Source organism: Eucalyptus grandis, chromosome 8 (assembly GCF_016545825.1).
Source record: "Eucalyptus grandis isolate ANBG69807.140 chromosome 8, ASM1654582v1, whole genome shotgun sequence".
Taxonomy (NCBI): Eukaryota; Viridiplantae; Streptophyta; class Magnoliopsida; order Myrtales; family Myrtaceae; genus Eucalyptus; species Eucalyptus grandis.
Genome location: NC_052619.1, coordinates 1,922,678 through 1,993,615, shown reverse-complemented (window position 1 = coordinate 1,993,615; position 70,938 = coordinate 1,922,678). Strand labels below are relative to the sequence as shown.

Sequence of the window (70,938 nt, the reverse complement as noted above, 5' to 3'; positions counted from 1 at the left end):
TTTTTGTCTACCTGCAATTTTTTTGATCACTGATGATTTTACTTTAGATGCTGCATGTGGATAGCTACATTTAAAACCCTTGATTCTGCAAGGATCTCTTAAGTTATGTGTATCATCAAATCACTTTTCTATTAGTTTCGATAAGAGCATCATGGAAGGAAATGATATTGGACTTTGTGGTGGCAGACTTTACCTCATACGCATGCATTCATTCGACTATGGATACAAGCACACTATGAAGGGACGCCCTAGGGTAGCTCGTCTTGTTGCCTGAACTCGCTTACTTGCTGTAGTCATTAACCATCTTAGCGTTAGAGAGGAGTAGGGATATGAAGCGTGATCCTGCATGTTGAAAACAGCATAATTGACTATGAGAACCGATAGATTTTGGACTTCCATAAGAGAAGCAGTACATGTTCTGGACTCCGATGCTCCGTTGCCAAGTCTTCTGTATCAACCACTTTGGAGAGTCCCGTCATCACTGTCGATAATTTCATCCTGCAGGGCCACAGCCAGCGGTGAGCCATCAAGTTCTGTGATTGAGTTATCCGAATTTAGCAGCGAGCCATCTAGTTCTGTGATCGAGTTATCCGAATTTACTACCTCTTCTTCTAAGTGATCTTCCTTTTCATCTTCTTCTGCATTGCTCCTGATCCCTCTGGAGTTTAAGGCCTTATGTTATACATTATAAGGTTGACTGTCCAATGCTTTTGGTGAAGCGACCAATCCTCTATTTGTACTGGCAAATGGTGTGTTAGTACGAGAAATGAAAATGGGTTGATCAAACAAAAGGAAAACGACATGAGCTCGATATTTTCATGAATGTCATGTCTTTTTCAAGTTGGTAAGAGTTTTTCAAAGTTAGGTACTTCAAATCCATAGTCGATGTTGTTTTTAAATAATGAAGTTTGACGATTGGCTTTTATATTTATATAAATTAAATATAAATATATATAATGCTTGCTAGAATATTTCAATATTAAATGACATGTTCATTTAATAATTAAAATTTTAAGAGTGATTGATCATGGTTCTACAAAATTATGTGTGTGTATATATATATTTGGAGGTTCTACTTATCTATGATCTAAAATAAGAGATCCTAAATCAAGCCCTTCGTTTGTCTTCCTCATTATATATTTCCACACTTAATTCAATGCCAAAGTTCAAACTCCATGCAAGGGAGATTGTTAGAATATTTAGACGTTAATTTGTGTCCTTATCTAATGGTTTAACTTTTTAGAGTGGTCAGCTGTAAGTCTACAATTTTGTATGATGGTTCTGCCCAAAAAGGTTATTTGCATAAGAGGTACGAGACACCAGTTCATGGAAAATAAAACAAGCTCGAATGGAGACGGTAAGTGTTGTTGTTTGATAGCTAAAACTTGTTAAGAAATTGCAATTTAGTTTTAAAACTTGTCAAATTTGTCAATACTTATCGAAAATTTTATAACTCAATTGCATTTTCATAACAAATTATTTGACTTAATTACAAATTTTGAAATTTTTAGGATAAGATGCACTTTCATGACAAATTCTAAGATTTATTTGTATTTTTAAAAATTTTAGAATTCAATTACACTTTTCTAATAAGTTTTACGACATATAGTGCACTTATCCCCAACTCAAAAAAAGGAATATGCTACACTAGAATGGATTATGCCTTGACCCTAGTTTATTAGCAATTGCGAGGGTGGTAATGGAAATGTACCCCAGGTGGGCCATAACCCCAAAACTCACTCGTTTTCGATGAAAATGGGGAAAAATAAAATAAAATAAAATAAAATAAAATAAAAAAATAAAAAATGACGAAAATGGAGAAATAGAAGAAATATCTTCACCACTGGCACTGCACAGTCCGGCCTTGGAGCCAAAGCCTTTTGAGGATGGGGATAGCGGGGTCGAAGAAGAGGGTCCAGTCCTCCCTCCACGCCTCCCCCGCGTTCGACTCGGCCTGCGACTCCGCCTACGCCCACTGCCTCTCCCTCACCCAGCACGCCTTCCCCGGCGTCTTCCCCTACCAGCTCTCCTCCGCCGCCGCCCACCTCCACCGCTCCCTCTCCTCCTCCTCCCCTCTCGTCTCCCGGTGGGTCCCCTCTCCCCCTCCCAGTCCCAGGTCGACCGCGCCCTCCGCGCCACCGCCCACCGCCGGCCCCCCCCCCCTCAGGCGGCGGCGACGGGCCCCAGCTGCTGGAGGCGGCCGAGTTTAAGGAGTGGGCGGGGAGCTGTTCGCCGGCGCCGTGGTGGAGAGCGCGGGGAGGGCGGTGCTGACGCGGGTGCCGATCGGGGTGGCGGGGATCGCGGGGTGGGGATCGCGACGGGGAGCGGGAAGGAGGTCATCGGGTCGGTGATCGGGGTCTACGCGCTCGGCGTCGCGACGTCGATTTATCTCGGCCTGTCCGGTTAGCGATTTCTCTCTCATCTTCTTCTCCTCGTTTTCTGGTGAATGTAATGAACACATTTGGGTAATCTGTATATGGCAACTCGTTCGATTGCAATATATTGCCCCGGAATGAATTGTTGATGAAATTGGTGATGGATTTGAGAGTGCTTCTTCCTGAAGAGATGAATTGAAATGGCCACGAATCACTCGTCGTCGTCTACTCTGTTCGATACCGATAGCGACTAGGACGCCGAAGAACCGAAAATTGATGTCCTGGAAACCTGTTCCAGAGGATCGCACCGCGTAACGAAGGAGCTCCTTCCACCGGGGGGGTCGAGCGCTGCTCGGCAACCCAACTCTCTGTCGCTGGTCCCTATGGCGGGGGTTGAGCATGATTTCAGGCCAGATTCTTCGTTCTAGGTTCCAAAAATTGAGAAACCTGTCCCGGGTGGCTTCCAGATAAAACCGGGAATCTGGATTAAGTCTTTGTGTTTGGTGTTCAATGATGAGTGTGTAATTTGAAGCCACCATCCAATCTTCCATTTCCGATATGAGTTGTGATTGGTGCATTGTAGCAAATGGTAGTAATTAGATATTCATTGCAATTGTTCAATTAAGAATACATATGGAGCCTTGGTAAATTCTGAACTGGCCTTGAAACTTGTTACAAGATAAATTTCATATTAAAAAAATTAGGGGATTTATTCCGACGGGATAAGTTCAATGTGGAACTTGACGCAATATGAAATTAAAAGTGAGGGGTTCTAGGGTTCTATGCAAGTTTCATTTAGAACCTAAAACTTTCTTTGTTTTCTAAAATCCGAAATCTACTTTGCATTCCCCGTAACATGGAACTTATCCTATTATTCGGGTTCCAAAGTCAATTTTAGGGTCCATCCATTTTCATTTTTATTATTAATTGAATGATTGTAATAAATTATCACATTTAATAATCTTTATTTGCCACTTCAATTCACTAATCATAATTTATATTTAAACACATGAAAATATAAAAATATTAATAAAATAAAAATTTTAATTATAAAATAGAAGCTTGGACTAGTGGTTTCAAATTATATACTCATCATAAAACACCATGGAATATTGCAAGATTGTGTGAAAACATATACTAAAAACAACACAAAAACTTATTTAGGCTTCAAGTTTTAGGTTCTAGGTTGATTCTAGGTTATGGGTTCCATTAAACCTAGAACTTAAAACCTACCCGTAGAAATAGGTCCTCGGTTTTTGAAACTTAGAATCGACCCTATATACCTTAAATACTAAAAATGGATAGGTTCCCACCAGTTCGGTTTTTAGGTTCTAGGTTCTATTTTGGAACCGTACTCATCCCTATCTGAAACCACTTATCTCTACTCGTGGCAATGCACAAGGAACAAAAGGTTGTGCATAAGGAGCGATTGCAGTGCCTATCGTCTCAAAGCTCAAGGCCAATGGAACATGCTTCGTGCATATATCGTAGTAAGCGTTTGTCGACATTGATAATCAAAGTCTAATATTGAACCAACCTAGATCTAGAAGCTAGATATCTCGACTTCATCATTGAATTTAACCTTTGTTATTATCTAAATCTAAATAAATAAACTAGCCTCATCTTCTACATTGCTCTTGAAGCAACCTCTCCGTTTGTTGTCTCTCTTTGCACATGCGTTTCTACTAAATTGAAGATTGACGGATAGCTTATCTTTAAGGAGCGATTCAACTAGGGTAATTGGAGATTGTATCTCTACTAGAATCATGCGATTTTGGAACTGCCCTCGAACCTATTACAGGTAGGTTCTAGATTAGATTTTATATTCCAAAAATTAGAGAACTTGTTCCAACGGCTGGATGGAACGTGGAACCACACATCCCCATTCGCCGCAATGCACAAGGAACAAAAGGGTGCGTAGAAGTAGCAGTTGCACTACCCGTTGTCTCGAAGCTCAAGGTTAATGGAGCATGCTTCGTGCATATGTTGTAATAAGCTTTTGTCGACGCTGGTAATCAAAAGTTTGATATTGAACCAACCTACATCTAAAAGCTAAATATCACAACTTCATCATCGAATATAACCTCATCGTTGTCCAATCTAGATAAAAACTAGCCTCGTCTTCGTCATTGCTCTTCAAGCAACCTCCCCGTTCTCCGTCCCTCTTTGCACATGCCTTTCGGCTAAATTGAAGATTGATAGACAGCTTATCTTTAGGGAGCGATTTCAACTTGGCAATTCAAGATAGTACCTCTACTAGAATCATACGAAATTTAGGGGTACGTAAGGAAAAACAAAGCCTTCACACCAGTAAGGAAGGAAGGAGTAAATTTACATGGCGCTTCTTGTCCCCCTCAAGCTGATTCCGATTCCTCCAGTGAATTCTCCCATCGCTTTCCTCGAAATAACAGCAGACAATGATGTTGGTGCTGCCGCTCTCCGGAGCCGAAGGATATCTAATCAGCTTCATTTGCAGGAACATAAAGATCTGGTTATGTTCTGCCCGCAAACATAGCAGAACAACGTTCGGCATCTGCATTTCATGTCAAAACCGAAGCCCCTTAGATTGTTTCTAAACATAAATTTGCAGATGAAAGGATGATTGTGTAAGTATGTCTCCGAGCACCCTTGATTACCTGCATCGGATCATATTGCAACCATCACAGTGCTCGACGTACATGCGGCAATTCGGGCACCGCCCCCACTTCTTCATTTTCGCTAGACGTTCCAATAGAATAAGCCCCTCATCATGCGTTCGGCTGCATCGATGGCCTTCGACCCATGCACTTGCACACTGGAAACAACCGCTTTGGCGGCATTTACGGCAATCGAATCTCTTGGCTATGCCACTGCATCCACACTCGTCCACAATGAGCTCTCGGCAATTCGAGTTCGGGCAGTAACACTTCGAGAAACCCCCGATGTGCGACTCACATAGAAGGTCGCACCACCTAAGAAAGGATTCGCTCGAGAGGAGCTCCCTGTACCGGAGGGGGTCGAGTCTGGCTTGACAATTCAAACCGGGGCATCGCACGTTCGCAACTCCTTCGCCGATGCTCCAGGTGATGTGCGAGGACAAGCAGCGGCTGCAGAAGGAGTGCTCCTCGCACTGTGCTGTGGCCTTGAAGCTCGAGGTCAGCTGGACGTGTTCCGTGCATATTTTGCAGTATGCGGTTGGCGCAGCCCGAAATAATTTCGGACGTCTGAAATTCAATCTAAACCATAAAATTCTCATTGTTGGTCGCTGTTTCTAGGGGGATGTTTGTGGAGACTATGGCCTTAGCTGAACCCCAGAAAGCAGATAGGAAGTTTTTGAGACTAAGAACCCTAATTACCGGCTTAAGTGCGCTTCTCAAAAGAGTGCTCATACGAGTCGGAGTTGAGGAAAGACATCTGAAGTTTAGATGTTCTGGATGAGATTATCTCTCTTTCTTGTTAGATTCAGGGGTTTTGTAGATTTTTGTGTTGTTATTGATAGTTATCCCTATTAAATCCGAATTTTGATGGGTTTTAGTGGGGTTTTGTTTGGGGAATGATTCATAAGTTTTGAATTAAGGATGGGTTTGTCATATGGATGTTTTTGCTGTACTAATGTGGAAATTAAAGAGACCTTATCTTTTGGCGGTGATTTATTCAACTTGGTAATTCAACTATGACTCCGTTTTTTTTGAATTAGTTTCGAGGAAGATATGTGTTCATTTGCAGAAAATCAATTAGTCTAAGGAAAACACGATCTCTTTTTAGGAAAACTCAAGTTAAAAAATTTAGAATATGACTTTCGACATTAAAGCCTAGAATCTATATTTTCTTATTGTTTCTATTTTACTATTCGATAACTTGTTTTTTCAACACGGAACTTTATCACCGATACTCCGGGTGATGTATGAGGACAAACAGTGTCCGCAGAGGGAGTGCTTGTACCGTGCCGTGGTTTGGAACCTCAAGGCCGACCGAACGCGTTCATGCATATTTCGCTGTATATGGTGCTCACAAATAGGCATATGAAATCGAATCTAAAACCTAAGTATCTCGTTGTTGGTCAATCTTTCCTAAATTGCATGTTTGTGAGACTAAGACCTAAATTGAACCGGCATAAGTATGCTTCTCAAAAGAGTACTCATTTGTTTGAGACGATATGAGTATTGAAAGTTTTAAAACTTATCACGAAAGTACAATTGAGTTTAAAACTTTCAAAAGTGTAATTAAATCTTAAAACTTAGTACGAAAGTGTAATCGAGTCATAAATCCTAAAATTTGTTCGTTGATTGAACATTTTAAAAGTTTTAAGAATCAATCACACTTTTGTATAACTCGATTGCATTTTGGAAAGTTTTGGGATTTGATTGTACTTTTGTGATAAGTTGTAGGACTTGTTTGTATTTTTGAATTTTTTTAGGAATCGATTGTACTTTCATGATAAGTTTGGTATTTCTAGTACATTTATCCCCTCATGCGAGAGTTTTGATTGATTTTTCCAAAGCAAACACATGTTGGAGTTGAGAAAGACACATCAATTCTGAATATAACATATCGGACTCATGTATAGTTAGAAATATATTTTGAGAGATTATCTATTGTTGATGGGTTTTTATGGAATTTTTTTTGGGAAAAAGTTCGAGTTTTAAATTAAGGATGAGTTTGCTATACAGAGGTTTACTATACTAAATTAAAAATGAAAGAGACTTTTTATCTTTTGGTATTATTCAACTTGGTAATTTGGAGATGATATCTCCTCTAGAATCGAAATTGAAATCAAATATTGCAATGCTAGACTTGTTACACTATGATTTACAAAACATCCCATAACTCGTTTCTTGGAAGTGGTCCATGGGGGAATCAATGAGCATATACCATGATCAACCTACGAAGCATATCAGATTATTTCCATCCCCTATTAAATCCGAGTTGCAATTATAATTCATTCTTTTTAAGCAATTGACAATGGGATCTTTTCTGAAAAAAAAAATGGAGTTTTAAACTAAGGATGGGTTAGCTATATGGATGCTTACTGTACTTAATTAAAAATTAACGAGGCCTTATCTTTTAGTAGTTATATAAATTGGTAATTGGAGATAACATCTCCGCTAGAATCAAAATTGGGCGGAAATTATCCAAGTTGGATGCTTGTAATGCTAGATTTACTAATTACAAGATTGATAATATATTAACTGATGTGCCGAACCATGAGTGATAAGAAAGGCGCGCACGAGTGATTGTACAAGCCCATTGTCTTGAAGCTCAAGATTGAGAGGGACACATTCCATGCATATTTCGCAATTTACGACGCCGGCTAATCAAAGCTTGATATCGAATCTAGATCGAGAAGCTAAGATATCTCTTGCCCCCAGCTTCTTTCGGATGTTATTCGACTCGGCAATTGGAGGCAATATCTCCACTAGAATCAAACGAGATTTACAGTAACACGAGCCTTGTGGGAGTGTCATGGATGGCAATGAATGGAGGACAACAGGATTTTCGCAGTCTCAAGTGAATGCCAACAAAGTATTTGCTAAGTAAACTTTCTATGAAATCCTATCAATCTTTATCTCACCTCCCCATGGGATAATTTTGTCATGTTTATATCCCATTATATCCAATTTTATCTTATCCTAAGCGAGCACCAAACGTAGATATGATGAATAATATCATATCGAATTTTATTCTAGCTGCCAAACGCTTTGACTTTAAAAAAGGAAACATACGGCCAAAAATTGGAACCAGTTGAGGAAGTCTCCCGATTTATTATGGAAGGCGTGTCTTGGTCTTTTTTCTTTTTTTTTTCTTCTTTCCTTTTGAATGATAATGCGTAAAGGCTCATCTTTGGGTGATATTGAGTTTTAAAGCCCAAAAATTCGAATGAGGTGTAAGGTTTATTTATGGAATTTTGGTGAAGACGCGTTTTGGTGTATATTTTATTTCCTTTCGAATAAGGTGCAAGGCTTATTCCATATAAGTGCTGATACACAAGAAAACTTTCTTTCGTAGCCAGAAGGTCTGAAACCCTCGAAGAAAAAGCAGATCTTTCCCTCGTTTTGCTTCCCCATGGATACGTCTTTTGATCCCAGTTCATCTCGAATCGATCCCCATCATCATCATCATCATCATCATGTTGACGACTTCATCCCCCATATTCACCCTGAGGATCGCCTCTGCAACTGTCAACGCCCTCCCTTTCTTCCGACTTCGATCCTCGAGTCATCTACCTTCAGATCGCTGGTGCTGTCCATCATGCTCGCCTTCGCATCCGCTTTCGTCTCGCTACTCTTCAACAAGACAGGATTCACCGAGAGGATTTGCCGATGGACTTCCAGAGTCGCTACGGCGGCAGTTATCGTGTTGTTCGTTGTTTTTGCTGCTTCTGTCCCTCTCGGCTCTCTGTGAATGGTGAAGCACAAATTTCGGCAGACTTCCTAGGACTAGGAAGTCACAAAGTATTTCTCCGTGAGCATGATTTTAGGGATAGCAAAAAACAAAAAAAAACAAAAAGAACTATGTTTTTCTTCGAACTCTTCTTTTACTGACTAAGATATGTTTTCCTTTGATCGTCTCTTGTGCTGAATGATTCTCTCTCTTCTCCTCTCTCTCCCTTGTCTACAACCAGCTATGGATTTTCTGTATTTCTGTATGTAGTCGGCCACTTTTAGGGTAAAAAATTAGGACAGATGAATGCTGCTGCTGTGTTTTCGTTTCTAGTTTCTCTAGAAACTCGGTCGTCATCTGCATCGAAACACGATCATCGGTGTACCAATTACTCCGTTCTTATCTTGGTAGGAAAACTTAAAAGACAGGAACCCCTAGTCCTGATACGCGAGATTCGAACGAACAGTGTGCCCCTGATCAGCCCAGATGCACCGGATGGTTCCGCGCAGTTCAGACAACGTCGATGCTTCCTGATCTTGAACGGGGACTACATATATACCCCTAGTTCCCTCTTTTTTCTTCTCGGAACCCTGGGGTTCTCCTTAAAATTGCTTCAAGTCTTGCTATAAGCCTCCCTTAAAAGGATCCCCCGACATTACTTTGCGTATTTCTGATGTGACCACCTTCACCGGGACGTGTCCTTCCGGCTTGAGATCAGGCCTGCGATCAGAGTGTTCAAAACACGACACCTCCCGTTCTAGAAGTATACCGCAATTCGTGATGACATATCGGAACCCGGTTCCATCCTCAGTTCAAATTCATCCGACAATACTCAGTCCTAGCTTAAGAGAAAAATCCCTTTGGGCGGGGTGTAAAACCTAACATACAGTATTGACTTCCTAGAAAGAAACGGGGATAAAAAAAAAAAAAAAAAAAAGACCTTACAATCTTTATTAACCAAATTCTGATAAGGTTTCTCGCTAATAATACGAGGCCTTCGACATTGAAAGCAATCTCACTCAAGCGGAACTCCAGTCTTCGGATACTAACAAAAATGCCCTGCCACTGATGACCAATACGTATCTGCCAGGGCTCCTAAGTCGTCCCCTTACATCCCCGTTGGACACCAACCGATGCTTGTGCAACCGTACTGCGAAATATGCTTGCGTTCCATGCGTGTTTCGCAGTACGTTGGCGCAGGCCAAAAACGGACATTCAATATAAACCATAAAAAAACTTCGGACGTCTAACACCTTAATTCAATAGAAAGCAGTAGGAAGCTTGTCATAAGATTCGTAATTGTTGGTAGCTGTTTCTAGGATGGTTTGAAGTTAACATCTCAATTTTAGATTCTGGAAAGAGATTACTTTCTTTTGTTAGAAGAGGTTTCATAGAGTGGAAGTGGTTTTTTTTTTTTTGGGGTGGGGGGGAGATTGTCGATTTGGATATGACTGTTTTTGAGATTAATTCATTCCAAACCTAAAGTTTGTGAATCGAGTTTATGTGTTTGTTTGTTGGAGATAGATACAAGATTTGGAATATGATTTTATCCTTGATCTTGATCTTAATTGATTCAAAGATACTCGGAGATAAAGTAGGAAATTGTCATCGTATTGTAATCTTGATTATTCTTTCCATTATTCTTATTTTTGTATTATAAATTTATACATGTATGAAAATTTGCCCCAGAAATGCGTTTTCATCATTCTCTTTTTTCTCTTTCTTTCTTCTTGCTTCTAGTTCTTACTTTTAATATGATATCAGAGCCGATAGTTGCAGTTTTCAGATGAGTGAGCATTGTGGTGTAGCAACTAGGGGTGTAAATGGTTTGGTTCAGTTTGATTTTTTTGAAAAGCCGAACCGAACCGATAAGAAATTTATTGAACCGAACCGAACCGAAATCCCAATTCGGTTTGGTTTTTACTTTTGTGTTTGTATTTCTCCCTGCATACACCCCTTTAATCAATGACCATTATAATAAGTCATGGACATAAAAGAGACATATATCCTACATATTGAAGGCCCTTAGCAGCGGGGACAAGTCCAGCCCAACTACTTGCATGGGCTTGGGCCTGGCCCCAAAAATGAAGTTATCACGAGCTTAGGTCATTACCTACTTCGTGAGAGAGTGGCAAGTCTGGTCCAACTGCTCCACTTATTTTGTTCTCTCTGCCAACTATTCCAATCTTCAATTTTTTTTTTTTAAGAATTTTATTATACCATTTAAAAGCGCGTATTATTAGATATATGAAACATATCTGACATTGCATGACACAACAAATATGCCACGAGAACCTCACTTGATCCTATTCTATAATGAGAGAATTTGATACATTAATCATATTCGAGATTTAACATTCAATTAAATTAATGTTTATAAACTTTTTATTCGCTCTATTTTGTGACATATACAAACTCAGCCTCAAGAAGAAATTAATGTAACTATTCCGTGTTAATCAAATTCATGTGAAAAGACCTAAAAGCTCTACTGAAAAAAAAAATTATTAATAGTGAATACATGCTTGAGTTACTATATAAGTTGGGATCAAATGGTGTAATATATTTAACCATAAATATATAAGCGATCTACTGGCTCTAGTAGGAAAATTCACTTTCTAGTCGACTGCCAAGGAATTTTTGGCCACTTTCTCTTTACCGCAAGTGGGCAATTGAAATTTGAAGAGCGAGTACTTGGAAGTCGCGATAGTTGAAAAAAGAGAGAAAAAACGGTCTTTTAGAATGTGTCTAATGACTAGTTTGGCTTTGGTTTAACATAAATAAGACCTATAGGGTAATCAGTAAGATAAGCTCACGCGGACTTCAAAGACAGACTGTGGTCTGCACAAAATTAAAAAACAAGGGAGGATTTGGAATCTCACAAGGTTTTAAAAAGGATACATCACATTTACAGCGCCGGCCCTTGCACGTCTTGAATATTATTCCGCCTTAGTCCTAAGTTACTTTTTGCTAGAAATAATTAGAACCATTGGACTGGACATCGGGAAGCAGTCAACAAGCTGAATCAACGAGTGCATCAGTCACGACCAACTCGTGAAATGGAATCTCGCCCCGCTGCTTCCTCTGGGAAACCCAAGTAAACGCGTAATTAATATTCGTGGAGAGAAATTTATTCAACGTGTTGGAGCAGGAGTGACCAGTCAATCTTGTTCCAAGCGTGTCCTAATTTTGAACGCGCTTAAATCATGTTCTTCTTTTGAATTTCTGGGTACAGTTTTTCTTCCTCTCGGTTTCAATTGGGTTGGCCAGACTACTGTGTAACGTGCGTGGACTGGACCAGAGAGAGGTCCCTCGATCTGCGGAGGAAGAACTGACCAATCTCATTTCGTGCTACCCTTGAACTCTTCAGTCGACAGTCTGCTCTAGAGAATTTGAAAATGCGTCACAATTTAGGTTGGTTTGCTTCGAAAAAAACTCACACTTTGAAAAATATTTTCCTAAAAATGATTATTTCTACCGCTCACGAAAATTATTTGTTGTTTGAGATTTGCTTGATATTGTATATTGCCCATTTACGTTCCTAAAAATAATAAAATGTAATGATTCATTCATTTTAAGCAACCATCATGGGTTTTAATAGAATATTTGGGACAGTTTGTGATTACAAATTAAGCAACCAAAACCCATCGGATCCTTAATCAAGGTAGATTTTTTTTTTTTTGATGTTAAACATAATGAGACGTTGACGGATGCTAACCGTATAGTAAATTGAAAAGGATGGGGCTATTTTCACCACTTTTTGAAAGGGATCACAACTAAACACCCTTATGTGATTAATACTCAATTAAGTAAAAATAACATTATACAAAAAGTCTGCTTACGTTCTTTTTAAAATAGGCACGGAAATAACTCCAATACAAACACACACATGTATATATGAAATCTACGACCATTATAAGCATGGACATAAAAGAGACATCCATCCTAAATGTTGAAGCCCTTAGTAGCGGGAACAAAGCGTAGCCCAACTGCTTCCATGAGCTTGGGCCTGGCCCAAAATTGAAGTTATTGCGAGCTTAGGTCATTCCCTACTTCATTAGAGAGGGCAAGTCTAGTCCAATCGCACCCCTTATTTAGTCCTCTCTCAACTATTCCAATCTTCAATTTTTTTTTTTTTTTTAATTAGAGAATTTGATGTGTTAATTATATTCGATATTTAACATACAATTAAATTAATGTTTATAAACTTCTATGCGCAGTTTTTTGTAACAAACACATACTCGATCTCAAGAAGAAATTAATGAAACCATTATGTGTTAATCAAATTTATGTGAAAAGCCCTACAAGCTCAATTGAAAAAAAAAATGATAGCGAATACTGAATACATGCTCGAGTTACCATATAACTTGGGATCAAATGGTAAAAGTTTTTAACCAAAAATGATATATATAAGCGATCTAATGGCTCTAATGTTCTTGATGCCCAAAATATGTCCAGTAGGAAAACTCACTTTCTAGCCTACCTCTGAGGATTGGCCACTTTGTCTTTACAGCAAGCGGGCAATCAAAATTTGATGAGCGGGCGTCCGGAAGTTGCCTCCATAAGTCTTTTTTTTTTTTTTTGGTAAAGGATATTTTAGGTGGAAAAGTCCGGAGTTATCAGTGAGATAAGCTCATACGACTTGAAGAACATGGTGCGCTCCGCACGAAACTAGAAAACAAGGGACGATTTGGAATTTCACAAGATTTCAAAAGAATACGTCACATTTACAGCGCCGGTCCTTGCAAGTCTTGAATACCATTTTGCCTTAGATCCTTCTTTAATGCTTTTGCTAGAAATAATCAGAACCATTTGACTGGAAATTTCAGGAGGCAGTCAACAATTTGAATCAACGAGTGCATCGGTCAAGACCAACTCGTGAAATGGAATCTTGCTCGGCTGCTTCCTCGAGAAACCCAGTAAACGTGTAATTAACATCCGTGCGGAGAAATTCATTCAAAATGTTAGAACAGGAGTGACCAGTCAATCCAATTCCAAGCGTCGTAATTTGGAACGTGCTTAACTTGTGTTCTTCAGTTTTGAATTTTGGTTACGATCTTTTTAGTCTCGATTTCAATTGGGTTGGCTGGAGGAGTGGGATAACGTGCGTGGACTTGACCGGAAGAGAGGTCCCCGATCTGCCAGGGGAAGAAGAGACCACTCTCATTTAGTGCTAGCCTTAATTTCTTCCGTTGAAAGTCCACTCTAGAGTTTTCGAAAATGCAACGCAATTTAGGGTTGGTCACTTTCACGAAAAACCCATGTTTCAGAAAATGTTTTCCTAAAAATTTCGCTTGCAAAAAATACATGAACGAAAATTATTATTATCATCCATGAAAATATTTAAACATTTGATAATGAAAATATTTTTTATTTTGTTGGTGAATTATTGCCAAGTGGTACAACTACTCATTATTTTAGGGAAATATTTTTTCAAATCATTAATTTTTTTGAGAAATAAACAAATCCTTCGATAAGCCAATTAATCAAGAAAAGCCTTAACGTTTACCCTCTATAGATGGAGTCCTCAATCTGAAAAAACAAAATAAAATACAAATGGAATAAGCCATAAGAGCAACGCTTGTCTCAACATCATATGATTTCTCCATTATTAATTCTGAGTGCCCTCATTGTCGGTTCTCCTAGGATCTCCCTCAGTTAGCTTTAGAGACCTCGAATGACTTATTTTTCTCAAATAGCAGTCTTCCCGAAATCACTCATAATGTGTCGGGCATTAAAATATGTGAATATCAAATAAAATATTTATTTAACAATTTAATTTTTTTTTAATAATTGTGTGATCTCACAAAATTCTTACACGTTATCGAGTTCCTTCCACAAATCTTTCAACGGGCGAGTGCTGGATGTGCGGCGAATATGTGCAACGATTTCTTACTAGTCTATTCAATTCATCTATAGTCGTACGGGTGATTTTGCGTATGTTATGCTCAACGCGCGGCGCCATGCATGTCACGACTTTGACGTGATCCACGTTCAGTCTCCGACAAATGATTTCTCGGTAAATCGTTGAACTTGTCGGGGATGAGGACTTTGGGCTCACCAAACACAATTCCATGTGCACAACCTTAAATTCTTTTTTCCTTTTTTATATTCAACTCCCACAGACTTTTTGTTTCTTGTAAATTTAGTCCTCGGAATTTGCAACGGTGTTTCGAGAGGTCAAACTGCGGCGATCTCTCCGTCAAACAATGCGGGGATGAGCTCCATTCCGTACTTTATTCCTTTATTTCATTTTGGCAACCCGAGTTTTTTTTTTCTTGTCCTTTTACGTCCCTGGAGTTTTGCGATAGTAATTAAAAATATTTTCCCTATTGCGCCTTTTTATTTTTTTTTTATTAAGTCTATTATAGATGAGAATAACGTGACAATTTAAAGTTTCACATTGGATGAGAAAGGTTTTGTTGAATCATTCACACAACGATACCTAACCCAAATTGTCGCAACTTAGACTATTCTTTTCTACCCATTCCAATTGATGTGTGGTTCATGGACGGACTAAATCAATACTCATTTTGGTGAGGGCAGAATGAGAAGATTCGGATAAAGTTCGGTTCTAGTCAACTTTCTACGATGATGGTGAGTCCAAATTAAGCTAGGATACATGTTGAATAAGAGGTACTTTGTGACATTCCAAAGTTCTATGTTAGTATTCTCTTGGCCAATTGAACAGATTTAATTGAGTGATTTGTAACTCAATACCAATTTCCAAATTACCACCACAAAATATTCTTCTTGAGAATCAATATGGGCTGATCCAGATTGTTATAAAAGTAATTCGCACTCAACATTGGATTTTTTTGATACGTGTAAAACAACTTGATTACAAAGCTAACTTTAAACACATATTACTCATTCAACAGTAATCGAATGAATATTATTTTTCTTTTTGGCATCAGGCATTAATTTAAAAATAAACCATTTTTGAAACTTTTGCTAAAGCGTACGGCGCAAGATGGAACTCCGAATAATACAAAAGAGTACTGTATTGGGCGAATCCCCCATCCGTTTGGCATTTGGGTCAATATAATTTAAATAGTACCAAACACAATCAAACATAGTGTGAACATAGGCAAAATTACAAGGGCACCCGACTATTACTTTATGCTGCGGAAAATGTCAACACGAATGCTCCGTTTCCATTATTTGAAAGATTCAAATTTGATCAAGTGGATGGCAGAAAAAAGTACACATGCATCCACGGAATTAACATACTTTTTTGAGGAATCAAAAGGAAAATGTATATCTTGCGATGTATGATATTAAATGGGTTTTATCTTTAATCAATTAATAATATCATATAAAAGAAAGAGGACATCCTATTTTAAGGGTCGTAATCTTTTTTTCCGTCTATAAAATATGCACAATTTTGTCAATGTTTTCGTCAATGTGAAGATTTGTTAATCAAAGATTCTATTCTCTCTCCTAAGCACGCACACGCACATACAGTACAAATAATAATAAGGCGATTTCGCCAAATCTTATGATATACCATTTTTTTATTTTTTATTTTTGCGACGTGTGTGCACTTTTGTTAGTGTAACTTATGAGAATGAAAATGCAATAAAATAAAATAGTAAAAAAATTGGTCATCACACTTAAACTGCTGCTATAATATTATTATTGCTTCACTTATGGACGGAAAAAAAAAGAGAGTAAATTATAAAATAGGGCATGTAATGAGAATAATCAAAACCAAAGCGCATGAGATGATAGGGTTTGACCCATTCAAACTTTCAAACATGGCGAACCGGCCCGACTCGGTCCACCATCACGAGTCAACACGCCATCCCGAACAAGCCCGTTCTCACTTCTAACCCAACAACTCAGCATCGCTCGCGCGAGCCTCCGCTTTCCTCGCTATAAAAATCGCACCACGTCCCAAGCTTTCTCCAACACAGCAATCACCCCAGAAAACCAAACCCAAAGTCTCCAACCAAATTAAAATATTTCGTTTCCCGTTTGAGAAGGAAAAGAACAGATGGGTTTCTGCAAGCTCCTCATTGTTCTGCTGGTTCTCGCAACCGTCGCAAGCCATTTTGGGGTAGAGGCAGCCCGGGCTTTGCCGGACGATTTCGCAAGGGCGAACAACCTGGCAACATACTCCTCGGCGGCCTATGAGAAGGCGAGATACACCATGGCTTGCTGGCTCGAGCGCCTGCCTTCCGGGCCAAGTCCGAGAGGCCCCGGTCACTAGCTTCATAGCTATACCAGCATTACAGAAGTCAGAATACACAAGTGTTTGGTGTTTCTTTTATTATATTTATTCATTACCTTTTTCATTTCATGCGAATCAAGATATAGTGGAAACGATGTAACACGAGCAATAATAAAGTTCTTCTCTTTATTCAACTCTTTCGTTCCTTTTACTCGCGTTTTGTGCTTCATTAATCCTTGAGAATATCATCTTGCAAAACACTCAATAGAACGCCAATGCTTTGAAGTGATCTTCTCGAAGAGCTTCCCAAAGTTGACATGCAGCATGCACTAAACCTTCAACGATCGATAGTCATCATGTGGCGAGATTCACGAAGCGGGAGATTTTCGCGATTTAGACTTTCTGATTGAAGGATAGATATTACGTACAGCGTTTGTTGAATCGATCATAAGTATACTTCGTAGTAATTACAATGTCCATGATTACGACATACGTGTTACCAATATGACGTGCTTATATTCTCCAGAGAATGTCAATCCAGATGAATTACGTTCTTAGATGACGTAGAAAGATAAGTTTTGCATGTTTCAAATCTTGTACATATAAAGTTGCAATACACTTGTCATATCCACTTGTCAATTCTTAACGTTGCATAGTGTCGAAGTGCTTTCCTAAATTCGCCAAATGAATGCCAAACCCTCTGAAGAAAGACTCATCCATGACAACAAGGCTCGAAGCTGACAAATATAAAAAATAAAATAAAATGCAGTCCTTGTATTGTCGACAAGACGATTGTAGTCCGTAAAGGAATATGAATTAGACTTAAAAAATGGGTCAAAGTTGAAATGCAACGAGACAAGCTTAAATCAAACGCGTTCGCATTGTTCAAGGTAATTACCAATCTCCCTCGAGATCTACTTCCAATTTTTTAGGTTGGTACCACGGAAATTGATAATGAAGAGCGGTGTGATGCAACTCTTTTTATATCGGTCTTTTCATATTAAGTATGTCAATTTTCGGTGTGGACATGATGATCCTTATTCGTATTCTATAATTCATGATTTAATGATTTTGAGATTTTAGCTTCTTATTTTTGCATCAATATTCAAAGTCATGTGAAACTTTTCTAAATAATTTTGAATATTAGAATACAATCTCTATTTTGGAACGCACCACGCACGGATGGCGCGAGCCATTTGTATCTATCCATTTATTTATTTTTGGAGGGAAAGAGACAATCCCACGACACGATGAGCGGTGGGTGTTAATTTCAAGGCGCAACCGGTCAACAACTCCACCACACCATCGCTTATTGACGCTCGCTACACGCCACGTACGCTCCCTCAATTCTCTCCATTTTTTCCGCTAGAAAGGGCCCCATGTTTCCCTGGCCTAATACGTGAAAAACCTTCGACTTTAATTTTTGTCCTAATTTTACTTTTTATCTCATACAATACTTTCTATCTTAAGTCATGTCCCAATTTTACCCTAATTTTTTTCCCATAAAAAATCCCTAACTTTAGATTTAGTCTCAATTCTATCTTTAACCTTTTTTGTCATGTAAAAAAATCATCAACTTTAAGTCTAATACCGGTTTTATCCTAAATTTTTATTTTGTCTGATAAAAAAATCTCATCTTTAGATACAGTTTCAATTTCACTCTAATTTTTCGTCTCATAAAAGATCACCAATTTTTTACTCAAAGCCTAAATTTGCTCTCCATTAACTGTTTGTCAAAATCTCTTCTGATTTTGTGCTCGTTGATCTCTCGAGCTTGGGATGTTCCATCTCTCTTAATCGGAGGGCTCGTGCTCACGATGCTTGACCAACTTGTGCTTGCGAATTTTCGATTGAAAAAAAAAAAAAAACAATTAGGACATTTATTGGGCAAAAAATTTATGATAGAATTAGAATTGCACCTAAAGTTAAAGGTTTTTATGAGACAAAATGTAAAATTGGGAAAACTAAAGTTAGAGGGTGTTTAGGGTGAATACCTTTAAAAATTGCAAACTTTAAATCCAATAATAATTCTACCGTAAACTTTTTATGTTCCATAAAAAATTAACAATTTTGAGTCGATTCTCACTATCCTAAACTTTTTTTATCTTATAAAATTACTAATTTTTACTTTAGTCCCAAACCACCTAAATTTGTATGGATAACCGGCATCTATACCAGTAATTTTACATCAATTGGATGGATGGACTTAATTGGAACTAAAAGTTAGGACTAAATTGTTTAATTGTAAAGTTTATGATGAATAAATCGGGTACCGATGTAATAAATTTAAGATTTTTTTCTTTACTTTTTTTTTTTTTAAAAGAGAGTAGATTATAGAATTGATATTAGAGATAAACTTGAAGGTTTTTTCTTTTTAAGGTATTTGGCCGATCTTCTTGGGTTTGGAACCAATTTGCCCTACTTACCCAAAAGCCCCAAAAAAAAAAAGAAAAAGAAAAAAAGGAAATGAAGACGTCAGGAATAGAGAGTCGTGTATTGTAAGCCTAAAAGGAAGAAAAGAAAAGGAAAAAGAAATAGAGAACATGGAGCACGTGAGCACGTGATTAGTGTTCATCCAAATTTATATGCAGACGCCGAGCTTGTGTTGCATGAAAATAAATTTAAGTGATAAATTGGGGACCATTGTTTTTCAAAAGTAACGAGATATTGTTATGTGTTTTCGTCATTTTGTCCCATAAATATCTTGTGGAGAATTAGGTTCGTCATTAATGCTTTGACGGAGAAGGTGGTCTACTGGACTGATCATGGACCTAGTCAATCGAGTCTGAGATGTATCCCTCAATCAGAGGCAATATGTGCTGTAACATTGGCAATAGTAGATGTCACATAAAGCATCTATGTTTGATTGGAAAAGGGAAAATCTTTTACCAAATAGTTGATCTTTGATTTTTTGTGAGAGGGGCTCAGTGGTGAATTCGATTATGTGTTCAATTGGCATTGCAACAAATACGAGCAAGATTAATTGATAAGTGAAAAATAATAAATGATGGAAACTAAAAGGATGGCATCATTGCTATTGATAATAGTATCTCGAGAATGTGAGAATGTGCGTATCAAATGATGAATCCCCTACATGATTATACCCACCGTATATATATAATCCCATAAATCACTTAGTAATTATCGCTTACTAGTCACTGTTCTTCTAAGTATGATTATAACTGCACTCCTGAGATTTTTGATTTGCACACCGATCTCATTCCAACTTTAAGGTCATTGGGTTACTCAACGGTCACTCGGTATCCCTGCCTTCAATCGATATTCTTGTGCTTGTGTTCAAAAACACTTAGCCAAATTTAGAATGCCCAAGTCTTTGCTTGTTCTATTGATGGACTTCATTGAACATCCCTTTGCTACTCGTCGATGTTGATTCTACTTAACCGTCGACTATTCTTCTTGTAGATGTCAATACTCGTGTGTCCAATCGTAGTTGTTTGATGGTTTGAAGGGCTCCGTCGACCATTCTTTCTTTGATCAACTGCACTTCGTCGCTCGTCGGTGGCTGTATTGTAAAGTTATTGAAATCTGCACATTATGGTCATAATATGCTTTGTTGTGTGAGATAATTCACTTTGACTTTTCATGCTATTTTTTCAATGGTTGAGTACGAATTCCCTATTAGCGGGAAGGAGACAGGAAATTCCTCCAGATGACATTAGTCGTGACCATCCTTGCTTGACCACAAGCTTCAACGTTTATTTTTTCCTCTCTTTTATTTGAATAATTTATAAGCAAAAAGAAGTAGACATGAGTGGCGTGTTTTGATTCTACAAATTTGATTCAATAGGAGACGTCGAGCTGACTGGAGCCCAAGAAAGTCGCAAAATTGAGTAATTCATGGTGCTGCCATCAGCAGAAATTGACTAAGATAATTTGAAAACATTTTATTGGGTGTCTAAATAAAGGATAAATATCAGGTTCTTTGAAAATTCAAAAATGTTCTTTCATGTTCATTATTGAATGAGTTACATATATGTTCTAGTTTTGTAATATCTCGATATATATCCTTAAATTATAATTGCACCGCGTAGTTTTGACATATTCAAAGCGTGGGAAGCCCACGAATAGACCCCGGGAATTTTCATTACGGGAAGGTCCTTGGTCAACACGTAACCCCACCAAGTCAAAGACTTGGGGCTTCCCCAGTCTCAGCATTTTGGCTTTGACCCTTCTTCACCTGCCTCCTCCTTTCTATATAAAATACACACCCTCCTCTCTTTCCAACAACCACACCTCAACATTACAAACTACTCTCTCTCTCTCTCTACACCCATTATTTTTGGAGATAATGGCGGGCCAGGAGGTCCGTGATCGGCCCCATCGTGCTCATGTTAGTTTGTCTTCGTGGCATTGCTTGCCTTCCAGTGCACGGAGGCGACGAGGGTGTTGCCGGAGGATTTCGCGAGCAAACAACAGCATCCTATTCGCCGTCGGTACTGTCCGAGCAAGCACGGCAAAGCATGTCGTGGTTGCTCCAACGCTTGGAATCAGGACCTAGTCCTAAAGGCCCTGGTCACTAAGGAAAGTGAACCGGCATACCACCTTAGTCCACCATCACTTGTGCGAGTCTCTTTTTTGGCTATAAATATCACCCCGGTCCCAAAATCCAACCCAAAGTCTCCAACCAAAAGTCAACCTTCACTTGTGCGAGTCTCTTTTTTGGCTATAGATATAACCCCACGTCCCAAAAATCCAACCCAAAGTCTCCAACCAAAGTCAAATTAGAAAGCGGCATAGCAACCTTTGCTCATGAGCCTTCACTCGCGCAAGGTATTGCAAGCGGTACGTCCATTTGTCGTTTAATTATCTTAAATATCTTATAAGAAACTATAAAATGCTTCTCAAAGTCTTGGCTTATCACTGGGAGGCCCTAAATGGACACAAGAGTCATTGCAACTGCACCGGCAAACATGGCCAACTAACCATCCAGCGCTATGTCCATTTGGAAGTACATCAAAATGTCTATCTTGTCCACTCTACCAAATATCTAAATTACTTTGGGTCAATCACAGCATTTCGTATTTAACGAAGAAGATATTACGCCATTAATTCGGGTGATTCTAAAAATTCTTGATTCACAAGAGTATTTTTTCACCTAATTTTTATAGTGTATTGATGGTGAGAATAGGGTGACCCTTCAATTAAACAATCTATTTAGAAAGAAAAAAATAAAAAAGGGTTGAAACCACGAAAAATGTCAAACCGGTACGCATATGACAATTTTACCCTAAAGTTAATTTTAGGTCACAAAAAACTCAAATCAATATATTTATGATTAATTTACATTAAACTAATTTTTATTCACCAAAAATTTCAAATCGTACACCCGTAACAAACGTATCCGATACTAATATGCATTTTCATGTAGACTTGCCATGTTAGTGAAATTATTATCATATATCATTTAACTCAACAATTTCATGGTAAAATTTGATAAAAGTTAACAAATGGTAAATATATCACGAGTGTACCAACTTAAAGTCTTTGATGATCCAAAATTAATTTGAATTAAATTTATTGTGAGTATACCAATTTGGAATTTTTGTTTACCTAAGTTCATTCTGATTTTTTCGCATTTTTACTTATGTTTCCATTGATTGTCTTGACTTGGATCCCAATTTTTGGAGAGTATATATGTGGAATGGAAATTGGATATGATGGATGATTGGAAGAAATTGGAGATGATGGAAGATCCAGAGAAAGGTGTGGTTTAGAATGCCTTTAGTGGGTCTATTTCGCAATTGCAATGGCTTTATCTCTTCATGTTCAAAAAAACAATATTTTTTAGATTTGATAGGTGCAAATCTTATCTTCTTTTTTTTCAAGACTTAGATGTAGATAAACCAAATATCTATTTAGTAGAATATGGCAGTTTCCTCCGAACATAGCTTTTATGTATGCGTAAATATATGGGTAAATAAATTATAGCAATTTTCAAATAAAGGTGGATGTAGGGAAATGAAAAGTCAATGTACAATATTCCATCGCACTCCATTATTCTGTGATGCAATTTGGTGTCGCCACTCAAAGCGAACCCAAAAGAATCCAAATGATGCAAACGACATACTGCGACGGTTGGAGGTGGGCCTGGACTGGCAACTCGTACTGTCAACTCACCACCATTCCCGGGGTCATGGCATACACCAATGTGACCGCCACGCGTGGCAACACCACGTTACTTCGGCGACTTGAGCGAAACGTAAAAAAAGACAAAGAAAATCGAGACCAAGTCAAGGCCAAAAAAGAAAAACACCGGAACGGATCGTCCGACAAGACCCCCGAACTTTCACTTTCCTTTGTTGTGATATTTCCAATTCCGATCACCAAAGCCACAGCATTCTGCAATGGAACTCTACCTCGTCCTCTTCCTCATCTCCCTCCTCCTCTTCCTCAAACCCTTCCTCCTCCCATCTAAACCCAGGAACCTCCCCCCCGGCCCGGCCGGCCTCCCCTTCCTCGGCTCGCTCCTCCAGCTCGGCGCCCGGCCCCATGAATCCCTCTTCAACATGGCCAGGCGCCACGGCCAAGTCATGACCCTCCGCCTTGGCTTGGTGACCAGCGTCGTGGTCTCGTCCCCGGAGGCCGCCCGGGAGACCCTTCAGAAGCACGATGAGAACTTCTCCGACCGGGCGGTCCCCGACGTGATCACCGCGCAGCCGAACCCGGAGTTCACCCTCGCATGGGTCCCGGGCGACCAGCGGTGGCGGGCACGGCGCCGCGTGTGCAGCACCCAGATGTTCACCGCCCAGCGCCTGGACGCCCTCCAGCACCTGCGCCACCAGAAGGTCCACCAACTCGTCACCCACATCAAGAAATCCTGCGATCCGGGCAGAGAGGTCGACATAGGCCAATTGGCCTTCGCCACGACTTTGAACCTCATGTCGAGCACCATGTTCTCGATTGACATCGTCGACCCGGAATTCCAAACGGCTCAGGAGTTCAAGGACCTGGTGTGGAGGATCATGGAGGATGCCGGGAAGCCGAACCCGTCCGACTATTTCCCTGCGGTCAGGCGGTTCGATCTGCTAGGCGTGAAGCGGCACATCCAGCCGGCCTACATGAGGTTGCACGAGATATTCGACGAGATCATCGACAAGCGTTTGAAAGAAAGGGCGACGGGCTCGCCGGGATCGTCGAAGAGCGGCGATTTCTTGGATGTGCTTCTGGATCAGTGCGAAGAGGAGGGGTCCGAGTTTACCCGACAAAGCATCAAGCCAGTGATCCTGGTAAGTGAACATCAAAACTTACAGAAAATGAAGCAGAGATCTTTACTAAAAAGAAGCATGTACTCATCAGAGCTCCCAAACCTAATTATTGAAAAGTCAGCTAAAACATTTATTGTCAGTTTTCGGAAATTTTTCCATTATTTCTCCATTATAAGAGGGGAAATCGGGGTTTTCCTATGCCTTTAACTCCACCGCAAGACATTAGCCATAATTGCTCCTTCAATAGACAACGATATTTTGTCAATCTATTAGTTACTCCATGCCTTTCTATAAGAGTAAAAATCGTGTTTTCATATGTACGTATGTACATGAACTTTTGTTTCTGGTGACAAGGCAATTTATTGATAGTGGATTCGAATCCAATTTTGATTTGACACATGATCAAGCTATAGCTACCTTGTATATAGATCATAACCAGTCGTGCACTCAATCATATTTTGTTATATCACTAGATTGTTCCACACATTTTGCAAAATAAAGAGAACTTGGTCATTTTTCTTTTTAAACTTGAGGCAATCGCTCATTTTCCTATGAATCGTGCAGACTAATTGTCTAAATGGCCATTTTGTGAAACATGCTTCTTTCTTCAGTTGCTAAACATCTAAATAGCATCAAAACTAGATCACCATAATTCACAGGGACTCTTAAACAATCTCCATTAACATTGTGGTTGGTTATGGTAAAATTTATGCATGGGGGAGTATCTTCCAATTTTTGCTGTTAGATTGTGATTGATAATGATAGAATGGTGCAACCGGTTCTGATCCACGAATTTATGTTTTTTTCTTTGACTAAGCAAACCCTAAAATTTAGCGTAGGTTAGATAAAAATCGACAAGGTACCTAAAGCTCTTACATAGTAACAATGCATAAAGCATGGTTTCTGTTAATCGCATTTTCCCTGGTTATAATAAACTTTGAGGGGTCGTTGAATATATGATAATACATAGGAGAAAGCGACAACCATTTAAGAAAAAGGGACGTGGCAATCTTCCCGATTGATGTTTTCTCTTTCATCTATTAATTATAAGATTATGATATTCAACACTAGTATTAAATTAATCGGTTGTGAGAGTTGCCTGGCATGTCTAATTAAAATATTAGATATCATTAGATATGTTCTTTTTTTATATATTAGTAAACTGCCATAGAGATCTTGTATTAGTAAAGCTAATTACTCCTAACATCTTTGAAGCCCTTGTCCATGAAAAAGTTATCAGAAACGGACCATATTAGAGTCAATTAGTTGTTAGCACCAACTAATTTCTCATGGCGGATAGAATTTTGAAAGACAGTGAAAATTTAGGATGGATTATCAATGTACTTAACGCAGGATCTATTCATCGCCGGAAGCGACACATCTGCGCTCACAACGGAATGGGCGATGGCGGAACTCCTACACAATCCGAGCCTCCTCCAAAGATCAAGAGATGAACTCACTGCGGCCATTGGCACCGAAAGGCCGGTTCAAGAGTCGGACACCCGCCACCTCCCGTATCTCCAAGCCATCGTCAAGGAGACGCTCCGTCTGCACCCGGCGGTGCCTCTCCTCCTCCCTTACAAATCCAAGAATGACGCGGAAGTGTGCGGGTACGTCATCCCGAAAGGCATGCAAGTCCTGGTGAACGCATGGGCCATAGGGCGGGACCCGAGCTATTGGGAAGACCCATTGTCGTTTACGCCCGAGCGGTTCCTGGGGTCGAACGTGGATTACAAAGGCAGGGATTTCGAGTATATCCCGTTCGGTGCAGGCCGGAGGATCTGCCCCGGATTGCCGCTCGCTATCCGGATGGTTCATCTCATGGTGGCTTCGCTGGTTCAATCTTTTAATTGGAAACTTCCTGAGGGAATGGCGCCCGAGAGTTTGGATATGCAAGAGCAATTTGGTGTTACATTGAGAAAGGCCACACCTTTAAGAGCAATTCCTAGTTTGGTTTGAAAAGGAAGTTGTTGTGATTGATCCTTGATGACTTGATTTGGCGTTTCGAAGAGATTTTAAAGGACCGTTTGTGCTTCCAATGCTTCAATCAACTATGATTCACTTGTTTAAAGTTCATTTGTAGTCTACCATGCCACTTAGTATGTCACGGATTTTATGCCTTCCGTGTTAGAGACATGCAAACTCCCGAGAGCAAGGTCGAAAATGGTCAAAAATGTGTTTTTGAAGAGGAAATTGAAAGGTGTTTATATACATTCAGGAAATTGAAAGGTGGAAACACTAAATGATGCCCTACACGAGTATTCATAAGCAACATTGCAAAAAGAAACTTGGAGCAAAAACTAAAACTGAAATCTATAGACATGTAAAAACTAAAAAAGGACATGAAATGTAAAAAGACGCATTTGCAAAAAACCGAAAGACAATGAAGTTGGTAGTCTATTAACACCTAGATAAGACACGAAATAACCTTAGAGCTGTCTATAAATGCCTAATTTTCTATATGACCCCGGGACTCACTTTACACACCCAAAAAAAAATTTCCCCCGACCGGCCGCTTTGACTTCATCTCCATCTCCAAAACCACCAAAGCCCACCTACACAATTCATCAACCACCAGACTCCTCCTGACCGATCTAGTAAATAGGTTAGTGACAATTCCAAGATAATAACAAAGTAATAATAAAAAATCAAGTCACAATCAATTGGATTTGAAGGAGTGGAGTTTGCGCGAAACGAAAAGGCCACCTCGTTAGGAGACTATTTGTGTCCACCTTGCAACACCTTAGCTCTCTTTTGAGGTTTCGACTTGAGCTGGTCACAACAGAGTCTTACCATAGGCTGAACGGATCCATGCACTTATACTTTGCCTGGGCAGTTCCATCTTCTTCCAAATGCTTTCACAATCTCCTCCATGCATATGTCACAGGCCAATAGTTCCTTAGTTACAAACAACCGTGCGACACCTAGTGAGACAAGAACACCATTGGGCACGTTATGGTCCGATAACAGAGATACTATTTACCATCTTGTTCTTAGGAATAACTGTAGAAGAAAGTCTGATCTGGCGTTCTTGACTCACTAGGCATTGCACAGACTATTCCACAGTTAAGAAACCATCAGCCCGCGACACGTCTAGACTCTTAACTGTTACCACGATCTTCCCACTTTGCCCTACGGTTTGGCATCGCCTGTCACCATCTCAGCTCATTATGCATATCCTCCGAGGCAATACCTCAGCTTGCGACTGCCATGCAAGTCGAGAATTATTAGGTCTTCGGTTTCTTCCTCCCTCTCCCTTGGTCTGAGTTCCGTTGCTGGTCGAGGATCTTGTAGGGTTGAGTTCTTTGCAAAGCCGAAGGTCATTGGATTGGGCCTTATTCAGTAATACTTACCAAAAATCAAAGGCCCGATGGTCATCCTTAGGGATGATCATGATGATCTGGGCTTGCAATAGGATTGGCCTCTTGCTGTTGTTCGTGCGCGTTAATCCAGCTTAAATTTCAGATTGTTGAAACAGTTTAATTGTTAAGAAAATGAAAATACTGTTTTCATATGACAATAACATTTGGATGGTGTCATGACCTTATCTCGGGTGAACCACTTAAGTTTTGGCTAATAGATTACTAAGCCTAAACTTAATTCACGACATAGGTTCAAATTTTTAACATGCAAATGATTTTTTTAATTAGAAGTCGCTATTAATCTATTTTTTATGGGTTTATTAAAAACCCAAATAAAGTAATGGGAGAATTTCTTCTCTTCTACAAACCAAAGATTAAATGAGTTTAGAGATTTGATTACGCTAGATTACTTTAACGCCCTTTCAATACATTTTCTCTTTTATTTTAATAATATTTTGCAAATAGCTTGGGTTGATTTTAACAAGCGAGGTGGCCATGTGGGTATGCAACCATTAATTAACAATTAATAAAGTAAGGCAACAAATAAATTGTAAGCATGGGGAGGGAATACTTAACTTGATGCAACACAAACATCTATGGAGTTAGTTAAAAACACATTTATCAACCTAAATATAATTTCTAATTAACACACAATTCCATTCGAATCTTTTTTCAGGCTTCTTTTATTTAAATGAAAACCAAGCTATATGTCATGCAAATGGCTTAATTCTAATGATGGACAATTTATAATTAAATGGACCTAACAACAATTACTAAATGATGTGCATTTTATGAACCTAATTCTATATGACACGCAAATGATATTTTTGTATTTTTTACTAAAATTCGTAATTAAAAATACTAAACAAATAAAAATCTACCTAAAGTGAGATATTATTTATTTTAAGTTAGGAAATATACTAACTTAAATCATATCTTAACTCAGAAACTTATCTCAACAAGCAATTCAATGCGTTCTGATTAAAAAAAGTATTTAACTATTCTATCATGCAATCCTATATGGGAAATCAATGATAATTTATATGATATGCAATGCAATCTTTTTCTTTATTTTATTTTCAGAATGAAGAAAGCAATCAAAGTATTCAAACCACTCACAAAAGGTATCATCCAATCAATTCAAATGTGGAAACAATATCTAATCATCCGAAGCAAAGAGCCGAGGTGCCACATCTTCCCATGGATGTGAACTCTTGGGGAAGATCAGCCTGTTATCTCTAGAGTAGCTTTTATCTATTGAGCGACAGCCCTTCCACTTGACACCATCAAATCACTAAGGCCGACTTAGTCCCTGCTCAACGGGTAGGTCTTGCAGTCAAGCTCCCTTCTACCTTTGCACTCAAGGGCCAATCTCCGTCTAGCCCAAGGAAACCTTTACACCCCTCTATTACCTTTTGCAAGGCCTACCCCCCATAGAAATTGTCTACCTAAGACTGTCCCTTGGTTCGTAGGTCCTGACACAAGGTTAGAATTATAACTCTTCCAAAATGGTATCTCATTGATGGCTCAGGCCCCCAAGAAAGGAGGCCTTCTTCGCCTTCCACCTATGCTACACAGGAAATGCCCAAAGCCAATCCCAGGAACAATAAAGCTTCATAAGGTCTTTCTATCCAGGTGCAAGTAGTCCACATCTTCACAAACATATCTATTTTATCAAGTTTCTCTCGGAGAGAGTGCACAGATCGTTATGCCTTTCGTGCAGGTCGGAACTTACCCTACTAGGAATTTCGCTACCTTAAGACCGTTATAATTATGGCTGCCCGCCGTTCACTAGGGCTTCGATCGCTGACTCTCCTATCATTAGGTCACCAACTTTCTTGACCTTCCGGCACTGGGCAAGTGTCAATCCCCATACATGGTCTTACGAATTTGCGGAGACGTGTGTAAATAGTCGCCCAAGCCTGTTTCACAACTACAATCAATAAGTTGATCTTTAAGTCTTAAATATCAAAATATCAATTTTAAATATTCTTGCGGAATCAATGATTCCATCTAAAACCTTATAAATATAATCGAAAATTATATAAGGTTGCGAAGTAGGAAACAAGTCCAAATGGGTATTTGCCTATGCACAGTATGTATCGGACAATCAATTTAGGCAATAAAAATATCTTAAATCAAATTTAGATGAGATATTAGCTAATTTCGCAAATATGCTTCCAAATTTGAATTTGTCAAAGGACAGCTTGCGAGCAGTGACCGATGAGCTCATGACCGAGGACGATCGCAGCGGGGCTCCTAGTGGGGGCTTTCGCAACGACCGGCAATGGACAAGCCTTGCAATGAAGAAGCGGCAAAGTCAAGCCGTGATGGAGAGTTTGGACTCGCGGATTGCAAAGCCGCTCAAACTTGTTGGACAGTAGCTGGACGTGCCACTGTTGACCAAGGATTTGCTGAGTAGTCTAGAAAATACTTGCTCTTCGCCCAAGGAAACCACCCACCTAACTAGAGTAGCAAGCAAGCAACGACCAAGGCAATGACTGCTAGGCAATTCCGAGCATGATTAGAAACACCGGTCCAAGAGTTCGAACGTCGAGTATTGCTGGAATCTAATTAGGAAAAAGCCACCACAGCAAATTATAATCGCCGAGGAACCTGCGGAGAGATGGAATGCTGGAATGCCGCTAGTATGGTGAAGGTCGTGCAAGGTGAGCTCCGAGACAGTGAACTTCGCAAGTAACTAGGAGGTGCAGCGACAAGGGGAGACTGTCGCTCGCTTTCGGCGTTGACAACAACCTGCGAAAATAGAAACGCATGTCATGGGACCATCAAGAAGCAGCAGCGCGAGGCTCGATCAGGCTAGCGACAGCACAATGGAGGATGACCAGGCGTTGTAGCTTGAGCGGGAACAGCGAGCTCTGCGGTCAGCAGCAGGAATCGTGGGTGACGGAGCAACCGCCTTGTAGTGTCAGGGACATTCTCGATTTTGCCGGCCACGAAACACGGGTCATCCTTGGGGATGGAGGCGGCAAAACCAGCGCAACAACACTCGGGTTAACGTCAGGCTCGCATCAGGGGTGCGACGCCGGGTGAAGAGTTTGAGGAGCTTGAGCGTGTTTCTCTCCCTCTCTCTTCTCTCTCTCTCTCTCGCTCACCGTTCTTTTTTCCCTTTTCAATCGTGGCTACCGTATTCAATGCTTGTCCTCCTACACGCGTGTAAGACTCACCCTTTTATATGCAAAGGAATGAAGCCAAAATTAGTTCCTCTTTTCGATCACTTCTCCACGGTCAAGATAGAATCTCCACAATTTTATTTTATTTTCCTCCCTTTCTGCTCACGCTCATGGACGTGTGAGATTTTCCTTGACAGCACACTCTTTCTTGTTTTTAAAACAAGAAATATATCACTCAATATATGACCTTTGTTGACCAATCCTCTCTCTCTCTCTATCTATCTATATATATATATATGCGCACGAAGAGACAAACTTGCAGATCTTTATTCTTTTTCCTTTTTCTTCTTTTTTTTCTTTCCCATAACTAAAGGATTCGACCCCCCTTAAATATCATGCACATTTCAAAATTACGAGAAAAATATTGACAAAATCTTTGTGCACATAATCAAAGAAATGGGCTTGGCCAAATTCCTTTAGCCACAGGCTTGGTCAACTCGCTAATTCAATGCTCAAAATCATCAATTCAAACCCAATGCAATAATAAACGCTCTTAAATGCAATTTAATATTAATATTTTTATTTAGGGGTTAAAAATTAATCCATAATTTTCTATACAATAAATAAATGATCAAGTCGCCAAAATCTAAGTGTCAACTATGGCTATGGATAGAATAAGTCAAGTAAAATAGAAAAGATATATAAAATACTTTTGTTTTTCATAATTGATATATCTACTTGTCTTTATTTTTGCATTATTGGACAAAAAAATGGCTATGCCTAATAATATATATGTCTTCTATTTGAAATCATCTTTTTATCTTATGTTATTGTGAATTTATTAATGCTCGGTTGAGAATGATGGTCTTGTCTTGTATTCAGAAAAATAATTGTACAGTGTTATCAAGACATGAGTTTTCTTATTAATTTTCTGTTCATTTAATTTATTTATTTTAACAGGACGGCTTACAAGTGAAAATTACACCTGACACGAATTAAGAGTTTAATTAGTACTTAACTTGCCAAATGTTTTTTGCAAACTAATGTGTAACCAACATTTTGTGATTTTGCGTAAGTGAAGATCACTTTTGCTTAGTAAACATTCATTTTGTGATTTAAAGTGAAGATCACCTTAGTAAAAGTAAAGTACAAAATAAAAAAAAATAAAAATAAATACACCAAGAATGCGAAAACTTTGCTTAGGTGGACATTTTAGTATCAAAACTTTCAAAAGGTACTCTCAAGTATCACTTTTTTTTTAAAAGTGAGACACTTCAGTCCCAAGTCTGGCAAGAATAGCCGGAAATTCAACTTGATATTTTTTTTTAATAATACATGTGATCTGTGTGGCTTACTGGAAGCTAACTCAGCAATGATCTGACAAAAATGACGTCATTCTGCCCCAAAATTGAATTTTAATACAAATATTATTTAAATATTATTTAAAAGGAGAACTACAAAGTAAGCATTCACTAGGAGCTTTGCACAACCCTCACCACCGATACCCTACCCTTGTCAGGGAGGCTCGGCAACAGTGGTGCGAGTGTCGGCTAAGGTCATTGAGCCCTAGGAAATGGCCAACAACCCTAGCAGCCACAACCAGAGACGGCCGCCATAGCCAACGACCTTCACCAAATCTTGAAGAAGGCCGCCACCCTCACCCCGACCGTGGTCACCAGCCACTAGGTAGTGGCCCGCGACCCCAACCAACCTTTGGTGCACCGTTACCAACCATTTCTAGCAATAGTGAGAACGGCAAGGAGGGCCAGCTCTCGCCGAACATGTTCCCCTTCTTCTTTTTCTTCTGTTTTTTAGTTTTAAAATTTTATTTAATTAATATTTATATTAAAAATCAATTTTGGGCCACATCAATGCCAAAATAATGTCGTTTTGCACTTATTTAGCTACATCATCGCTAAAACGACATCATTTTGCACTTATCTCATCAAAAGAATGCCACATCAGCAATTTGGTCAAAATTGATCAAGTTCATCCTATGGATCCCCATTCAACATGGAAGAGAAGATCGTGGAAAGAGTCTTGAAATTTCGGCCACCTCAAGGCAAACATTCAAATCATTGGCAACACATCTCTTTGCAAAATTTGCCATGGAAAATGCGAAGTCCAAATTATAAATATCCTGGAAAGAAAAGATCGTGGAAAGAGTCTTGAAATTTCGGCCACCTCAAGGCGAACATTCAAATCATTGGCAACACATCTCTTTGCAAAATTTGCCATGGAAAATGCGAAGTCCAAATTATAAATATTTCTTGAGTGAAGAATCTACGAAACCTCGCAAATTTCCCCTCACCTTATCTCGATGAACACCCTCTTGATGGCCACAAACACCATTTCCAACGACTTCCCTTCCATACAAGGCTTCTCTCATGTTTTGGAAATATGCTAAAATTCCTTTGCCCTAAGATTTTGGTGATTTGGGTGACACAAAAAGAACAAGACTAATTTCGATTCCCAATCTCAATTCACTTTGTCCATACCGGCCTACCCCACAACTAGGGGTGATCGGGTCCAAGGTGGGTAGGGTCAGACCTAGACCCGACTCCGACCCTATTATAACCAGTTCCCCTTTTCTAGACTCTATACCCAACCCTATTTATATTGGACCCTGTACCCAACTCACATTGTTTTTTCGGTTTGGTTCCAGGGTAAATCTTGTTTCCACTGGAATCTGTTTTGCAATCTCTCGATATCCTATACGACTTCGAATTTTATATTAATATGCGAGAAAATAACGTAATATTCCTAATTTGTATTGAAAAATTAAGCACTTGTAATAAATAAATACATGAACTTTTTGACTAAATGAAAAATTAAGGATCCACAGGGCTAATTATAATAAATAAAATTATAATCAAATAATTAGCAACAAAATGAGTTTAACCCACCCCGCGGTGGTTGAGATGGTTCGTGCCTCGCCCCTCAACCGACAGGGTAGGGGTTCGAAACTTCTCGCCCCCATTGCTCGACTCACCTGTGACCCGTGGGAGGTGGGTCCCTGCGGGTCGCCCCGGGTTTACGTCGCCAACTACTGGCTGTACGGCGGTTGCTTGGTCACAAAAAAAAAAAAAAAAAAAAAAAACAAACATAGGTCTAATATTAGTCTTGTTCCCACGGCTACTACATGAAACTACTCATTTAAGCAAACATAACTCCTCCTACAAAAGAGAAATTAGGCGAGCCAATCCATGTGATACACAATAATTTGGTGGCGACGAACACCACCCGTCCATCGGACGGTGCGAGAGGGAGCCGATGAGGGAGGGAAGCAAGTGAGGAAGAGGAACGACAAAGGAGGAGTGCCGTGCGTGTTTGAGAGAATCAAGAGGAAAAACGTCGTGTGATTGCGGGAGTAAGAATATAAATTGGGGGAAATAAAGGGCCTGCATGTTTTCATTCTTTTTTTTTGTTTATGAACAGAAAATTTATTTTTTTGTTCCTGAACAAAAAGAACAGAAACGCGTTTGTTTTTGCGTTTTTATTCAAAATCAGGTTTTTGTTCCCGGATCACAAAAAGAACAGAAATGAGAAACAAAAAAATTGTTTCTTGCTCCAAACACTTCTCCGTAAACACTTCTCTATTTTCTTCTTTTCTTCTTCTTTTTTTTTCTTCTTTTCTTTGGCTGGTCGCCGGCCTCAACCATGGCCGCGACCGGCCGTCGAGGGCCGACGACGCCGTCGAGGGCCGACGACGCGCCGAGGGCCGACGACGCCGTCGAGGGTCGGCGACCTCGCCGAGCGCGTCTCCGGCCCCCGGCGAGGCCGGCGAGGCTCGGCCTCGTCGAATCTGGGCAAGGTTGCCGGCCGAAAGAAGAAAAAAAAAAAAAAAAAAAAAAAGGAAAAAATGAAAAATAAAATAAAAATATTAAAAATTAAAAGAAACAAAAAGAATAAAATCTACCAAACGTGTTTCTATTCATTTTTATTCCCAGAAACAAATTTACCAAACGCATCTTTCTAGTCAAAAAAATTTCCCCCGTAAAACACGTTTTTCTATTTTCGTTCCCTAGAACAATTTTTGAACATAAACATTACCAAACGCGCCCAAAAAGATTTTGGACCTCTACTTACAAAACCAGTCAAGGAAGCGATTCCACAATTGGTCCAGAAACCTGTTTTCGGGTGGGTAATTACTTGGAATCTGTTCCCAAACCGGTTTAAACCGGTTCTGAATTTAAGGAACCGGTTCCCGGACTGGTTTCAACAAAAACTAGTTCCCGACCCTGTTTTCCGGGTGCGACGGTCCGGTTCTCGGGTATACCCGGTCCGGTTGCACACCCCTACCCACAACGACAACGTTCAAAGAGCCATTTACATTGAATTTCTACATCTAATCCACCTCAGACGAGTTGCTTCCCTCATATGCTACCACATCAACAATTTCCTAGAGATATCTGAGGAAATCTAAAAGAAAATAGATTTGTCACATGCATAACAATTTAAAATTCTTTCGTAACACAAAAATAAGTTTGGGATAGCTATGTCTTGGGCATACCAATTTATGATTTTTTGTGGCACAAAAATTAGTTTTAAATAAATGTGTTATGAGGTTTTGATTTATGATTTTCGGTGATATTACCTTTTATATCGGACCCCCAATAGTTAGTTAAGAACATTGATTTGGACGAGGCCAATTGCACGTTCGAGTCACATCTCACTCAAAGTAATCTAGAGGCTTAAACCTGCTCCCCCTCGAAGTAGAGTCCTATTTGATGCACGGGTTCCATCCTAATTCTAAGATTTGTCAAATTAAGTCAAATATTAATATCACTTAAGAAAATTCTGAATAGGTATTTCAAACCTAGAAAAGCTCTATGACCTCCTTAAGCTTGCTCAAGTACATACAAACGTATGATGTGTGCGTATGTACGAGAGCAATACCAATACATAACACACTAGTATCTCATATACACATGCTTTGTTTTTTTTTTTTTTTTGTCAGTCCTACTCTATGCCTACTCTACACTCACTCTCATATACACGTGCTTTGTTGACCTACTCTACACTCACTCTCATATACACGTGCTTTGTTGACTCCTCTAGACCATGATGTTCAATTAATTCTCTTTTCTCCTTTACTTTTCTTGCCGTGGTGTGGCCAATCTTAAAGGTTGTGCTTGCCAATATAACCACCAGAATACTGCATTTTTTTTCTTTTTCTTTTTTGCTAAAGATAGAATGCTAGAGTTCAGTCATTCCATTCCATGCATTCTCTCAATCAAATGAGTACAAAATTTTACCCAAACCTTTATACCTGTCATAAAGTTATACCAAACTAATTTTTGAGTCAACAAAAACATCAAACCGGTATGCCCGTAACAAATTTATCGAAAACCGATGTGCATTTTCATGTAGACTTATCATGTCAATTGAGTTATTTTTATGTATTGTTCAACTCAGCAATTTCATGGTAAAATTTGACAAAAGTTAACAAAGGATAAATATATAACAAATGCATTAATTTTAAGGTTTTTGATAACCCAAAAACTAATTTGAGGTAAATTTGTCGTAGGTGTACCAATTTGAGATTTTTTTGTTACTTAAGTTCAAAGTAAACTTGTTATATAGATATACCAATTTGAGATTTTTTATTATATTAAACAAACGAACAAACAAAAAACTCTGATTTCATTGCAATCAATTATTTTGTAATGCAATTTGGTGCTGGCACTCAAAGCGAACTCAATAGAATCCAAATGATGCAAACTATATACTAAGTCGGCTAGAGGTGGGCCTGGACTTGCAACACGTTTTGTCAACCCACCACTATGGCCGCCAAATGGATGGGTTAGGTTGGGTTTAAGTCGGATCGAAAATGGTCCAACCCATATCAACAAATTTAATCCATTTTGACTCATTTTTATGCAAAGTGTAAATTTTTTAACCCATACCGACCCAACCCATGCCCAATCCATACTCGACTTGACTCATATTACTAACATATGTCCATATTTAGCCAAATTTAGAAAAACTTACTATTGTGACTTTTTTAAATATTGTATTGCTAAAATACTTCCAAATCTATGAAAGGTTATTTCTTATGATTTTTTTATAAATGATATTGCTAAAACTCTTTCATTAAATACAAATTTAATGGACAATTTTTACAATTCTTTTTAAAAATCGAGGCTCTCTTTTTTCGTTAAAAATATTTTTACGAAGTAATGTTGTCAAAAAATAACAATATTTTTTTAATTTACTTGAAATTTGAAAATAAATTTTAAAAAAAATTGAAAAATCGGATTTCATTCCTTTTAATATTTTTTTATTTTTTATTTTTTTAAAATCGAATTTCTAATTATTTTAATTTTAAAAATCGATTTTTCTATTATTTTTCTTTTTCCTTTTCCTTCTTCGATCACCGCCGAGTGACGACAATGAGTCGAACCTTGCTGGCCTCAAGTGAGGCTCCATCTTGCTAGATTCCGTGAGGTCGAGCTCATTGGAGCTCGCTCAAGGCTCGAGCCTCGCCCCCTCATCGGGTCTCGGCCTCGGCAGATCGGCCGAGCTCGAGCTTGCCAAGCTTTGCCGGATCGGCGATGCTCAAGCCTCAACAATCCTTAGACAAGTCTTAGCCTCGTCAAAGACAGATCAACGAGGCTCAAGCCTCACCAAATTCGAGCTTGCCAAAGCTCACCCAAGCTCGACAAGCTTGATTCTCACTAGATCGACAAGGCTTGAACCTCGTGAGTTGTTAGCGAGGTCTTGGCCTCACCCGATTGGTGAGCTCGAGCTCACCTAACCGGCTGTCACTGTCACCAACCACCAGTGAAGGAAATGGAAGAAGGAAGAAAAAATAAAAAATAAATAAAAGGAAAGAAAAGAAGAATAAAAAATAACTTCGATTTTTTAAAAATAATTTTATAAGAGGAAGAGAGAGTGTAGGTAAACCTAATGGGGTGAGTTAATGAGTTGAAAATGGATTTAAACTCAACTCATTTAAGATAATTTATTTTAGCTTTTCAGTTTATAACTCATTTAAAATAATTTTTTCAAAATTGAGCGACTCATATATCACCATTCTGACGCCCCTAGTACATCCCGAATCACCAATCCCGGTCATGGTCAGTAATAACCGACACGCGTGGCACCCCCACGTTACCCCGGCGACTTGAACGAAATATAAAAAGACGAAGAAAATCGAGACCAAGCCAAGACCAATAAAGTAAAAACACCGGAACAGATCGTTCGAAAAGACCAAAAAGTAAAAACGCCGGAACAGATCGTTCGAAAAGACCCTCACGAATTCTACTTTCCATAACTGAGATATTTCCCTTTCCGGGTCCCTCTAGCATGACGGTACGTTTTGCTAACGGTGGAAGGAGACAAAACGAAACTTTTCTTTCTCCAGCACAAGCATGTGGAAACTTGCACAAGCATGGGAAAATGTGTGGTAGAGAGTTCACCGTTTGTTTCATAAGCTAGCGGTATTATTAGTTAGTCATTTCCCTTTCCAATTCCCATCACCAAAGCCGCAACAGAACAGTCTGCAATGGAACTCTACCTCTTCCTCTTCCTCTTCCTCTTCCTCATCTCCCTCCTCTTCCTCAAACCCTTCCTCCTCCCATCTAAACCCAGGAACCTCCCCCCCGGCCCGGCCGGCCTCCCCTTCCTTGGCTCGCTCCTCCAGCTTGGTGCCCGGCCCCATGAATCCCTCTTCAACATGGCCAGGCGCCACGGCCCGGTCATGACCCTCCGCCTCGGCCTGGTGACCAGCGTCGTCGTCTCGTCCCCGGAGGCCGCCCGAGAGACCCTCCAGAAGCACGATGAGAACTTCTCTGACCGGGCGGTCCCCGACGTGATCACCGCGCAGCCGAACCCGGAGTTCACCCTCGCATGGGTCCCGGGCGACCAGCGGTGGCGGGCACGGCGCCGCGTGTGCAGCACCCAGATGTTCACCGCCCAGCGCCTGGACGCCCTCCAGCACCTGCGCCACCAGAAGGTCCACCAACTCGTCACCCACATCAAGAAATCCTGCGAGCCGGGCAGAGAGGTCGACATAGGCCAATTAGCCTTCGCCACGACTTTGAACCTCATGTCGAGCACCATGTTCTCGATTGACATCGTCGACCCGGAATTCCAAACGGCTCAGGAGTTCAAGGACCTGGTGTGGAGGATCATGGAGGATGCCGGGAAGCCGAACCTGTCGGACTATTTCCCTGCGGTCCGGCGGTTCGATCTGCTAGGCGTGAAGCGACACATCCAGCCGGCCTACATAAGGTTGCACGAGATATTCGACGAGATCATCGACAAGCGTTTGAAAGAAAGGGCGACGGGCTCGCCGGGATCGTCGAAGAGCGGGGATTTCTTGGATGTGCTTCTGGATCAGTGCGAAGAAGAGGGGTCCGATTTTACCCGGCAAAGCATCAAGCCATTGATCCTGGTAAGCGTAGATCGAAACTTAATAGTTAATGAAGTAGAGATCTTTACTAAATAGAAGTATGTACTCATCAGGGCTCCCAAATCTAATTATCAGAAAATCAGGTAAAACAGGTATCGTCAGTTTTCAAAAAAAAATCCATTATTTCTCGATTATATGAGGCAAATTGGGTTTTACTATGCCTTTAACTCCACCGCAAAACATTAGCCATCCGAATCGAAGTATTTCTGCTCGGGGAAAGGGCTTTTTCAGCTTGCTGACTAGGGTTGGCAGCTAAATTCAGTCTTCGAGACCCATAACATAACATAAGAAAGTCATGGAGTACATAAGCCCCCCAACGCTACTTTAATAGGTAACGATATTTTGTCATCTATTAGCTATTCCATGCCTTTCTCCCTCCATGCTTATTTATCAATCTATATACATAAACTTTTGTTTCTGGTGATGAGATAACTTATTGCTAGTGGATTCGAATCAAATTTTGACTAGATACAGAGCAAGCTATTGTTGCCTCGTATATATATTCTAACCAATCGTACACTCAATTATATTTTGCTATATCACTCACTAACTCAATTTCAACGAATATTGTCCCGCACATCTTGCAAAGTAAAGAGAACTTGGCCATTTTCTTTTTTAAAGTTGAGGTAAGTACTGATTTTCCTCTAAATCGCGAGACTAATTGTCCAAGTGGGCCATTTTGCGAAATGTGCTTACTAGATCACCATAATTCGTGAGTACTCTTAAACAATCTCCATCAACAACCGCATATGGTAATATTTATGCATGGAGAGAATCTTCCAGTTTTTACTTTTGGGTTATGATTGATAATGATAAAACGATGCGATCAGTTTAGATTCATGAATTTATTTTTTTCTATGATAAAGCAAACCCTAAAATTTAGCGCAGGTTAGATGATAATCAAAATGGAAAATTTTGTTTTAACATAGTACCAATGTCCAAAACATAATTTCTGCTAATTGCACTTTCCCTGGTCATAATAAACTTTGAGGGGTCGTTGAATATCTTATAATGCATACGAGGAAGCGACAACCATTTAAGAAATAGCAGCGTGGCAATCTTCCTGATTCATGTTGCCTCTTTCATCTGTTAATTATAAGATTATGATCTTCAACACTTGTATTAAATTAATCAGCAGGTGAGAGTTGCCTGGCATGTCTAATTACAGTATTAGATATCATTAGTTATCATTAGATATATATATTTATTTAAAATGTATATATTAGGTAAACTGCCACAGAGATCTTGTATTAGTAAAACTAATTAGACCTGACATCTTTGAAGCCCTTGTTCATGAAAAAGTTATTAGAAATGGACTATATTAGAGTCAATTAGTTGTTAGCACCAACCAATTTCTCATGAGGCGGGTAGAATTTTGAAAGACAGTGAACATTCAAGATGGATTGTCAATGTACTTAACGCAGGATCTATTCATCGCCGGAAGCGACACATCTGCTCTTACGACGGAATGGGCGATGGCGGAACTCCTCCACAATCCGAGCCTCCTCCAAAGGTCAAGAGACGAGCTTGTCACTGCCATCGGCATCGAGAGGCCGGTTCAAGAATCGGACACTCGCCACCTCCCGTATCTCCAAGCAATCGTCAAGGAGACGCTCCGTCTCCACCCGGCGGCGCCTCTCCTCCTCCCTTACAGATCCAAGAACGATGCAGAGGTGTGCGGGTACGTCATCCCGAAGGGCATGCAAGTCCTGGTGAACGCATGGGCCATAGGGCGAGACCCGAGCTATTGGGAAGACGCGATGTCGTTTACGCCCGAGCGGTTCCTGGGGTCGAATGTGGATTACAGGGGGAGGGATTTCGAGTTTATCCCATTCGGCGTGGGCCGAAGGATCTGCCCCGGATTGCCGCTCGCTGTCCGGATGGTTCATCTCATGGTAGCTTCGCTGGTTCAATCGTTTAATTGGAAACTTCCTGAGGGAATGGCGCCCGAGAGCTTGGACATGCAAGAGCAATTTGGTGTAACATTGAGAAAGGCCGTACCTTTAAGAGCAATTCCTAGTTTGGTTTGAAAAGGAAGTTGTTGTGATTGATCCTTGATGACTTGATTTGGCGTTTCGAAGGGATTTTTAAGAACTGTTTTTTTTTTTTCCAAAGCTTCAATTAACTATGATTCACTTGTTTAAAGTTCATTTGTAGTCTACCACGCCACTCAGTATGTTACGGATTTTACGCCTTCCATGTTAAAACGTGAAAAACTCCCGAGAGCAAGATCGGAAACAGTGAAAAAGAAAGTGTTTTTGAAGAGGAAACTGAACTGCGGGAACTTAAAAGGAATGGAAATTAATGTGCAGGAAGCGTAATCTGCGGGATGTTAAGCATCGTTGAAAGTAAAAGCAAGAAATCAAACTGGAACCGAGCAGCAGTTGCAGGAAATCGAAAGATATTTATATACATTCGAGTGGAAACACTAGATAACGCCCTACACGAATTTTCGCAAGCAAGATTGCAAAAAGAAAGCTTGGAACAAAAAATGAAATTGAAATCTATAGACATGTGAAAACTAAATATGACATGAAATGTAAAAGGACACATTTATAAGAAACTTTAAGATAACGAGATTGATAGAGTTTGTTGATACCTAAATAAGACATGAAATTCTGACCAAAAAAATAAGACATGAAATAACCCTAGAGTCGTTCATAATTCTCTCTCACCCTCCTTGGGACTCACTTTACACACTCGAAAAGATTTTCTCCTAAGCAGCTGCTTTGACTTCGTCACCATCTCCAAAACCACCAAAGCCCACCTACATAATTTATCAACCACCAGACTCCTAACCAGTCTAGTAGATAGGTTAATGATGATTCCAAAATGATAACAAAGTAAAATAAAAAAATCAAGTTGTAATTAGTCAAATGTGAAGGAGTTTGCGCAAAACGAAAAGGGTCACCTCGTTAGGAGACTATTTGTGTCCATCCAGCAATCCCTTAGCTATCTCAAGTCCCCAATTAGAGCCGCTCACAACAGTCTTATCATAGGCTGAACGGATCCTTATGCTTATACTCTGTTTGGGCAATTCCTCCTTCTTCCAACTATTTCCACAATCTCCTCCATGCATGTGTCACTGGCCAGCGGTTCCTTAGCTACAGAACAACCGCTGCGGCGCCTGGTGAATCGAAAACAACATGGGGTGTTGTACAGTTCAATAACATATATGCTACTTGCCATCATGTTCTTAGGAACAACTATAGAAGGAAGTCTTACCTGATGTTATTTGCTCACTAGTGAAGAAACTGTTGGCCCATAACACATGTCTGGACTCTAACTGTTATCATGATCTTCCAACTTTGCCCTGCGGTTTTGGCATCGCCTGTCACATGCATATCCTCCCAGACAATACCTCAGCTTGCGACTGCCATGCAAGTTGAGAATGAGTAGGTCTTAGGTTTCTTCCCTCCCCTCTCTTGGTCTTGAGTTTCGTCGCTGTTCGAGGATCTTGCTGGGTTGAGTTCTCTGCAAAGCCGAAAGTCATTGGATTGGGCCTCATTCAGTAATACTTACGAAAATCAAAGGCCCGATGGTCATCCTGGGGAAGATCATGCTGATCTGGGCTTGTAATAGGAATGGCCTCTTGCTGTTGCTTCTGTGCGTTGATACAGCTTAAATTTCAGATTACTGAAACAGTATAATTGGTTAGAGAGAGAGAACTGCTTTCGTATGAAAATTACATTTGCATGGCTATGGATAGGAAAAAAAAAGCTATATAAAAAACATTTGTTTTTCGTAATTGATATATCTACGTGCCTTTCTTTTTCATTATTGGTGAAAAAGGCGGTGCTTGATAATATATATGTCTTCCATTTGAAATCATCTTTTTATCCTATGTTAATGTGAAATGCTCGGTCGAGAATGATGGTCTTGTCTTGTATTTTGAAAAATAAAAGTAAAGTGTTATATAAAAATGAGTTTAATTATTAAGCTTTTGTTCGTTTAATTTATATTCATTTTGACCGGACGAGTTACAAGTGAAATTGCGCTTAAGACAAATTAAAAGTTTAAATAGTACTTGTACTTGCTAGATGTTATTTGCACATTGATGTTTAACCAATATTTTGTAATTTAGTGTAAGCGAAGATAATTTTTGCTTAGTGAACATTTAAATTGAAGAAAAGACTACGAATTATTAATTTTTTTGGGTTAATATCACCCTAAGTTAGTACATCCACATTAATCCAAAATTAATTTTCATGTCCCTAAAACCCCAAAACGGATGACAAGTCTACCATCCATTAGCTTCATCGTCTAATATACCTTTTAAATTACTAAAGTGGAAATACACGTGATAAGCGACTCACATGATATGAAAATGTAGCATAAATGGCTCTCCCAAACAATGGCATTTTGGGAAGCTGGATCTGCACACAGACACACCAAATAATAATAATAATAATAATAATAATAATTATTATTATTATTATTATTATTATTATTATTATTATTATTATTATTATTATTATTATTATTATTATTATTATTATTATTATTATTTTATTGACCCTGATTGATCAAGCTTATCCTATGGAGCCCAATTCAACAAGGAAGAGAAGATCTTGGAAAGTCTTGAAACTTCAGTCATCTCAAGGCGAACGTTCATATCATTGGCAATGCATCTCTTCGCAAAATTTGTCATGGAAAATGCGAAGTCCAAATGATATTTGCTCTTGAGTGAAGAACCTATGAAACCTTGCAAATTCCCCTCATCTTATCTTCATGGACACCCTCTTGATGGCCATAGACACCATTTTGGGCAACTTCCCTTCCAGACAAGACCTCCTCCACGTTTCGGAAATCTATTAAAACCCCTTCACCCTCAGATTTTGGTGATTTGGGGGAGACAAAAGAAAGAAAACTAATTTTTCCCTCCCAATCTCAATTCACTTTCTTCAGATCAGGCTTCCCCACAACAACATTTTTTCAGAGAGCCCCTTATGTTGAACTTCTACATTGAATTCACATCAAACAGGTCGCATACCTTGAGTATTGCCACATCAACAATTTCACAGAGATATTTGATAAAAGCTAACAAAAAATAGATTTATCAAAGATGTACCAGTTTGAGATTATTTTTGTGACCCAAAAATATATATAGGATAGATATGTCATGGGTATTCTAATTTGTGACTTTTATAGCACAAAAATTAGTCTTTGATATATGTATCGCAAAGTATCGATTTATAATTTTTCGTAATATTATCCCTTATCAATTAGCTAAAAGTGTTTGATTTGGATGATGCTGATTTCAAGTCGGAATCACATCTCACTCAAAGTAATCTAAAGGGTACCCACTCCCCTTAGTAGAGTCCTATTTGATGCCCTGGATAGGAGGTTTGCTTTTCATCCTCATTCAAAGATTAGTCAAATTTGGGGAAAATTACCCAAAAAGTTCTAAAACTATTGCACTTATATAAATTCAATTATAAACATTTCAATCGTGTCATTCAATCGACAATTTATTAAACTTTTGACCTAAAAATGTTAACATGGCGGCCCAATTAACATCAGTCATCCCATGTAATGAAGGGGCGTTAATGTGGACAATTTTTTAAAAACTTTTCTAAATATTTTTCTTTTTCTTTTTTTTTTCCTTTCTTTTTTTCATTTTTCAATTATTTTCTTCCTTTTGGCCAATGGTTGTTCTCAAGCAATGGTTGGCAACTGGTGATGCCCAAAGAGAGCAGGGAGGGGGATCACCCTAACTAGGCAAGGTTGTCCCTTCCCTGTGGCCGGCAAAGATAGGCCTCGCTAGTTTAGGCAAGGGCAACCCTCACATAGTCTTTTCTAGGCATCACTAGTAGCCAATCATCGCCTAAGACTAGCGAAAAGGAAAAAAAAATGAAAAGAGAAGAAAAGGAGAAAATTTAAAAAATTTAAAATATCATTAATATCAGCATCGGTATGTCACATAAGATAGTAAGTCTTACTGGACCATCACATCAACATTTTCCAGTCAAAATTCATCAAAAGAACTATCTTAATAAATTGTCAAAAGGTTTAAAGGTAAATTGGCACAATTAAATTGTTTGTGACTTTTTTAGTAATTTTTCCATCAAATTAAGTTCGGATGTTAAGATTACTAAAGAAAATTCCAAATAGGTATTTCAAATGCAAAAAAAGCTCCCTGACCTCCCTGACCTCCCTGACCATGCTCAACTGCACACAAGCATGACGTGTGTGTATGTACTAGAGCATTACCAATACGTAGCACACTAGTGTCTCGCATGCATGATTTGTTCACCCCTCTTGACCATGATGTTCAATTAATTCTCTTTTCTCCTTCCCTTTCCTGCCCATCTCTGGTTGTGGTGTGGCTAAGCTTGAAGTTTGTGCTTTCCAATATAACCACCAAAATACTGCAATTTTTTTTTCCTTTTATTTTTAGCTAGAGATAGAATGCTAGAGTTCAGCCGTTCCATACACTCTCGATCGAATGAGTACAAAACTCTCATGGGGGGAAGAGGGCCTCCATAACCTCTCTCGCCATTCCACAACCTTACACTCCTCATCTTGAGCCAGCCAACCGCATCATGCCATGTGTCCTGCCAAATATCTAAACCGCATCAAATGACCACCAAGCTTTTCCTTACGTTTGCATTAATCTCTCTCAGAAATATTCTTGATGAAGGCCATTTCTTAAAATTTGACTGAGAGAAAAAATCTTGTATAGTAGTTTTACTTTTCAACGATTGTTTCAAAGAGAGTTTATGCAGCCCATCTAGGCCACCCATGTTCCTTTCTCCTGCCACCTCAAGATCACCTCCCAAAGTTTTGTCCGAACCAAGGTGCAGCCACAGAAACTCATCCCAAAAGGACACATAAGCCTCCATCCGTCAAGCTGACAGTCTTCATTTTTGTATTCCATCAAAAAGACACTGCACCTCACTCTCCATCCAAAATTCACCTCGCTCAGGAACTTGTGTTCCAAATTGGTTCATTGAAACCAGAGGCCATTCTATCCAAGAACCTACCTGGTATATACCCACCAACCAAGATCATATAACAACTCTTGCCCTGTTCAAAGACTTAGAATTGCTCTCTAGGCAGAGAGAGGGAGGGAACGAGAATCAAGAGAAATGGCGGTTTCTACAGTCTACACAACCCAATCCTTCCACTCGACATGCTCAATCTCCACACCCTCCAAGACCCACTTGGGGTTCAACCAGAAGAAGCAAATCTTGTTCTACAACAGTGGCAAGAGGGTCACCAACAGAGGCATCGCCGCAGTCCCATATGTGATCAGGTGCTCAGGGGACACGCTGGTGATTGGCCTAGCAGCTGACTCAGGCTGTGGCAAGAGCACCTTCATGAGGAGGCTGACCAGCGTCTTCGGGGGCGCAGCCGAGCCGCCGAAGGGAGGCAACCCGGACTCGAACACCCTCATCAGTGACACAACCACCGTGATATGCCTCGACGACTACCATTCCCTGGACAGGACTGGAAGGAAAGAGAAGGGAGTGACTGCACTTGACCCAAGGGCCAACGACTTTGATCTCATGTACGAACAGGTTAAGGCAATGAAGGAAGGGAAGGCTGTGGACAAGCCTATCTATAACCATGTCACTGGCCTCTTGGACCCTCCTGAGCTCATCAAGCCTCCCAAGATCCTGGTCATTGAGGGACTTCACCCAATGTAAGTCCTATCTTCAGATTGCAACTCTCTCCTTTCTTCTCTCTGTTTAGAAGATGGTCTAATAGTCATCTATTATTCTGCACCGTTGAGAAGGATTAATCAAGCTGATATGTTGTGGATTCTGATTTAGAGTGTAAGTAGAATTATGTAGGTGGACGGGAAGAGTTTTGAGTTTTCGGATAACAAGAGATATCAGAAACCAAAAATAGTGCCTCAAGCAGGATTTTCTGTGGCTAAGGAGGATGCTGTGTCCTTATCACCTTTTTTTCTGATGGGCCTCGCACCGGCCCAATTTCACTCCCATGCCCCTTCATTTATGGCAAACAGACTGAGCTGAGGGAATGAACTCTTTATCAGTCCAAGGATAGACTCAATTCTAATTGAACCATAAAAATTTTCAGCAAATTACAGCCTAACAAATCGTGGGCTCCCATGTTTCTCTTGAACCTTAGAATTAGGTTGCATTTAGATCGTGGAAATGCGATTGTCTTAATAGATTAACAAACTCACGAAGTTGCCATGGAATATGTACTCTACCAAGATGTGGAGAAGATGATGACGAAATATTTTTCAACTATAACGGACTCCATAGATCAACTATAAGAAAATATACCACGGTAATTTTACGCAAGGGCAGTTCATTTATGAGAAACAATAGAAGACTTATGCGCCCGCTCTTGGATTGATGTTCAAGAACAAAGGAAACTAACATAATTATGCATGTTCAGGTTCGACCAGCGCGTTAGGGACTTGCTGGACTTCAGCATATATTTGGACATCAGCAATGAGGTCAAATTTGCATGGAAAATCCAGGTACTTGATCTGTTTCAGGGAAAAGCCTGCTATTGTTTCTCCTGCTAAATTCATGTCCTGTAATCCTAAAATAAGCGATGAATTGCAGAGGGACATGGCTGAGCGAGGACACAGTCTCGAGAGCATCAAAGCTAGCATTGAAGCCCGAAAGCCAGATTTTGAAGCCTATATAGGTGAATCAAAATCACTCCCTAAACTACACTGCTGTGCCTTGATTGGGATTGATTCATCTCATATAAATGTACTAGATTTCGAGACTGACCTTTGAACAATTGCCAAATGAAAGGATCCCACAAGTTCCTCCAATTAGGGACACTCTAAAGTGTCATCACCTTTGGCCCTCCTTATAAAGGGGAACAATCTTTCAACTACATTACAGTGATACCCTTTATAGTGATATTAAAACTCCCCTATATATATATTCACTCTCTGTACTTATGTTCCCCAAAGTAACTGTTTGATCTGAACCGAAATTCGCTTTTCTGACAGCATGGCACATGTTTATATATGTCGAACATTGTGAAATACTTGCTTTGAAATTTCCATTCGCCATGCCTATGGACAGTGTATTCATTAACATGTGCCCGTTTGTTTTCTTGCCTTTTGCCCAGACCCACAGAAGCAGTATGCAGATGCAGTGATTGAAGTGCTGCCAACACAGCTAATCCCTGGTGATAATGAAGGGAAGATTCTTAGAGTGAGGTTGATAATGAAAGAGGGCGTGAAGTATTTCAACCCGGTATACCTGTTTGACGAGGGCTCGACCATCTCTTGGATCCCGTGTGGAAGAAAGCTCACTTGCTCTTACCCCGGCATCAAGTTCACTTATGGCCCGGAGAGTTACTTCGGCCACGAGGTATATATCTCGAAGATCACTTGATTTTGTTCTCTCCTCACTGTTAATACTCTGTTAGATGACAGTCTTCTTCAGCTAAACAATAAAAAAAATTTCTCATTCAGGTCCAGAAAAAGCTGTTGAAAACCCAAATGTACATGAACTAGTGAACACTGCAAATAACTTGGATTGCGCACCACATTTCACATTTTAACGACTTGATCCTTGCAAATTTCTTGAATGACAACGGTTTCACGTAATATTCAAGTAGATATATTGAGGATGGATAAACTTGTCAGAACTTAGGATGTTCACGTGACATTTCGATTGAGGACGACGTGAATGCACTTTTTTGAATTTTTCCACGACCCAAATGCTGGGAGGTATTATCATTTCAATACTATATGGAATCATCAACAATTTTTTCCATTCATTCTCCAAAAGTTGCAGTCTTTATTGAACTTAAGACTGACTCCTACGTGCTTGGAATTGCAGGTGTCTGTGTTGGAGATGGATGGGCAATTTGACAGACTAGATGAGCTCATCTATGTGGAAAGCCATTTGAGCAACCTCTCCACAAAATTCTATGGTGAAGTCACCCAGCAGATGCTGAAGCACTCCGAATTCCCCGGAAGCAACAATGGCACTGGTCTCTTCCAGACCATAGTTGGGCTAAAAATCAGAGACCTCTATGAGCAAATCACAGCCAGCAAAGCAGCTGCACCATTACAAGCCACTAAAGCTTAGGAACTTCCATATACTAGTTCCCCCTCTTCTTTCTTCAATCCTTATTCAGTCCTTCTGTTTTCACTGTTCATTCATCCTTCAAAATGAGTATTAGGGTTGTTGAGAAGGGAAGGATCTGCATGTATTTTGTCATCAGGATAATTTGTTGTATGGAGATGTAACATAGACAAAAAGGGGCAGAGAGATCAGTTACTTGGTAAAATTCAAAAAAGAGATTGGTACACCCGGCCCTGCCCGCTTTTCTTTGCATAAATTCTCAGTGGTCTTGAATCATATTTAGGTCCCACTGAGATAAAGGCGCCTTCAGATATTTCTTGCCTAATTCCTCTGTTGATAAAGGGAGGTTCAGGAGATTACGAGTTTTTGAGAAAAGATCCAGTCAAATCTGAAAAACTAGAATCACTTTATTTGCAGGTTTCTGCACTATTTCCAAGAATAACCTGCACTGCAAAAAAAGAAAAAGCATGCTCTTTGTGTGGCTTAACCCTCACATGGCCAAGAGAGTCGAATTCAGCCGAATCCGACCAGCAGGTCGACACGGGCCGCTAGAGGATTTAACATATATCTACCCCAGCAGGTCGATCCATGGCACTGGAGGATTTAACATATATCTACCGAAAGAGAAGCAAAACAGGGAGAGTCAAAACAGAGAGTCTCATCTAACAGCTTCCTATGGTTAAGCTACAAAATGTTGATGGTGGGGTTAAGCAAACAAGAAACTCTGCCGTTGTTTATAGCAAAAAATAATTGCTGAAGACAAGGATCAAAGAGAGAGAAGAGTGAAGGGGGAGGGAGAAATGGAGTGATGCTTGGTTTGTACTTTATAGTTTCTTCATCAACATTCTCAAGACAGCAAGACTATTTTACAAGCATTTTCAATCACCGAAACACTTTTACATTCCCACTGCCCATAGACAGTGGCAAGACGGTACTCGTAGCACTTAGAAATTGCTAACTTTGCAAATAGAGGACCACAATTGTGTTCTGGCACGAACAAAATAGGGACGACTATTTCTTTCCTGTAAAATGTGGGCATGAGCAAGATAGAGCTTTTAAGTCTGCAACAAGAATTAATGAGCAAGTTGAATTATGGGCAGAAGACATTAAGCCAGTACTAGAAAGCCATAATTGAATGCATAGTTGAGATGGAGAAGCATTAGCATATAATAGAAAAGGCTACATTACAGAGAAACTATATACACCAACAAGTCACTTCAACCGAGTCACAAGGATACCATAAAACACCACAATTGAACAGAAGAATGACACCTGATGCTCGAAATGTTATCTACACTAGTGACATTACTTGAAAAGGGTCACTTCAACACTTCTACTTGATGGTGACAAACTTATTAGTACCATGTCTTGCCCAGTGATCCTTCAAGTCAACCGGATGAGTTAGATCATAACCTTCTGATGCTAATCTTACTAAAAGTTTCACATATGCCCCATTGCTCATCTTCCTCCCAGCCAAGCGAACACCAGGCCTTGATGAACTCATTGGAAGCGGGTATTCAGATACGCTGATGGTGCAGCACGAAGATTGCCAGCCACCAGCCCCCCATTTGTAGCAGACCCGAGCGATTCCAGTGCAAGAGCAATAAGGGGAAGGCACCCCAGAGAAATCGATGTTGGTTAAATCGATGTTCATGTTCAGATCCTTCTTTTCCCGTTTTGCTTCAGGAAGCTCTGTCCCTTTCCTTTTCCAGAACTTGATTTCTTCCTGGGTTGCTTTTGCTTCAGTGCCTTGGATGTTATCTGATCAGGTTCTTTTGAAGATGATTTACGTTTCTTAGGCTTTGCAGATTTTGTTCCAGGGCTGTTGCTCTTTGCAGGCTCAGTTGTTGAAGCAACTGAACGAATCGGAGGTACAGGGAGACCATCTTCTGGGTTCAACTGTGTTTGTGAGGAAGGACCTGAGCTGACTTTTGGAGTAGGGAAAAATCCGCTCCCATAAAACCAGGCAATATGTGAAAGGGACGGTCCACCGTTAGCATCGGGCATGATATGGCCTCTATTTGAGTATGTCCCCATCTTCGAAAGCTATTAAAAATTCTCCGCGCAATCAGCATAAAGGTCTACATCCAGAGGCCACTCTGAGCAGTTCCCATTCCTGGCATCAGCAAAGCAGAACAGTGTGAATAATTCAAGAATTAAAGCAAGGTCCAAAGCAATTTATTTGTTAGGAAACTATTCAATAAAATCAATCATAGTGCCCATTGCCTTGCATCTGAGTACCAACAGAATGACATGTGATGCAAAGGTAACTTTTGCACATCATAGTAAAAGAGCAAGATAACTCAATTTCAAGACTATACTGACAAATCAAGCAAAAGAAGAGAGGACTTTTAGTCGAAATTTTGCATCGTAGTTAAATAAATGCCAACCATTTATTAGAAGATCATCACGGTCCAAGTCACTTCCACATTTATAAGTTAAAAGAAATTTAACTCAAACGACTAATATATTTGCAAACGTACCAATTCCTGCTACAAAATTATTCAACAATAACATGCAATTTGGAATGCGTAGCAGAGATCAAATGAATTTTTTCTACCGGCAGAACATATGACATCATGAGGACCAAAAGAAAACTATAATCTAGAGAGGAAAAAACCCAATCTTACGCAGCACATTTTCCAGTTCACAAAAACAGGAACTTGGAATACTTCACTGGGGATGACAGTAGCCTCTCTACTCAGGGAGAAGCAACACCGACAAAGTTCGCAAGCCTCACAAAATCTAAATTCAACCCAAAAAAAAAAAAAAAAAGTCATATGCAAAGCTGCACTTCAACCCAAAACCCAAATCTAGTAAAACCCACAAACAAGACCAGGAGCTAAACAATCATCAGCCACTGAAATGCCCACAAAAGCCAGAAGATTGCAGCACGGCACACCATTTAAACCCCCGTATCAGCACCAAGCAGTGCTGAAGCAGCTGAAAAACCCTCAAAACACACCGAAAGGCCCAGCAAGAAACAGGCTCACGCTCATCACATCCACCCGCGACCATGCAGACCCACTTCACCCAACAGAACACCGAACCGACCCACAATGGAGCCGAAGCGAAACAACCCCATCCCGCCTCACCACCCACCAGCAAGCAGACCAAGCAAAAAGCTTCAACAACCCACGAGACGGCACCAAATTCGTCACGACAAGCGACGAAACGACGACCCGATCGGCCTCGCCGCGCTGTCCCTGAGTAAAGGAGCGATCTTTAGGCTTCGATTTACCTGGAAAGAGGGAGGCGATTCTCGAAGGGTACTCCACTCGCTCGCAGCTGGAGGAGCAAGGAAGAGAGAGAGAGAGAGAAACTGTTCCGGTTCGGACAATTTTTCCTTTCCTCTTTTCGCCTTTTGTTCGACCATTTTTAGCGCACCGAGAGCTCAGTCGATGGGCTTTGTCGCTTCGAGCGTCGCCCACGCGCCGGTCGCGGGGTTTGCAGGGCACGCGCCCGCGCGAGTGGGCTTGCCGCGGGTCTCCTGCGGGCTCCCGCGCGAGCGGGACGCGAGATCCGGACCGTTGAGCCCGACGATACGAACGGACGAGATTCGTGATTCCGGGATATGAAAAGGACTGCCAGAGTTTAGTGGAGTTACAATTTTATCTTTAGTTTGCTTGTATTCAGGAAAGGGTGATTTTCATTTCTTGGTAGCACCAGACGTGACAGGTCCGGTGAAAATTAGGGACGTGCGAAACGAATCACCTGGATCGGACCAATATCTAGAAGCATCGATTTAATTATCGACTCTTAAAAATGGAATCAATATTTAGGCATATAATTCTCAGTTCTAAGAGAGAATTAGACCCAACCGACTAGATATACTTTTTAATTATTTTGTTATGGAAAAATGTCACAAATGATCCCTAAATTTTCATCTAATGATCAATTTCATCCATGAAATTTTCGATTTGCTTCAATTTGATCTCCGAACTTTCATCTAATATTCCATCTAATCCCTAACTATTTGAAAATTGACCAATTTCCTTTTTTTTAATACCAAACTATTTTTTTATAAATAAAAAAATACCAAATTTGATTTTTTTGTTGAAAAAATACCACATTTATACATAATAATAAAAGTCAATATTTATTTTCTTTCTCCATATTAAAAACAAATGGAAAAATGGACAGTAATAATAAACAAAAGCAAATCTTGCATTTTGATTTTTGAACATTAAATGAAAGTTTAAGACTATTTGTGACATTTTCCCTTTTGTTATTTTAAAAAGAATAAAAGCTTGTAATTGAACAATAAAATATTTATATAAAAATATAGGATTTATTTCGAGTTGTGAATTTGTTCCCGATCATGTCTTACACAATATGATATTGGATCCTTATTTCAAGCTCGACCGTTCTGATAACACCTGGGGTCATTAAATGCCGGATGTTCGTACTCAATTTTTCTTTTCGTTTTTTTTTGCCAATATTTATTTCCCTGTCGTAGCTTACCCTACATTACAGACGCTGACAGTATCATCAATAACAACTGATGTCGATTCTGCAACTTTTTCTCATTTACATAGAACAGAAAGATGCTGGACACTAGACAGAGAGAGTCCTGCTGGCAATGCAAGTCATCTCCAGCTACTGGACTGACCCAGTTTTACAAAAAAAATGGAGGCAATCCTGGAAAGGGACTCTTGCTGAACTCTGTACACCTTCTAGTGTAGAAAACCGATGGAACTGGTTAAAAAGGCCAACAGAATGCATGGTCAGAGCGAATCGATACTGCTTGTAGTCCTCAGCCGACTATGGCAAGCAGGCTCTGCCTGACGGCGGGAACCGAGCAGATCAAGGAGCCGAAGATGCCGGTGAGAGCATAGGCGATGGCGCAGAAAGGGAGGGCCTCTGGTTCTTTCGCCGACAATGCTGCTGTTCCCAATCCATGGGCACTGCAGGATAGGCGCGAGATATATGACTTCCGGTTACGAGTTATGTACTTGTGTCTCATAATCAGTCCTGAGAATTTCACTGAGTGGAGAGAACAAAAGTGCGCAACAAGGGCACACTCCAGAAAGATGGCCAATGTTCAGTAAGCGTACCTTGATGCGGTAGCTATTCCTCGGGCAATAGGATCACGGAATTTAAGTCTATCCAGCATTGCTTGCACGAAGTTTGCTCCAACTAAACCAGTTACCACAACCACAGCAGCTGTAAGAGATGAATTGGCACCTGCACCGCTCAAGAGACAAACGAAATTTCAAGCACAAATATTTAGTCACCATTTGCCAAAAATATACCTTGCTCAGAGAAAGAGAACGCATATCGAGTAGAAAAAGTCGAAGAAATCCATCGCATGGATTTCAATTGTGCTTTAGAAAAGATGATGCAGAAGTAATCTCCTATTCCAAATTGCATTTCAATTGAGAATCCAGAATACCTTCAAATAGAGACACGATGCTGAGGGCCAATGCCACAGTAATACAACGAGGCAGAATCGACACTGTCAAAGTTGGTTCCAGTCCAACAAGACGTCCTACCAAAGCAGTTGAGTACAAAGAGAAGATTGTTGCAACGATGACTGACGTGAAAATTTCAGCTGCATGTCTCTTTACAAGCTGCAACAACAGAGAATGGAGATTGTAGTTGCAGCCAAAATGAGAAGAGAAAGGGATTCTCAAATAACCAATCAGTGGACTGCAATCAGTCTGAAGAAGAAATATAAATTAGCAGCGAAGTTTAAAAAAATTTAACCATCTTTCTTGACCAGTTTCTCACCAAAGCACCTGGTGCATACATGCTAGTTCGAGGAGGAACGATGGTTCCATTTCAACCAATGAAATGTTCTTTCAACTTTAACTTTTCATGTTTCCTACACATCCAAACTCTTAGAGATAAGAAAGCTAATAATAGCATGAATATCACTGTATCAAGAAGTTTTCCTCCTGCCCTAGTGAATAACTGTTTAACCTGCACTGTCCGCTTTGTACACTTTCTGTGCTCCAAACTAGCAACTCAAAATAACAGCAAAATCTACAACTGAGATAATTTCACAATCTGAGTACTGGATGAGAAGATATAAGCTACCTTTCTCTGCTTGAACATGGAGAATGCGAAGGAGAGAATAACAGATCCCAAGAATCCCATTAGAATATCACCAGCTCCAGGATTGGCAGATGCCTTCGTAAGGTAATATCCTGTAAGTATGTTAGGTATCAGATCGAAAGTTTTGCAGATTTCTGGACATTGTGAACCATGCGAGATCAAGCTGATGGAATTAGTCGCCATTCTATGCAAACATCACAAGGCCATTGTACTTGATTTATTTCATCCATATAGAAAACAATTTCTATCTTCTCTAAGAAGGATGTAAATAAAAAAAGTCATGATACACAGAATGTAATGGCATAGGGATGATTGATGGATACTGCTTCTTAAGTACTTTACAAATGGGACATTATTTTTTTCCCCCTTAACGAAGGCCACATGGCTATGCATATCTGCTTCAAATGAATTCTGTTTTGGCCAGAATTGCATCAAGTAAACTGAAAAGATTTTAAAGAGGTGTACATGAGATACAACTAGTCAGTTGGTTCTTAATGATGCAGAAGTATGCAAACCACCTTCTGATCAGTTCATGCAAATCATCCAAACCAAGTAACAGTTATGACTTTACAAACAGAATACCTAGGACAGGATTCAATCCAGACTTTGAAAGGTACCCAAATGCAAATGCTGCCAGGTCTGCCGACAATGCACAGCAGATAATTGGATGGAAAATTTTCTTCACACCAGATGGCAACCTAAAAAAGAAAAGCTCGTGAAGATGGCCTTTTGAACAGTTATACTTCAACAAACTATAGATCCTGCAGGACTTCCACGATGCAAATTTGCTCATAGGTAGCAGAAATTACCCAGAACCGACCATGTAGCCTATCACGGTGGATGCCAGGAGGAATGGAAGGCATGTTCTGGCATCGGTTCCAAGAGAAGTTGGGTACAAAAATGCTGAAATGAATGATATAACAAAAATACCACTCCAAGTCCACAATTCAAGTGACGAAAATGGCGATGGTTTTGCCATTGGCTCAGCATCCGTCATCTCTGTCTTAACAAGTTTTCTCACTGTAATCGCAGTATAACCAGCCACAGAAAGTGAAGCCAACCATCCTCCAACTGCAAAAGAGAAAACAAAAACAGCTACAGAGTTAAAAATATCTATCTTAAAGATGCACCTATTGAGCCCAACTGGCAACAGCAAGACACCAATCAACTTATCCAGACAAACTAAAATATAGATGCCATGCATTTTCCTTTCTCTCCACCTAGTTTACATTATATCCTCATGCAAACTCTCGTATCAAACTGCAATTTAAGCTTTCTTATGATCTCAAAGTCTGAAAGTCTACGCATGAAGATTGTGATTTCATCCTGTGCTTCCTTCTTCTGGGCTATTGTCTGCACAAAGACAACATCAATGAAGAGCTTCTTTCAGAGCTCTGGAAATATTGCATACTGAAGTAATACTGTGCCATCATGGTGCACCAACTCATTGGCAATCACAACAGAACCCAGAAACACAAAATGCCGATAGACTTAGGCCATTGGAGAGGCGCAAGACTCTGGTCCAAGGTCATTAGATTTCACAAGATAGTCACAACACAAGCAAGAGGAAGAACACACAACTACACGGTGATCAAAGGTGAGCGGTACCCAATATAAAGCAAATCTTGAGCCCCGAAGCCGCAGGTATGTCCTTAACAGCAAGAGGCAAAACCACCAGGGACGGAACATAAAACAGCGGGAGCCACCTTTGTATGAACAGAAGCGCAGGCTCGAAGAAGCTCATCAAACCGGCAGCCATGGCGGGCACCGTCGAATCGAGAATCACCAGAACGGAGAATATGCAGAACATCCCGAACAGAGCACTCGGGAACTTAATCGCCGCCGCGACAAACGCATTCTTCAAATATTTATCCATCGCAAGGATTATCCCCAGCGAGACAACCAAATGGACCACCCCAAGGGCCTATAATTCACATCAAAGACACATTCTTTGGATCAAATTTAGTAAAACGAAGCCAAAACGTACCAGCTGAGACCCCATAAAACATGCCAAGCGACTCGAATTAGGAAAAGAATAAAAGGGGAGACCTTTTGAGAGATTGTGGTGGAAGTGCCACCACTCTCTGCACCCGCCGACTTCACCAAGAGTGATCGGTCCGAGCACGTTTTCTCGTCACCCATTTGCAAGAACCCGGAAGCGAACCCAGAATTGCTTTTGACTCCCGAGCACAACTTCTCCAGACGGGGACTCTTATCCCCCGAGTGGCCATCCCCACAAGCGAGCCGCGACGACGCACACGGTTGGATCCTTGCGGAGGAAGAAAGCGAAATGAGGGAACTTGAAGAAAGGGCAGCTCCCCCTCCCGCTGTCGGCGGTGGTGATTGACAAGACGGGAGGAGGGCGATTGGTGGTGGTGGTGGTGGTGGAGCGTGGCCGAGACGATCGCCATGGCAAGAAAGCAAGGAAGTGGCGGGGAGTTCTTGAGAGGGAGAGAGGAACCATCTCTTCGGCTGCTTTTTGTTGTGGGCCTTCTTCTTGGTTGGAGAATCCCGAGAGTTTGTATGGACTACAGAGAATGATGGTAAGACGTTGGAGATGAGATTTGGACAGTAGCAGGCAGCAGCAGCTTCTTGGCAGTTGCATTCGCAGTGAACAGCACTGTCAAAGCCACCATACCATTGGCCTTGTGGCCAGTGGCCAGGGGCCATTGGAGTGAAAAACTCCTCCTTGCAACGGGCCGCATTGTGCAAACGAATTGGGTTGGATCGGATTGCGATGTCACAGTCCAGTTCAGAAAAATCTCACGATGGTTCTAAACGGGCTTCAAGAAGGAAAGATCAGAAATTTCCGAAACCGACCGATGACATGCTAGTCGGAGGTGGTTGGCCTTATCTAAGGTTTCATGCTCACGTGGTTCGGAGCCCTCTGGTGGATCACGAATTCGGATCTCTTGTTGCTCCTTGTTCTCAGGAAATCTTATTGGTCCTGGGATTAGTTTGATATGTCAACAAAATAATAATTCTGGCTTTACTTCAACTTGTTTTTGGTAGTATTGTAGTTACAAGTCAATTCGCATCACGCTTCAAAAGCCACATCACATCAAAAGGTCGTGGCTACAACTTTTGGAGCAACTTCATGATAATGCAAGTTCAACTTTAATTTTAATGCATGTTATACATTTTTGAATTGCATCCACATTCCTTGAAAGATGACCATGATAATGTCTACTAAAACGTTAATATGTCCTGCCTTGAAAGATGCCCCATGCAATGGGGCTTGAAATCACATGTTACAAAATGCATATGTGAAGATCAAGCCCCACCTTGATGGACCCTATTTAAGTGCCAATGACATGGGTGCGAGAGTTGAGTACCCAAACATTATTGCTGGAAACTAGAGGTATGGGCATCAATATCCCATGCATGGCTTTCTATGGACATGGGCACAAACATTGAGGTCTCGAGCTTAGCCTCAAGGAACTTGGGTCTAGCCATTATGGACCAAAACTTAGCTACCAAAGAATCGAGCACTTGTGACACAAGCATGAGAATCAAGTTCCCTAGGCACAAGGTTCCAAGCACAACCTAAAGGGACTTGAGCCAGCCTTTATGACCCAAGCCCACCGTAGTGGAACCAGTCCTAGCCTCTAGGGACTGAGTCCTGACCTTTGTGGAGGCGAACATGGGTACTATGGTCGTAGCCCGAGTTTGAGGGGCCTAAGCCTCACTTATGTGGAACAAGGGCTAGTGATTTGGGCGTAGAAACCAAATACCCAGTCTTGCCATTAAGTCCCACGGCATAGGCACCAATGTCTCAGGCCTAGCCTCCATGGACTTAAGTAGATGCCAGCATGGGAGCCTAGTTCCCGTAGTACTTGGGCATGGCCAACAAGTAATTTAGGGGGCCATTGTGGACTCGAGCACAAGCACACGAATGGCATTGCTCTTTGATTTAATGGCTTGAAGTTGGACTCTTTGGTAACCCAATAGGACCCATCATTTTTTTGAGGTTTTACTTTATTAGACCTATTTTAACCCATATAATTTTTCAAGCTACTCATAATTCACCCAACTTAACAGATACGACTTCAAATATAGGTCCATAACCCCTTTTGCCACCTCTTAGATTTTGGACACTTAGCAAGGCACATTGGTATTGAAACAAGCTGTTTGACGAAAATATTGGCGTTCAAGGACAAGTCTTCTGAAATGAATATTTGATGTTTGGAGGAGCTTGTTTTTGCTAGTGTGATTGAAGTCCATGGATATGCATACGATGGTAATTTAGCCCATTCGTTGTGTTGAAACGTAGCTGAGAAGGGGGCAAACGCTTCTGTGGAACGGCTAGCCAAAGCAAGCACAGATCAGGATTAAACGTGCTAGAAGACTAGGAATAATGTACTCGAGTCCTAACAAACATAAAATAGGTTCAGCTACCACACTTCAAACGAATAACGAACGATAAAATGAGCAGGACGAGAATATATCATGATAAATCATAATGCCTTGCCGCAAAGAGTTCCAACCGTTTACATTTTTGTCAAACGACTAACTATGAAGCAAAAGAAAAGACAACAAAAATCTACAGGATCTTCGTGTTCATCAGAGTTTGACAGAAAGTTACCTTCACTCGAATTTACACAGAAGAACAAATACAAACAAGGAAACTACAAAAAGGAAAAAAAGTCACTTCAACGCTAAGTAATTATATTGGACAGAGAGATTGTTACAAGATTGAAAAAATAGGTTAGGCTTTCATAAGTGAGCAGAAGAGGACCTGCTGCTTCAAGGCTCAGCCTCATAATGATAAGAGTAGTAATGTTGTGTATTAACTTCATAGCGATAAGCATGATGAGGAGGTGAGGGCGAGCTAAGTTCACTCCCAGAAGGGCTGGCTACAGGAGATTGGTGCTTGTCTGCTCTGACTTGAACTACTTCCTCTTCCTCCGATGCAAATGACCGGAAAATTGGGTGCAGGTACGCGTCAGCTAAGTATGCTTTCAAGTTCAGGTTCGGTTCTTCTTCTCGTTCTGCTAAATCTTTTGCCATTGCTTCCTGTGGAGGATATCATGATTAAGAAAAAGAAAAGAAAAAAATACTTCACCATCGACATGAATTCCTGAAGAACTGAAGATAATGGATGGAGTCAGTATGAGACTGTTATCCAAAATGACCAGTAGGGAACAGTCAGTATGAGACTGTTATCCAAAATGACCAGTAGGGAACACTGGGGAATTACCTCGAGCGGATGCCTCCTAAAGGCAGGTTCAAACCGATGCTTGCAATACTTGTGGAATGCCAACGTGAATACCGGTAATACAACAAGCAAAGGAGTTGAATTAGCAGCTTCTTTGGTACTGAGCAACCCCATTAGCAGAAGTTGAGATATCAGTAAGGCTGCAATAATGCGGCTGTGAACATGGGGCCAGAATGCAGCAACGCTCTCATATTGCTGATTGTAGACATTAATTATCTGCAAACAGATCACCTATTAATACAACAGCGGATTGCTCCAACTTAAAAAGTAAGGAGACTAAAGATGAGATGGAACAAGTTTCATTTGCTATCATTGAATTTAAGTTCCGGCAGTTACCAACTTACATATTAGAATCAGATAAAATAAAAACCAGTTCTAAAGCTGAGCCTCATAACTTATCCTGTATCATTTCCCAAGAAAATTTAGCTTCCAAACAATTGCCATCTCTAGGCAGTTCCAGTTTATTATGCTCTACGCTCTACCAAGCTTGTTGTACCTAAAAAGTGGGGGACTTTAACACAAATAAAATAACTCAATGAAGACATGTCACGGGAACGCAAAGCATTCAGGGACTAACTGACCTGATGACGGTAGACTAAGTATGCCAAGGCAAAGAACACCAGAATAAAAGGAAGAAGAATTGGAGTAACCACAGCATAAACAATTCCCAGAAGAAAGTACAATTGGAGGGTTGGGAGAGTCTCTGGAAACTCTACACTTCCAGGGTCCATGGCCCTCTCCCTGTCGCGGTTAGTCTTCACCAAAAACATATTCTTGAGGTGGTATAGGACCAATGGCTTTAAACGGAGAATCTCGGCAGCAATCCCAGCCCAACCATCAACCATTATGTAGGTAATAAAGAAAGTAGCTTTCATTGGTATTGACACCCCAATGGTCCTCGGTATCCTGAAACATGATGAAAACTCCATAGAAAATTCTTCTTATGGCAGAAAAAAAAAGTAAAAACTAATTAAGTTCTTGGGGATAAAATGCACCAACAACGGTCAGGTATGACTTACATCTCATAAGAACATACCATTTAATATGCACTGCAAAGCAGTAAGAAGAATTCTTCCCTATTTCACTCATATCAGCATCTTATTGGTTACTACTGAGAATCTACCAAACTTTGAGACTGTAAACATAGAACCAGGAAAAGAAAAGACTAATACAAATAATACAAGCAAACCCCATTAGAAAGAAAAGACATTGTATGGAAAAATAATGAAAGCTATTGCAAGGGAAGGTACGACAAGTGTCTCACAAACTAGAATACTGCCAAGGAAAGTGTATGTGGGTGCACGCATGCATGCTTATGTCTGGGAGTATGTGCTTATGCATACGCATTTGTATGCATGTGATTAAGTCTCAGCTGGGTCGGCATAACTGTGTTCATAAATACATCACATGAGAATTATAGTTTCCTTTGACACATCAAATTCAAATTACTTAACCAAAGGAAAATTCAGAAATGCTCCAGAGTCAAGAAGAGGGAAAGAATCTGTAACAGTAAATGCTAAAACTACTGGGTAAAAACTTGAAACTCCTTCATCCATGACTTGTTTGCAGTAACAAGTGATAAATGCTTCAACTAAATTAGAGAGATGGTCCAATATCCACTGAATTAAATGAGAGAATAGACTGGTTGAATTGACACTGACACAGAGGTCTACATGGAAATTATGAGCAGGAGTATCTGAGACAATATGCACAGGCAACTAGCATCAAAAATCAAATGATGTAATCTTACTGGGTAGCTGACTGATGCATGAAAGAATGCAGCTGCTGAAAAGCTGTTCCAGTAATAATGCTTCCCAAGAAGACATTAACCAACATAAAGTAGTAGTACTTTGCAGCAGCCCTCCTTTCCAATGTCGATATTGCAATGTACCCCTCAATCTTTGACATGATCACCAGTACTGTAGGAAGGATGTACAAGAACATCTTAAGGGCTAGACCAGGGAGGAAACCTTGTAAGAATGACTTGATAAATTTCCTGCAAGTCCAATGTAAGATGTAAGGATAAACGTGCGAACAGGCAGGAACCTTCATGACAATTGCAGCTACGAATCTCATTTCCCCTTTCAGAAACTAGAGACAACTCTCACTTTCAGTCGATAATGAAGAAATTACCAAAATTGCATTTTCAAGAGGTAAACAGTCTATTCTGTGGTTTAATAGGTAAACTCATGGGTCCTGTAATATACTTACAGTTCGATCACAGGTCTGAGGAAAGGAGCAACTCTTTCTAGACCCTCCAAATTGGCAAGAGATTGCACAAATGCAATCGGTATCATGTAAAAGAACACCAGAGCAAACACCAACAGGGATATCACAAGTTTCCTAATGGTCAGTGAAACAAATGGTATAGCTAAGTTCTTCCAAAAGATGTCCCGAGGTTCTGGAGCCCAGTTTGTCAACCATAAGGTGGGATTCTTGCTTTGCTGTGTCTGTGCACAAACTGCAGCCCCCCATCTTGAATTAAAGGAAACAAAAGCAACTGGTAGAATGGACTTTGGATCTTTAATAACTTTTTCACGCTCCACGGCCATCTGACAAAGGAAGCAAGTAAAATAGAACAAATTGATACGATTAAAAGAATTCAATTGAGAATATTGGAAGACCTAGTGCTGCCCTAAATCAACAAACTGATTCCAAAGGTAGAGCAGATTAAAATGACAGCCGGAATTCGCAGTGTGATGTTCAATCCAGATCATGTCTTACTCTTTTGTCAAGAATCTTGATCTGTTCTTTGTAGTAGTCAATTGAATCTACTCGTTCACCCCAGAGCCCGCAAAAACCAATCTGGGAATAAGATTCGAAAAAAAATTGTAGGATTAAATTCTTGGACAAGCTATTCTGAAATCTTAAACCAGCTACTATACCAGGCACAATTACAGAGGAGTACAGCTGAAGGAGTGTGTTTCTGTGTGGAAACCTTTCTCGGCATTTAGGCTCAGATCAAGTGTGTCTGTATGTAAGTGCAGGGGCATGTGCCCAAGAAACCATGCGAACAAAGCCTAGCCTTATGACCGAAAAAAAAAATCAAAAAATAACAAAGCCTAGCTTATGAAAAGAGATACCTTGCTCGTTGGTCTCTTCTCAGGATGCCTCTCAAACTTAAGCTGATAGTAATCAAGCCAATTCTGGAGCCTGTGTCTTCTTCTCACAATTACAGCATATTTATTTGCATTATACACTGCCTGAAATGTTTAGAACCTCAGCACTATTTAATGACATAAACATCTCATGCGCCCACAAGCCAAAAGGAAAAATAAAAGACATCAACTTCTCCTCATATATTTACAACCAAATGAATTTTCTCAGAAGCATTTCAAGCTATATAAAAGTAAAAATAACTTATTGAAGAGTCCCCAATAAGCATCCTTTACCTGGTGACAAAGATAGTGTTCTGGGTGATTAGTTTTGAAGAAATGCTCCACGGAATCTGAGACTGACTTGCCAGAAGAACGAGGCACATTTTGAACCACTACCTGCAAAAGATATTTTTCAGCAAAATCCCCTCAGCTAGAAAATATGAGGAACAGTTCAGCTTTTTCATCCGGTGACCTCTTTGGTTTCCAGGTGATCTTTCACACCCTCTTTTTGCCTCTTACAGAATCCGCTTCTTATCAAAAGTGGTACAAATAACTACAAAAATGAGTCTTTCATCTCTAATACGATTTTCACACAAATATCCAAAGTCCTTCATTGTGCTTCTAGGAATTTTGAGCTCCAATATACTTCCACAGAATGTGGTTAGAGTTCAACTCACTGTGAACTGCTCAACACGGCGCCGCTGTGAAGCCAAGAAACGCAGCCTCATAGAAGCTACAATATCATACTCCTTGAATAACAAGAAGCACGTCCATAGAGTGAACAAGTACTCCAATCCTATGTGAACAAAGAACCTGAAAATAGAATGCTGCAATGTTATCGTTGAAATTTTTTGGAGGCAAGAGAATGAGGAACAAAGTTTTGTGAGACAAGTGCAACCTTTATTAAACAAATTAGCACTCACAAGGGAAGAAAATTCGTGCTATCATGTTTATCTTCAAGCAGTATAAATTACTCAACCTTATTATTTTGTCAGCTGGTGTTGTGTAACGCGTTCTTATGAACAGTAGCTATCTCTGCTGCAGGAGAAAGTATGCTTACCTTATTGACTGAGGACGAACATTTGATATTGATAGCTTATCAATGTTGCTTGTAACCAAATCTCTCTTCAGGAAAGACAATGTCCCATCTGATACATTTACTGGTATAAGAATCAAGAGGGCAACCACTGTAATTGGCACAAAAATCTTCAAGCTGCCAGATCGAAGTGAAAAAATTTCAGTTAAAATAATATGAAAAAACTTATAGTTTACACAACTAACTGCTATGACCATCTCTGGGGATGCTTAGACCATAAATGGTATATGGTCATCAAAAGATGAGCTAAATAGTCCCACAGTTCCTTCAGGAGAAGGATAACTAGGTCTTCTATTTCCTTCTTTTCTCTTTTTCTACAAGATGCTCTAAGACTGTCTCGAGCAAAACTGGAAATTGTTATAACACAGTGAACACATGTATGCATCCATGTAAATGTATCTCTTCCAAAGCAACCACGATGGTCCATTAGTAAAGTTCAAAAATTGCAGAAGACTAGAATTATCCATCAATAGATTTGCATTTTTCACCAACAGGTCATAACCAGAGCAAGATTTATATTCTAACATTTACATTGACCATGACTTGTAGCAGCTACTAAGATACCGATGGCATGAGAAAAAAGTTCAGCAACTCCACACAAAATATAACTTAAAATCCTGAAATCAACTGAATTGTGGTCTCGCAATTACTGAAAACAACATATCCCTCCAAATCTGACAAACATGACTATGAGTAATCACCACTGTCGTAGGCTAAGAACTCTTGTAAGAAACTGAAAGCAGGCAGACGAGCCGCCCGACATTACATAAGAAAGTTAAATAATTACCAGTCCTTCGAAGTTCGAACATCATAATAGTGAACAATCAAAGCGAAAGAAAGGCGTGATTGTGTGCATGCATTTTAGACAAATTTCATTGCCACAACAAGCAGCTCTAAACTTCCGCACTAGTCCACTAAGGGTCCATTTTGTACTCACCAAGCAAGAAAACGACCAGCAAATATGAACCCAGCAAATAAAAAAGAAATTAAAAAAAAAAAAAAGGGGGAAAATAAAAGTCACGATCACAAAAAGGGGAATTCACGGGGATTGAAGTGATTCTCCCGTCACAATTCAGTTAATTATCCAAAACTGCACCACAAAAATCCAGGCTTTACACAAAATGCGAGACATCCTCGACAAAAAGTTCGAAATTTCACGGAGAACCAGTCCATACCCAAGAGTGTAAATCCTGAGAAAGACGGCGGAGTCGACACCGGCGTGGCTAATAATCTCGGCCTCGCTCATCTTCAGGGCCTGGGGCATCCAGTTCAAGAAGGTCAAGTACGTCGTGACCCTGAGGTTGACGAACTTGCCCACGAAGTTCCGGGACCGCGGGCTGGTCCTCGAACCGGTGATGTACCATTTCGGGAAGTAGACCCGGTCGTTGAGGGGCTGGATCCTGAGCAGCGCGAACGCCAGTAGGAAGGCGAAGGCGCTGGCTATGTTGATGAACGCCGACACCCCAATATCCTCCAGAGTGGCCATGGCGGCAGCAGCAGTTCATTCAAGTTGCAGAGACAGGGTGCGGAAGAAGCAAGAAGCAGGGGAAAAGCAGAGGAGGAGGAAGTTCGGTAGAGATGGGGAGAACGTGATGGGCCAGGAAAGAGACGGGCAAGAAGGAATTTGACTTTTTGGCTGCTCAGTGAATCACGGGTCGCTCCATTTCGAGGGAATGGATGCTGCTGGAGTGGATTTTGGAGGATTCTGAGGCTGTGGAGGAGCTCTGGCCATTGGGATCACTTCCTGGAGTTCGTGATGAGAATTTGTTTATTGGGTTTTGCACTGTCACTGCGCCACCGTGAAAGTGCATGTGCATTGGACTGTGTGTGGAATGATTAGGTCCCTGTCGATAGGGAAAGCTGGTGCTTATTTTATGCCAACTGTTCTGTTCGTGACTCCATAGTCAATCTGTAAATCTCCAGGACAGGAACAGATTGAGGAGAAAGTCAAAGCAAAAGCGACAGTGCACTAGATCGTGTGAAATCAAGACGAGTTTACGCTTTGTAATGTCATCGGTCGATGCTAATTGAATCAGGTCCCGACCATCTGCTTCGACTTGCTGAGTTAACTTCGACGTGCAACGAAGATCACTTTCTTTACTAGAAAAATGTTATTATTATAACATAATTTCAAGTTCTACGTTGAAGGTAAGATCTAGTAATGCGACCTATTTGAACGATACGTGAGGTTGTTTGGTTTGTACGGGATAGGCAAGAGCTTCTGCTTTTGCTCGGTTAGACAATACGCAACGTAAGCAACGGATGTAGGATATATTGTTCTTTTGTGATGGCGATTGAGTGTGGCTTCCTTTAACCCAAATCCGAATTACTAAAATCTCTCAAAGGGTTGCAACCTTTTTCTTTGTCATCAAGTGGGTGTTCTTTCTTCCTTTTTAGAAAAGGTTTGTCAAAGGTGAGTGGTCTTTAAGAAACAAATCAAATCTGGCCAAAAGAGAAAGGAAAGCAAAAATCACAAGGAGATAAAATAAAAAAATGTCAGAAATTTCTACATTCCAGTTGCGCGTACGAATTTTTTTACTTGCCCAAAAAAAATTTCGATCATGGTCGATTTGTTACGTGAGTCTTCAAAAACCATATTAATAAAAGGTTTACGACATGAAGTATATACAAAGTTATTTCAATATATATTAATATCACTAATCACTTACGAACATGGCAATGAGATGAAAGTCACTATCTACATTAATTTTCCATGGAAGAAGTCGTTGAGCCTAATAAATTTCACTGACCTCATTCACTATAAGCTAATTCGAATACGAATGTTACAAGTGATTAAAAAGTTATTAACCGTATTACATATTGCACCTCTATATGATTTGCTACTTTCCTATATCAAAATCTACCAAAAATAATAGAACTTTGATATGTATAAAAGTTACTTTCATGACTATGAAAGTAAGCTCGCTCCTGTAATGCTCTATGGTTTGTCTAAACTTTTTAGTAATTTCGTAACTTAAAAGTGACGTAAATATTTCTGTAATTAGTTAAAAATTGATCAACATCCTAAGTAAGTTGGAATGTGACAAGTAAATTTTTTGTTCACGATGAGTTGTAATTTCTCAACTTCGAATATAAGACTCCCCCTTTACTTATCGGTAAGAATTTAGGCAAGTACTCGGTGAACTTTTTCCGTATCTGGGGGTAATTTGTAGTAGTCACTGGCTGAAGTTTCTAAGTTGTAATTTCTCCACACGAAGTGCGCTTTCCAGTTGGATTTCACTTGCCTTATCCGACGGCGCTCATTGTTTCGTCACAAATGAACGATGGAGATTAGCCTGCCCCACCAAAATGTAAATGCCTCCTCCGTCAGCAATCCTCTTTTTTCAGCATGAAAAGGTGCGATGGCAACAAGAAAAAACAAAAGAAAAATGACAATTGGACTTTAACGGAAGCATCACCTTCCGAAATCAACGGCCGAAAAGCGGGCGGAATTTCGGGGTGCTTATCATGACCGCTGGTCGCTTTATTGAATTATTGACACTCCTCTTGAGTGTACGGGGATTTGATTATTTTAAGGAGAAAAGAGTTAAGCGGGAACTTCGTCCATGGAATCTTGAATCCTCTTAAGATTGATTAGTAGGACAGATAGTGGGCTGACAGATCATAAACCAGTATATTATCTCCAGACATTCTTGGTGAATTGTTGGAAACACTTTTAAAAAAAAAATCATTTTTTTGTCATAAACTTTTTGTACGTATACTATTTTATTCGTAAATTTTTCAACGTTATCAATTTAATCTTAAACATCTGCACGGAATGCCAATATCGTCATTTCAATTGCTACATCAACGATTTCGGTGAAAGTTTTATCATGACCACTAGTCACCTTATTAAATTATTAACCCTTCTTGAGTGGACGCGGTTTTATTAATTTAAGGAGAGATTAATTGAGTTTGAACCAAGTCCAAAGAATATTTAATTCTCTAGAGATTGATTAAGATAGTTGATGGGCTGATAGATCGAGGATCAATATATTATCTCCAAACATTCTAAGCGAATTATCTGGAACCTATTGAATAAATCGTTGAATCAATCATATATTAATTATACGAATGTCAATTTGATGCCACACTTTTCAATTTTGTAGATGTAATCCTAAATATTTTCGCAAAATTTCATCGTAGTCATTCCAATCATCACGTTAGCAATTTCTAACAAAAATTAATCGAAATGATTATATTGGAATTTTGTATAAATGTTTATGGTTGAATTAGCATTCTTACAATAGGTTTAGGATTGATCGAATAATTTTCTTGAACACGTCTCGTTTTGATAATTGAAAAATAGGTGTTTAAACACCCAATTTAAATGCCGAAAATAGAAATTATAAGTTTTTTGATATAATGGAATTGTGGTGAATATTGGTATGAGTAGCAATATAATCTGTAAGATTCCAATTGACATTGATTATTTCCTGTTATAAAATAACTCTTCCTTACTTACCCATTAGCTTATTGTTTTACTTGAGAGAATCTTTCTTTTAAGTCTTTGTTAGCAATGGTTATCAAACAAGCTTAATCTCATTAAATCATATATATTTTTTTTGCAACACTTATTAAACGATCAAACAGTTTGTCCGACATATACACAATCCAACATGGAATTTTGCTAAATAGAAGAGTTCCTCTGAGATTAATTAATCTTACCGATTTATATCATAAATCCGATACATTTGACCGATTTTTATTATAAATCATACATATTTTCAAAACATATTGTATGTTGCTAATAATGAAGTTTATAGTAAGTAAGCCAGTCGCTCATTTATTGTCAACGCATAGATTTAATCAGCACAGCAGCAATTCAAAGTCCAAGCCTGGATGTCAAGGGATGTGGAAATGCGAGAACAGTTATTATTGTTTTGAATTTCAAAGTGCATTGTGTTTGAGAGCAGTTATGAGGATTATATGTTCATGACGTGTACTATTATATAAAGCACTCATTTTCCAAAGCACATCCATAAAAATAAAATTAAAAAAATTAAAAAAATCTTCTTCTTCTTTTTTCCAGAATATCTATCATTACTTATCTTATAAATATCATATCTATGAAAAAGTGCGTAATCAACTCAGAGTGCTTTCGAGCCATTTACCTCTTTAAAAATCGAAGCTGGGACCACAAGTTTTGCAATTGGTTGAAGAATTAGCGAGCCGCTTCAAGTAACGAATGAGGAGAAGCAATTGCCCGAGCAATTGGCCTCTTTGTCCTCTTCGATTCTACAACACTTTGCAAATTGGGTTTAGGGATTCAATTGAAGGTATTATCCCCATTTCATCAACTCAGAGCAAGAATAAAAGAGCCAACGACATCATTTCTACACTTTTTTTCTTATTGAATTTTTCCAACAAGCCATGTAGCTTGATTTATATTTGATTAAACGTCATGTTGTATCAACAAAAAAAAAAGTCGTGTCACATTTTCAAACAAGAGAAATCATCGATAGCATTTAAGTAAATAATTTTTGAAAGTCGTTATATTCAAGTAATCGAAAAAGAAGTTATGATGCTTAAATAAATGTTATATTTCATTTTTTCTTAAATTAAGTATATAAAAAAAAAAAAAAAGGAAAAAGGAAAGTAGGTCTTTACGCAAAATTTTCAAATATTTTCCAATGGCATAGGAACTGAACTCTGACATTACAATTTTCCTTTTGTCCAAAGTTGACGTTACATTAACTGATGCAAATTGGTTACTCTGGCAGCTTTTGTCGTTCCGATACAGATGTTGGCTTAAAATTCCCTTCCCCCGCCCCCAAAAAAAAAAAAAAAAAAGGGGACCATTAAAATTCAGAAAAAAACCAAAGTCTGTTCTATCTGTCACCCCTGGTTCACGTGAAACCTAAGGGCCTGTTTGGCAACTTGCCCACATCGCAGATTCTCGATTTTGTTAGAATCGGTTTGGGACGAGAATCGCGTTTGGTAAATTTTTTTGTTCGGGGAACAATTTTGGACAAGATTTGAGAATAAAAAAATTTGATTCTCGTCCAAGAATCGAAAAAAGAATTAAAACGGTAAAACCTTATTCTTCTCTTTTATCATCTCGGTTGCCATTCGCCATCGCCCGCCGCCGCCCGCCGCCCCGCCGCCGCCGCCGCCGCCGTCGCCGGTCCGCCGCCGGCCGCCGGTCGGCGAGATCGCCGGAGGCTCGCCGAGGCCAAGGCGAGGTCCGGCGAGCTCGCCGGAGGCAAGCCCGCCCACCGAGCCCCGGGGCGAGGCCGCGGTGCGAGCCGGCCACCGACGGGGCGAGGCAAGCCTCGCCGGTCGGGCGGGTCGAGCCTCGCGAGCCCATCCGTGAGGCTCGCCCGGCCCGCGAGGCTGCCCGCCAAGCTAGCCTCGCCGAGGCCGGGCGAGGCCCC

At 40.0% G+C, this 70,938-nt stretch overlaps 7 protein-coding genes across 7 annotated transcripts in view; 4 read left to right on the top strand and 3 right to left on the bottom strand.

The window, feature by feature from the left end:
* The window catches only part of LOC104456225 (protein GAMETE CELL DEFECTIVE 1, mitochondrial), a 5,057-nt gene extending 5,047 nt beyond the window's left edge, over positions 1 to 10 (top strand). The window contains exon 4 of the mRNA XM_010070963.3: positions 1 to 10. This exon is cut by the window's left edge and continues 409 nt beyond it. The gene's annotated coding sequence lies outside the window, so the exon portion shown is untranslated.
* A 23,166-nt stretch (positions 11 to 23,176) lies between these two features.
* On the top strand, positions 23,177 to 26,205 carry LOC104444260 (geraniol 8-hydroxylase). Its single transcript, XM_010057907.3, has 2 exons — positions 23,177 to 24,155; positions 25,488 to 26,205. The coding sequence occupies exons 1-2, from the start codon at positions 23,274 to 23,276 to the stop codon at positions 26,091 to 26,093; spliced, it is 1,488 nt and encodes a 495-aa protein (XP_010056209.2). The 5' UTR covers positions 23,177 to 23,273; the 3' UTR covers positions 26,094 to 26,205.
* An 11,863-nt stretch (positions 26,206 to 38,068) lies between these two features.
* On the top strand, positions 38,069 to 41,156 carry LOC104446233 (geraniol 8-hydroxylase). The gene is made up of 2 exons (XM_010060112.3): positions 38,069 to 39,031; positions 40,474 to 41,156. Exons 1-2 carry the CDS (start codon positions 38,141 to 38,143, stop codon positions 41,077 to 41,079), a joined length of 1,497 nt encoding a protein of 498 aa, XP_010058414.3. The 5' UTR covers positions 38,069 to 38,140; the 3' UTR covers positions 41,080 to 41,156.
* A 4,659-nt stretch (positions 41,157 to 45,815) lies between these two features.
* Positions 45,816 to 49,365, top strand: LOC104444259 (phosphoribulokinase, chloroplastic). Its single transcript, XM_010057906.3, has 5 exons — positions 45,816 to 46,697; positions 47,426 to 47,510; positions 47,599 to 47,683; positions 48,122 to 48,366; positions 48,841 to 49,365. The coding sequence occupies exons 1-5, from the start codon at positions 46,141 to 46,143 to the stop codon at positions 49,090 to 49,092; spliced, it is 1,224 nt and encodes a 407-aa protein (XP_010056208.2). The 5' UTR covers positions 45,816 to 46,140; the 3' UTR covers positions 49,093 to 49,365.
* An 864-nt stretch (positions 49,366 to 50,229) lies between these two features.
* Positions 50,230 to 52,478, bottom strand: LOC104444258 (protein BASIC PENTACYSTEINE7). The gene is given in 3 exon segments (XM_010057905.3): positions 50,230 to 50,797; positions 50,800 to 51,205; positions 52,331 to 52,478. Coding segments are annotated over 2 exon segments (702 nt in total). The 5' UTR covers positions 51,127 to 51,205; positions 52,331 to 52,478; the 3' UTR covers positions 50,230 to 50,422.
* A 996-nt stretch (positions 52,479 to 53,474) lies between these two features.
* Positions 53,475 to 57,819, bottom strand: LOC104444257 (plastidal glycolate/glycerate translocator 1, chloroplastic). Its single transcript, XM_010057904.3, has 8 exons — positions 57,199 to 57,819; positions 56,758 to 57,073; positions 55,959 to 56,220; positions 55,732 to 55,847; positions 55,132 to 55,241; positions 54,485 to 54,662; positions 54,147 to 54,276; positions 53,475 to 53,996 (listed from the first exon to the last, which is right to left on the bottom strand). The coding sequence occupies exons 1-8, from the start codon at positions 57,817 to 57,819 to the stop codon at positions 53,846 to 53,848; spliced, it is 1,884 nt and encodes a 627-aa protein (XP_010056206.2). The 3' UTR covers positions 53,475 to 53,845.
* A 1,758-nt stretch (positions 57,820 to 59,577) lies between these two features.
* On the bottom strand, positions 59,578 to 66,544 carry LOC104444256 (CSC1-like protein At1g32090). The gene is made up of 11 exons (XM_010057902.3): positions 65,737 to 66,544; positions 64,526 to 64,678; positions 64,143 to 64,278; positions 63,760 to 63,861; positions 63,451 to 63,570; positions 63,092 to 63,172; positions 62,579 to 62,919; positions 62,118 to 62,363; positions 60,949 to 61,273; positions 60,350 to 60,583; positions 59,578 to 60,165 (listed from the first exon to the last, which is right to left on the bottom strand). Exons 1-11 carry the CDS (start codon positions 66,045 to 66,047, stop codon positions 59,896 to 59,898), a joined length of 2,319 nt encoding a protein of 772 aa, XP_010056204.2. The 5' UTR covers positions 66,048 to 66,544; the 3' UTR covers positions 59,578 to 59,895.
* Between the last annotated feature and the right edge of the window lie 4,394 nt (positions 66,545 to 70,938).

What these genes read in the sequence shown, in the direction of transcription:
- LOC104444260 (XM_010057907.3), top strand. Translation starts at nt 23,274, where the DNA reads ATGGAACTCTACCTCGTCCTCTTCCTCATCTCCCTCCTCCTCTTCCTC. An exon ending in GCATCAAGCCAGTGATCCTG is followed by an intron (nt 24,156 to 25,487) that starts GTAAGTGAACAT and finishes TACTTAACGCAG; the next exon opens with GATCTATTCATCGCCGGAAG.
- LOC104446233 (XM_010060112.3), top strand. Translation starts at nt 38,141, where the DNA reads ATGGAACTCTACCTCTTCCTCTTCCTCTTCCTCTTCCTCATCTCCCTC. An exon ending in GCATCAAGCCATTGATCCTG is followed by an intron (nt 39,032 to 40,473) that starts GTAAGCGTAGAT and finishes TACTTAACGCAG; the next exon opens with GATCTATTCATCGCCGGAAG.
- LOC104444259 (XM_010057906.3), top strand. Translation starts at nt 46,141, where the DNA reads ATGGCGGTTTCTACAGTCTACACAACCCAATCCTTCCACTCGACATGC. An exon ending in AATTTGCATGGAAAATCCAG is followed by an intron (nt 47,511 to 47,598) that starts GTACTTGATCTG and finishes GATGAATTGCAG; the next exon opens with AGGGACATGGCTGAGCGAGG. An exon ending in AGATTTTGAAGCCTATATAG is followed by an intron (nt 47,684 to 48,121) that starts GTGAATCAAAAT and finishes CCTTTTGCCCAG; the next exon opens with ACCCACAGAAGCAGTATGCA.
- LOC104444257 (XM_010057904.3), bottom strand. Translation starts at nt 57,819, where the DNA reads ATGGCCCCTGGCCACTGGCCACAAGGCCAATGGTATGGTGGCTTTGAC. An exon ending in CCACCACAATCTCTCAAAAG is followed by an intron (nt 57,074 to 57,198) that starts GTCTCCCCTTTT and finishes TGTGAATTATAG; the next exon opens with GCCCTTGGGGTGGTCCATTT. An exon ending in TGGATTGAATCCTGTCCTAG is followed by an intron (nt 55,242 to 55,731) that starts GTATTCTGTTTG and finishes ACATACTTACAG; the next exon opens with GATATTACCTTACGAAGGCA.
- LOC104444256 (XM_010057902.3), bottom strand. Translation starts at nt 66,047, where the DNA reads ATGGCCACTCTGGAGGATATTGGGGTGTCGGCGTTCATCAACATAGCC. An exon ending in CTCAGGATTTACACTCTTGG is followed by an intron (nt 64,679 to 65,736) that starts GTATGGACTGGT and finishes TCGATCTGGCAG; the next exon opens with CTTGAAGATTTTTGTGCCAA. An exon ending in TTAGGAGGCATCCGCTCGAG is followed by an intron (nt 60,166 to 60,349) that starts GTAATTCCCCAG and finishes TATCCTCCACAG; the next exon opens with GAAGCAATGGCAAAAGATTT.